Genomic DNA, 51,696 nt, shown 5'->3' with positions numbered 1-51,696 from the left:
GTTTCCAGGCCTGAGGAAGGCAAAGCATGTGAGAAACTTACCCCAGTCTCCTGCCATCCAGCCCTGGCACAAGGAGGCTCCTGGAGCAGGAGCGAGGGAGGGAGCTGATACCCAACTCCATCACACCCAGCAAGTCCCCACCACACTTCTTCCAACCACAATACTTTATGAATCAGCTTAAAAGCAGGTGGTTGGTTTTTCTTTCAGATCAATTTTGAAAACATCATGGCAAAAAAACCCCAAACAGTTACATTCTTACTGCAGTCAAAATCTGATTAAGAACAAATTATTTACACCCAGCAGGGTAAGCAAAATACAATGCAAAGATGACAGGCTTGATTAGGTCAGATGTCATGCTGCCCATGTAAACAAAACTAAATGTGATTTCATTTCACAAAGAACAGGCCATGTTCTTAACATTTTCCTGTGTAACAGGTGACTGTTTCAGACAAGTTTCAAATTGTTACTGTTATGGCTCTTATTCAAAGGATTTTGAAACAAAAACTTGAATGATTAAATACCATTTATAAAGTGTCATGAGTGGGCAATGACAATTTATGACTACAACTTAATCTAGAAGTTTTTTATATACAGCCTTTATTTAATCCTGAGCTCCACAAGATAGTTCTGCACGCATTTGTATCAGTGCAAATGTCATAGAATCATGGGATATCCTGAGGTGGAAGGGTCCCACAGGAATCATCAAGTCCAGCTCCTGGCCCTGCACAGGACACCCCAAAAATCCCACCCTGTGCCTGAAGCACTTCCTGAACTCTGGCAGTGACCACTTCCCTGGGGAGTTCATATTAAATATATAAAATTCTTGCTAAATACATTTCCTATTGTTCTCCCCATCCAATGGATATGCATTATAAAAAATTCCAATAAAAAGCTCATTCATGACAAACATATAAAGCCTCAGCTTCTTTCTTTAGCCAGCACTCTGTGCAGAGCTGCATGAACCATGCACATCCATGGGTTTTTAATCATTCCAACTTAAGGAAGCAACAGGGGTTTTTCTTTTCCCCCTGAAAAAGTTTGTCCTCTAGATCTTCAGATTTCTCATCTCCCTGTAGCCTCACAAGGAGCAGCTGTGGCACAGGGGCAGCAGGGCACAGAACAGCAGGGAGCAGAGCATTGAGTGCCATGAGCTCCCTGGGCTGGTTTGCTTTTTGTGGTGAATTTACCAAGTAGTGGCAAATGAACAAAGCCCTGGATGATCCTGATGCAACTGGAAAAACTCTCACAGCAACCAAGCAAGGGTGTTCCATGCAGATCAGCATCCTGTGCTGCTTTTCTTTTCAAATTGTAATTCAAGGACATTAGAATTTGCTATTTGTTTTATGCTCTGTTGACCAGCATAATCTGGATAATGTTTTATTTATAGTATAATAATGATTCGTCATTAGCACTGTCTCTATTCAAATTTGCACAGTCGAAAAGACAATAACAAGCTGCACTACACTAAGTAGCTCAATGAAATACACATCAATCAAGTAGATTTTTAGCTGTAGGGTGTCTAGTTTGAAAAACCAGACTTTGCCATTCCCATCTCTCCCCCGTGAGCACCTCCTGCACGCGTCTATCAGAGCAGCATCCTTTGTTTTGGAACGAACAAACCAAGGGGGTTTACAGAAGAGGAGTTGAATTATCGTGAAATATCCTACTTGGTGTTAAACCGTGCCTCCCTTGAGGGGTTGTTGAGCTTGGGGCTGCAAAACCTGTTCAGATCTGCAGCCAGGAGTGATGGGAACTGAACAGAGTCCACAGGACACAGCCAAGGCTGCTGCCACCAGCTCCATGGCACAGCTCTCCAGCCCCAAATACCCGGGGGGTTGCCAGTCAGAATCAAGCCCAGAGCTGTTGGTACTCTCAAGCAAGAACCCCAGGCATGTAGACTGAATTTTAAAAGGGAAAAAAAAACCACAGAAAAAGATGTAATTCAGTTTCCAACTCAGCACAAATCCAGCACCAGCTGCAGCCCAATTAAAAAGCAATCACAGCCATGGGAAAACAGTTTAGTTGGAGAAGAAAAAATCCTACCTGCATAAACAGTGGTGGGACTCTAAAATAGAGTCCAAAAGAAATATCAGCACCTTCCTATTCAATAGTAAAGGAACAGCCAACCAGGTCAAATAGAGCCTCTTGCACTGCTCTCTGCTTTTGCCCTCTTGTTTCCCCTCAGAACAGAGGGGAAAAACTCCACTGCTTCAGGGAGTTTTTAATAGATTTTCTTCATTTTATGGAAAATGCAGACTGAGATCAGCTCTGAGCACGGTGCTGATAACACCAAGGTCGTGGGTTAGACCCCACATGGACAGTGCACTTCAGAGTTGGATCAGTGTTCCTCCTGGCTCCCTTCCAGCTCAGAATGCTCTGTGATTCCTCACCCAGAAGCTGGGCTGTACCGAGGGCTCACAGGTGATGAGCATTCCCCTGTACACACAAAAAGCTCAAGCCTTTCCCAGGCACCAGGAAAGGAGGGAGGTGGAAAGCACAGAGCTGGCACTTGGGGAGACCACGGTCTCCTTTGGCTGGTCAGGAGGCCAGAACTGGAACAAGGCCTGGTGGCAGGAGTCGAGCACAGCCACGATGGAGGAGCCCCTGTGCAACAGCTGCCCCTGGAACAACCTCCCCAGACACCCCAGTGCTCTCCTGGCCTCTCATGTTCCATCCTTGGAAAACAAGGCAGCTTTGTCACCAGCCTGATCCCAGACCAGCTCCTCACATTCAGTCCTCACCCTGCTCACTTGCCCTTGGCAGCCCTACATCTCTGCCCCCTCGGATGCAAATCCCATTTCCTTGTTCTCTTGCCTCATTCCCAGACAGTTTGTGGCTCTTTCATCATTACAAGCCAATTAAGTCTTGGCTACCTTATCTTAACAGCTCCAAATAAGCTGGTGATCTTCCTGAAAGGTGATATATTATAATTGGTTCCAAATTGGCAGGAAAGAGAACAGTGTAACATGAGACTTGGAGGTTATTTGAATTAGCCCTGAAGTTAAAAATGGACCAAAAAAACCACCCCCACCCAAAGCTATCACGGTGTTTGCTTTAAACTTTTGGTCAGTGTTGCCTCCCAGGAAAGGAGACTTGGCATCTTTGGTGCTAGAGGTCCTGCTTGGAGCAACCTGGCCTAGGGAAGGTGTCCCTGCCCGTGGTCAAGGGGTGGAAGGAGAGGGTCCTGAAGGTTCCTCCCAACCCAAACCATTCCAACACTGAAATAATAAACACCTAAACAGCCACGAGAGACACATCCCAATTATGAAGTTTTAGATGGGTGGAGAGCACTTACACTCCTGCCCACGTCTCAAAAGCCCCTGATGAAATGCAACTCACACCAAGCTGTTCTAGACAATGATCAAATAGGTTCAGGTGCTCAAAACACATCAAGTTTATTTAACTTGGACAGGAGAACATGTTCTGGCTTAGCAGGAGAACTGCTCTGAGAGGAGCTGTCAGTCCCTTCTAAGCCAGCAGTACTCCTTAAAAGAAGAGGTGCTGGAAGAGTGTCTGAAGCAGGTGATGCTGAGCACTGCTAACCTGGGAGCACAGAATATTTAACACAGATTTCTAAGCAGGTAAACTAAAGGATTAAAAACTATTTCAAGTTGCCACATTGAAGATGATAAGCAAGCCTATTTATTATATAGTACTTAGAGCTACTTAATTCCAATCCACTTCTCATGTCAGATATATTTAACTGAGGCGTTTCTGACTTCAGTCAGGGAAGATTTGGATTAGCCAAAGTACCCGGGGAAAACAAGATGCCTGCTCACCCCAGCTTCAGGAAGGCAATGCCACACAGGGAGACTGATCTGCCCCGAGGGAATAACCTCTCTCTTCCACTTCCATCACTTGGTTTTAAAGTAAAAATACTACAAATACCAGGCCTACAGTCTTTGGTCACAGACAAGCAAAAACAGCAGCACAGATGAATGGTGTGTGCAAGGCTGCCCAGATCCTCGGGGTCAGCCAGGCTCGTGGGTATCCAGACATTAAGGGATACTTACATTTGGCAAAAATATAAGGGGAGAGAGAAATCTATTTTGATTCACCACCCCAGTTACCTTTAAAACAAGCACAGCCCCTTATTTAAAATATGAGTATTGAATTGTGTTGCCAGAAGCAGATTAATTGCAGCTTCCAGGAAAAAAACTCTGAGCTTATTTCACACTGACTTTATTCCCTCTTGAATTAAGTTCCTTATGCTACACCAACTCATTTGAATTTTTTGAATTGGTTTTGCATAGTATCATTTACTGATGTACTATCTTTAATTACATAACACACATACACTCTCCAACTGCATTATTAATGAAAGTGTTTTTAATTAAATGGCTCTCAGCATAATATTCAGTCATTAATTTCTCAAGCTCAGGATGTGCAGAGATTCCATTGTGATGGTCTGGGGAAGCTCTGTACTTTAGATGAGGGATACTTGCAAAGCGATAGTTTCTGAGAGAAGTTGGAATCATTATGAGCACAGAATTACCTCCTCAGCAGCTGCTGCTGCAGTTCTGCTCTGCTGGGCATTATCTGTTCTTCAGCTCAAGTGCTCCTTTTTGCTCTGCCACACTTCACCACTGGTAATTTGAAAATGCCTCTCCCTGGACTCACCGAGATTCCAGGGTGAATAATCTGAGTTATCTTTTAGGAACAATTTACACTTAGACAATGGCACTAAGGCTGCACCCACTGCAATAAAAAGCTTCGCACTCTCCTCCCTAATTATGGCTGCCCACCTGTCTCCACTCTGAACCTTTCAGTGCTCCCCGAAGTGACAAAGAACATTCACACTCCCGGGACAGGAAACTTTTTGCCCACATGGAGACACAGACACACCGGCACATCATGCAGTCATTGCTGTGAGCATCCTTCCTGCTCACCTGCTGCAAAAGTTGCCAATTATGGCCAAGAGGCACAAAACCAGCTTTTTGTTTGTTGTTTTTTTTCTGCAAACTAGCACAAATGTACCATTGTTTCACACAGAAACAGCAGGAAGACCTCTTCTCCAGGCCAGCTGGGAAAAGAAAGCCCACCAAGGCAGTCCTGTACAAACTTTTCCCTTCCTCAAAGTTCACTAGAAGAATTAATTTTCACCTCAGTTTATGCCTTCTATTTATTGATGAAAAGGAAATTCCATTTAAAATAATTCCTAGGACAGCATTTTCCAAGAAGACTTTGGAGGTCTTGGAATTAATTTTTATCTTTTTATAGAAGAGCTCAAAGGGACTGGAGAGGAGCCAGACTGCTCACTATGGTACCTGTTTCATCTGTGAATTACATGGTGAGTTCTGTCCATCCTCCACAAAGGCAACTGCATGTGAAACTGGTTTTGGATAGGATTCTTCCTAGAACTCACCATTTAGTTAGTCTCTAATCCAGACAGTCCTGGACTTTTGTTTTTGACTAATGAAGTCCTTCTCCTTAAAAAACTCTGTAATTGCTAGGCTTAAAGGCCTTTCCCTCAGTGTTAATGCACACGAGGAGGGGAGTGGCTCTTGCCCACCCCATTCTCCCAAAAGCAGAACACCCTGGGTCACATCTCACTCACCAGCCCCATCTCCTGTTGTCAGGCACTCTCTGGACTCCTCTCTCAGCTGAGCTGCCCTACAGCTCTGTCCTCCCTAAGGCTGGCCCTTCCAACCCTGCTCCTTCAAAAGAAAAAGGGGTGACACAAAACTTTACTCTGCCAAAAAGATACTTAGCATGGACATTTCAGTGGATTTTTGAGAAATTACTAATATTTTTATATGACATGATTAATGATAATATATGCCCACATTCCCAGCACTTCATATCTACATAAAACATTGTGCCATAATGAAGATAATTGAAAGTATGACTTCCATCAATATTTAATTAGCATTTGGTGCTAACTCATTATTTCGGTGCAATTAATTTGACATCTTGCTGTTTGGCCTGCACAGATTTCCTCCTAGAGGGTTGTTTTATTGGTGGGACACAAGTAACATAAGACACATGACACCTTCCCCAGGCATTCGAGGGGACTGTGAAATGTGGAGAACATGACTGACACTTTAATCTACTGCAGGATACAAAAGCACATTAAAGCTCACAACGTGCATGTGCATCCAGCTAAGGCATTTCTGCAATAGGGCAATATTCTGCTAAACCAACATTTTCAGAAAACAAACTGTACCATCATCACACCAGGCTCTTCCACGTGTCTCTGTTCAAATCCCTTTTCCAGGCTGCAGAAGGGTACACATGATGTCAGCACACAGCTCTGGGGACAAGCACCAAAGAAAGATTCTCTTTCCTTCCAAATTATTTCTGCAGTTCTTCCCAGGAGCAGTGAGAGTAGCTCTGCCCCCACCCACTCAGGAACAGGTTACTGAGCCCAGCACTCACAGCACAGCCAGAATCTCTCCCCTACTGTCACTTCCCCTACCCTCCCTACTCCCAGCAGCTGATACCTGGGGAGGGGACACAAAATAAATTCTGCAAGGTGCAAATGGGAAAGAATTCTTGGCTTACCATGTGAAAGGGACCCCAAGTCCTACCAGCCCAAATTCACTGGAAATAAAAGCACTCATCACCCTCTGCTTACTGATTATTTGATGAATCTTCTGTTCTGAATATTTGACAAAGATGTAAAAGAAACAAATGACAAAATATCAAACTGCAACTGCCCACTGCTCGCTCTACTCCCTGCTGGGGGGCCCTGGGGTGGGCAACACAAGCGCCCTCCTTCACCCCCAGCTTCACTATTTAATCCCAACTTGCAGAATATTTAATAAAGAGCTTTTGGCAGCCCCACACACGAGTGCCAGCTGTGGGCAGGTGAGCAGTGGTGCCTCGGCTCCACCCTCTGCCTCCTCCAGGGCAGCATTTCCCTCCCAGCTGTTCAAACCCTGGGGAGCTGCAGGAACAGAAGCCAATTCTCACCGGGTTTAGCCCTACAAGAAGCAAGTTAAGATTACAAAACTATGACAGCACTACTGATGGTTCTGAGGCAAGAATCTCTGCATACAGCTAAATAAAGCTTATTTTTATTACTGATGCTGTCCCAGTGGCACTGAACACTGCTGAGCCAGCCCCAGGTTTCATTCTTGCTTCTAAAGAATGAAGAAAAATATTCATTCCAGGAAAAACTTCTTTCCATCCTTGGTAATTCATGCAAAAACACAAACCAGGTTTAATGTTAAAGACAATCTCAGTGCAATAGCACCTTCCCCTACATATTTTTATTCAGGGGAATCAAGAATAAATATTTAGCTTGCTCTCTTCAAACAAGCAACAAGATTATGGATTCTTTTGACAGCACTGACAAAATAAATACAACTGTTCATAGTATGACTATGACCAAGAGTGTTGATGTAATTATTAATCAAAATGGGTGCAACTTCAAAATGCTCTTAGTTTTATACCACATGAGTATGCTCAAGAGCTGACTATTAAAAAAAAAAATTATTGGTCCTTTAAACATTCCTCCTTTAAAGTCATAAAATACCTGCACTTTTTATCTTTGTTTCTTTTTCTAGCTGCCCAGAATATTCCAATACCTTCTTGGAAAACTGCAGCCTCCTGCTGAGTGTGTACCTTGGTTACCAAATCAACACATTCTCAACACCCATACTAGTTTTTTTCAGGATAATTCTTCCATAAATCCAGTTTTTATACTCTGCTTAAATACTTCAATTACAATTTGTACAGAATATTCAGAGGTGAATCTCACTGGGGCACACTGCCCCAGTAAACACCACACATTTAACTGGGTGGCAAAACAACTAGAATGAAGTATTTATTGATTTAAAAAGTAGCTGAAACTGCCAACACTCCATTTCTTTGATGAAGTGTATCTAAAGAAAAAGGATTTTGAGAGCTACCCAAAGAGATGCTAATTTCAGACACACAGACCCCACCACTCTTGCAGGCTCCCAGAGCTGGGGCAGGTTTTGGGGTTGTTTTAATGAGTCAAATGCTGGACACCTGCAGAGCAGCACGGAAAGCCTGAGCTCCTATGCAGACAGAAAAACAGTGACTTTCAAAATCTCCTGCTACTGAATTTAAACACAAATTTTGTATTATTTCTTTGGATAAACCCCTCCATGTGTGCATGTCAGGGGTAAAACAGAATTAATTACAACATAAAGGAGGCATACAGAGACTCAAAACAAACAAACAAACCAAAACCAAGCTCTGAAGAGCAGATGCCCTCCAGGATTTACCCAGTTTTACCAGACTGAAGCTGTAAATCTTTCTCAAAGCTGATGCAGGATGAGTTGAGCTCCTTACAATAACTTTGTACCCCTACATTCCCTACCTATCCACTAAAGAGAAAACACCTTTACAGGAAAAATAGAAGACCTGGGTTATGCCCAAATTATTTATGTGGAAAGAGCATATTAAACTCCCTAATGCATCCATCTTATTCCCTTGTTCAACTGGAAATACAAAGCTGAAAATCTGAAAAACCCCAGCACCCTGAAGAAATAACAGACAAACCAGCCTCACCCACATACACAAATCTGTATTTTTTTAGAAACACTGGAGACTGAATATGCAAATTATAAGAATGTATTAATTATCATTAATCATTCCTTCACAAAGACTAGAACTAATTGGAGAAATAATTTGAGAAAATTGAAGTACATGACAGAAAGCATTAAGATTCATTAAGTTTCAATTCTCTGGTCTGTCAGCTTGTCAGAAGTAGATGCCTGCTATTCCAGCACTACTGGTAAAATACTGAGTATCTCCCTAATCTAGTACACAATTTAACCCCTTTTATAGCTTGTTCTGAGATTAACTACATCTGACACCACACATTTTTTGCTAGAAGGCACTGTCACAAGGAAATTTGCATCTCCATTTCTTTAAATCAGCAAAATTGAACTTGCTCAAATTTCACTATAAAGCATTTGCAGGTTCACTAGTTATTTTGTATTTATTTACATTTGAGAGGTGCCAGCACACATTCAAAAATCCCACCAAGAGACAAACAGCAAGGCATTTGAAGAAAAAGCTTCATTAAAAAAAAATCCAGCCTGCTCCATACCCACGCCTCAAATTCATCTTGACTGGAACAGCCAATAAATATGCAAATATTTTATGTCCTTCTATTCGTGGTTCTGCAATAATCCTCCTCATTTGAGTTGGTACAAACTCCTGGTTGAGCACAATGACCCCCAGTCCTGCTGTGAGGGAGGAATGAGGGTTTGGCAGGGTAAGAATTGCCTCGTGTGTCTGACAAGAGTAGCCCATCTGCAAGAGGGACAGGATGCACCATTTCATTGACATTCTTTCCCTCCATTTAAAAACATATGGTGTGGGCTTTACAAAGAGCACCACAGCTCTTAATCCTGGGATAGCACAAGTACCAGAGACAGGATTCAGTCTTTGCTGGAGGCAAACATTTCAGTAGCTAGTAGGTGGTTTGTTTTAAAGTTTCAATAAACACAGCTGGGTTAGAAAATTGTGTACATAATACATAAAGTTAATTTCAAAGCTTACAGAAAAGTCACCAACTTAAAAATGAAAAATATAAATAGTTTATGTGGCAATTAAGGTTAAAATAGGTCAGCCTGAAGTTAGGGTGAAATCTTAAAGCACAGAAGCTCCATTAGAATGTTTTTGCAATACGCTTCAGAATTTACCTTTTTTAACTGCAATGGCTCAGTCAACTGTGCAGGGAGAAACGTGGGAAGTCACAAACTGTAACTGCTTAAAATGCAGCACCAGTTGTCTCCATTCTGATCAGCAGCACCAAGTCTGACATGGTGTAATTTATTTTCTGCATGACTATCACTGCCAACGCATGAAACATGCATAAGTTGGGCAAAGCAGAGATTTCCACTCATTATACACGAACCCTTGATTGAAACACAGTACCTGCATGAAAATATCATTATGCTCCAAACTCTGCTAAGAATGCAAGACAAAAATGTTGGTGTCAGGTAATGTTTTCAAAGAAGGCCCTGCTCCCTGCCTGACAGGATGATGATCACCAGGTATTGCTGCAGCTCTGAGGCTCCTTCAAGAACACTTTAACCAAGAGCTCAAAGCACTCCTGGTGCCTTCTCTAGAAGCCAAGGCCATGGAAATTCTGAGGTGTTTTTTCTTCCTGAGTCTCAAAATAGCAAGTTTGTTTCTGTTCTCTGTACTCATGAGAAGCCCGATTTTACACTAAGAGCACCAACTTCACATCCTGTCCAAAATATAACTTATTGACACCCCCTGAAAAGCCATTCCAAAGCACTCAAGAATTCTCTCAGCTGAGCCTGGGTTTAGGTTTTTTTTTTCCCTTGGTGCAGTGCTTGTAATGGAAAAAGCAAGTCCTTTGCATCTCACATCTGAAATGCTTCACTCGACTCCTTTTATTTTTCCCAACTTTCTCTGAGAGTACAAAGAAGGAATCTTCAAAACTGACAACAAAAAACATATTCTTCTAGTGGAAGATTGCCAAGAAGTCTGCAGAAAAATAAACTGGTTAAGGCTAATTTTAAGTGGCAATTAATAGCATTTCCTCCATTAGCACACTATCACAATGTTAAGTGCAAAGTTATTTGTGTGCAATGGAAGCAGCTGCATCTTTAATCTAATTTACTTAATAAACGTGCCAAGTCAAATTTGTAGTGGAATGGGTAATAATCTACCTTGAATAGTAATTGTAACAAAAGCCATCTAAAACGCAAAACCATTAATACTATGAAGTTTGGAGTAGTGGCACAAAGACTCACTTTAATCAACTTTAATTTCTCACCTGACTGCTCAGGCTGCACTCAAATACTTCAACATCAAACCATCCTTTCAGCACAGGGCAGGACAGGCAATTCTGTACAGCAAGAGATGGGTTTTACTCTATCAGCCTCCACCACCCAGCTGAGGTTCAATATTTGAACTATCCCCTTTTAAAGAAAAGGCACATACAAAGGAATGGACCAATGCTGTAAAATACTTTCAGCAATATTCAACTAAAATGAGAAAAAGTTTTCTTCATGTGCTCAGTTTCCATACAAAAAACTGGAATTTGCTACAGAAGAAAGAAGGAAAAACAGGTGTTTTTTTAAAATCAATGCTCAGTGAATCAATTCTGAATAACAAAGAAAACTTTTTATGATGACAAGATAAACAACTGGGAGGAAAACCATCTTCAGAAAGGATAATATAGCCTTCTAAAAAAAGAAATAATGAAGTTTAATATTCTTTTTTTTTATCTGGAATTTGAAGTTCAGATCAGACATTTGGATTGCATAAATAATTCTGCTACCACTGGCAGTGGTAAGCAGTCCTGTTCCCCTCAGAGGTTACTAAACTGAGGGAATGTGAGTTATGCCATTGTTGATATAAGCCCCACGAGGAACCTTAGACTGGATCATTGTGGAGTCAATTAAGGGAAGCATGTTTTAAGCACACCTGGGAAATTTTGCATGTACCTACCCAGACACACACTTTTTTATAAAATAACTTACCCTGACATCATCATTTTCAGGAGTGCAGCATGCCCAAAGCCACGTGCACAGAGCAGTTTATCAGCAATCCCACAATCACTGCACAGTATTTATAACCATACTGAACCCCTGTGCTCCCCCTACAGATTCCTCTTACATACCACTTCTCCTGTAACAAATGCCAACAGCATTCCTGCTGGATGTGCTCATCAGCAGCCTCTGCTCTTTGGCAGGACAAAGGATGATGGTTTTTGATGGTGGGTGGAAGAGTAAAGCAGATTTCAAACCCACCAATCCCATCTTCGTTATCACAGCATGAACTCTTCTTCCCACCAGTCCTGACAGAGTCTGTGTAAAGGGAGACACTTCTCAGGTAGCCAAGTTAAGCTGTCCAGAGCTTTAAAGCATCAAAACAGAAAAATAACCAAGTTAATGGAGATCAGAGCAAGGCTGCAAGATGATCCTCCCCAAAAGAGGCTTACAAAAGCACAGCAGCATATTTGACACCAGACTGACAGTGCTGATAAAATACCTTTCTCAAAGCAAAGGTAGCCATTGGGAACAAATGCAAGTATAGACAACAAATAAAGACAGACACACTCTGTATAAGTAACAACTTTATTGTAACTTGATGTGCTGAAACGCAAAAATATTTTCAGCAACAAGGTACAAAAAGTATTTCACCATTAACATCAGCTGATAAAAAAAGGCTGGATGGTTTGATACGACTGTTTACATATCTGAATTCTCTTTACCATTTCCACCCCAAAACAGATCCAAGTCATTTCACTGGTTTAACTTCTAAAATAGGACTCATTGATCTTAAGCCTTCAAAAACCAGGTTACAAACACAGTGAAGTTCCTTGCAAAACACTTGAAATAGTGAATTCCCTTTACAAACATAGTCCATTTACTGTAAGCAGAAGCCACGATATGAGACTGAGTGTCTTGGCTAGCTAAGGAGCTAAGCTCTGCACTAAATAAGCTATTGACACCAGACAAAGAGGACAGGTAACATTCCATTTGTCAATTACAAAAAAAAAAAAAAAAAAAAAAAGAATAAATCAGTTAAGCTTAGGAATTTTAATCAACTGTAAAATTCAACAGAATTTGACAACATTTCAGGTAGCAGTACCTCACATTTGCAATTCACTGCCTTCTATGAAACACAGTTTCAAATACTGCACGCGGCTTTTATTCTCCCAAAGGAGAAGCCCTGCTGTGAGGATTTAAAAGGAACACAATCTCCATGTAGGTTTTCTACTGATCTCCTGTGCAAAGGTGAATTTTATACTAAATATTCAATGTTTAGAAAAACATCAGAACTAGAGTAACGTTGTGTCCGTGATTATCACGTTTTGACATACACTTATCTTGTAACAGCAAATATTATCACAATTTCACAAAAATATACCATTACTCAACTTGTATCTGTAATACTTATTTCACTTGTTTGTGTAGTTTGTACCTCAGTGAAATTGAATTTAGGAAGCAAGAATCAACATGCAACAGAGGTCAAATGTAACTTGAACTTTTCCATCTTGATTGTGTACCAGAGTATTCTTCTTCACCTTTAAAAATACGTTTTACAAAGACCTTGCACCCTGTTAAATCCCTTCATTGCAACAGTTTCTAAAAAGGCACAATGTGTTCATACTTCTGCATGCAGTAAATGGACTAGGAAATAAGGATTATTTATTGAAGCAACTTCCACCCAAAACATCTCCTTAGGAGAGGTTTGAATGGAAACAAACAAACAAAAAAAAAATATATATATATATAATACATAATAGCATTTTAACAGCAAATTGAGTCCTTATTTTTAGAAAGTCACCCTTGACAAAAACACCACACAGTCACACACACACACACGCACACACACACAGGACACATGCAGGGTTCTCCCCAGAAAAGCATGGAAGTGGTGGTTCACATCTATCTGAGAGAGTAGTGTTGGCAAGCCAAAACATGGCACCTTCATACGGCATTTTCCTAACCTGGAGGGAAAACTAGGAAAAACCCCCCAAGATTTCAGCCTGGAAAAACCTGACCATTGATTATGGGATCGTTCCTGATCTGCTGCACTTCCAACTGAGGCTTAAAGGGCAAGTTCTTGAGGTGTGGGGAATGAAACCGAGCTACTGAATCCAAAGGGGAAGGTTGTAATTACCAATGTCCCGTTCCAGTGAGAACGCTGCACGCAGGTAATCAAAGAGGTGAATAATTAGTGCACTCACTTAAGAATACAGCAACTGCTTTACCTTCTTCTCAAGATCTGAGAGAACTTGAAAACATAAATAAATAAAGTCCAACCTAAGCAGATGGATCAGCAGAGGGCTCTTTCCTGTTAGTGTAACACACAGCTCACACTGCCTGGCTCCAGGAGGGGACACTCTATGATGCAGATGACAGCACAGTGTCTGACATTTTTTTGGTACAAAGTGTGCTATTAGGCTTTAATAAAAAAATGCCTAGAAATCCTTAAGCTTTCCATCTGATTACTGTAAGTTGTTACAGAAGAACAGGCTGACCTGGGCAATCATTACAGCATTAAATATTCAAGTCACTTTGCACGTGAGCGCCGTGAGTTTTACAGTGATGAGGATGAGGAGCTGTAGTCCCAACACATTACACAGTGCAGCAAAAACATCACAATTTTGGAATAAACACATTCACCTCCTGTTGTGGAGAATGCTTATAAGACCTTATCTTAGATAAACATTTAAAAATGGATAAATCCCTGTAAATATGAAATTTGATACCTTGTCAATTATTTAAATTTCCAATTTTACACTTTAGCCACCATAAAGATTTTATAGGCTAAGAAAAAAATTCATGTTTAGAGGTTTTAATCTACAAAATTGGACTGGGAGTTTTTTTTTCCAATTTACCTTTGTAAGCAGTTTACTAGATGCCAAAGTATAAAATTATATATTCTTTCCTCTAAAAATTTAATTCAGAGCAAGTCAGATGAATGTCAATGAAATGAGGATGGAGAAACAATCTGAAATTCTTCCTCTCTCCTCCCTGCACGACTTTTTTTTTAATAGGCAAATTCAAACCCTTATGGAAAGACACTTATAAATTAGCTGAGATCTCCTCCCATTCCCCACTGCAAAACCCAAGTCTTCCCCCCCGAAAAAAAAGAGAAATACAGCATATTATCACTATTACAGTAAACTCAATGCAATAACTCAGGGAACATTTAGAGTGTGCACTACTGCAGACTTTTCCTCCCAATTGTAAACAAAGCTATCAAACACTGAGGATGTTGATATTAAAGCTAAGGTTCATATAATAAAGAACTGGCCCGTGACAAGCAGTTTACAAATGTTTCATCCTTTTCACATTATGCAGAATTTCAATACCATCCACAATGCTAGTACAATAACTGAAATGCAAGACTGAGCAAGTCTCTGCTTGCAGATACCATCTGACATTTCAGGGAAATACTCCTCGATGTGTGCACAGCCTCCCCAGGTGTTTGTGGGAGCCATGCACGTACGTCAAGATGGGAAAAATCCCCTCAAAGTTTTTACCATTCACATGCCTTTTTCAAATAAGTGAAAATATTTTGTTACTTAAATATGAAAGCTCGCAATAGCCACCTTCAATTGGGTCTTAAAAAGACATGCCTTTCTTTTCTAACAAAACTAAATCCCATGTGGCTGTGGGCATCTTAAAATGTATCTAAAAAGTTAAGCCACAATTACCTGTACCTCATTAATTCATCAAAAGCAAAATATATATGTACCACACAACATACAAAAGTTACACATTAAAAGTGCATATTCAGAATCCATTTGGCCCATTTCCTCAATTTACATTTGGTCATTCTATGCATCCTTGACTTTTCTATGCAACCATACACTGGGATATATTTATTCCATATACAACACTATTCCTTTTCACAATGAACTCTTTCACCTCTCGTTCAGTTCTGCATTAAATGTAAACTAATGATGGACCATTAAGAAACACAAGCAAAAGGTTTATTCTGTGTTTCTTTTCACCGCTTGGACAGCTTTGACACACACACAATAAGCATTACAAACTGTAATGAAAATACATTTTTGGGCCAAACCATTGCATATTTGCCCCCACAATGAAAAATAAATTATGTTCAAAGCAGTATATTGCCATAAATAGCCTGTAGGCATTTGCTGAAGGTAAACAGGCTCTCCCTATATTTAGCACTTGCCTAGGGTACATGATGTGCCTCTGGTTCAAGTGCTTTTGAAGAGAGGCCAGTCAAAACCTTCCAGTTAGCACAGGACCAAACTATAATCTTTTTCTTTTCTCTTCTGAAAATAATGGAAGATCCCTTTCAAAAATTAATCTTCAGTTATCAGCTTTACTGCATTATGGAGCTAGTGCAATCCTGCAGAGCCTAGTCAAAAAGACAAGGCACATTAAAAAATAATAATAAAAAAATCAAGATATATTAGACTATATGGACTAGAGAGTCATTGAAGATAATTTAAGGCCTTTCAGTGAATTAGAGTAATCAGTCTAATTTAAAGCTGAGGATTAAACCATAAATTATCCATCTGAAAAGCAAACAATAGGCTTTTTCAGCTTCTGTTCTGTGGACAAGGATAACAAAAACTCTTGTTATGGTTTGTGAAAACACCTCTGGACAAGGAGGAGTGGAGTCAGTCCAATTTCTCTAGAGTTCATGGAAGATTTCAGGACTGTTTTAGCCGCTTGCGTGGAATGCCAAACTGTGGACACTGTGCAGACGCCAGAGCGCGAAAGGCCTCGGCTACTAAGTGAGGGTGGGAGTGGATCATGGACTTCCAGCCTGCAGTTTCCATTATGTCTGTTGCTTGGCTGAAAACAGAAGCATTAACAAGAGTCACACAATTTTACAAACCAAATGCACAGTGGAGAAGAGCAGGCAAGGCAGAAGTGCTGCAGAAGGGCAGTCAAATATTGTGGAGCGGACTGGGGATGCCAGTGAGGGTGCCAACAGAGAGAAGCAGCAATTTGCAATTTGGGTACAGAAATATAATCAGATTTGGGACAAAAGGTACTTGTTCTGCCCTACACAGTACCAGCCAGACCTCAGCTAGAGAACTGTGTCAAAATAACCACCTTGAAATTGTTCAGGAGAAACAATAAAGAGGAAAACTAGAAGAAAATGAGGTCTAGTGCAGAGATTAAAAGCAAGGGAAGACACAATAATCTCATTACATAAAAGGGCATGCTCAATTTGGGGAGAGAGAAGGATGACAAGATGAATCAGCTGAAACTGCAGCAAAAACGATGTAGTTCATCTCCTAGAAAGAGCCATGAAGGCAGATTAGCTGGCTGGCTCCAGACCCCTTGACTGGGAGTCTGCAGTCTCAGTACCAGTGGAGAATACTGAGAATATTCACTCTTTTTTCAGTGCAGATGATGGGCAACATTCAAAATAGCTTTCAATGGCCACTGCTGATTTTTAACTAACACAAAAGCAGCAACAGATTTCACCAAATATCACATTGACACCCAGGAGATTAAAAAACAATATATTTACTCTATGTATGTATTTACTTTTGGGTGAAATAATATAGAAAAAAAGCAGAAAATTCACTTTGCACATGAAGAATATTATATTGGTTGTGTTGCGTGTCATACTGACACAGAATAAATTTGTAATTTGGAACTAATATGGGTCAGTCCCAGGTTCCCATTGCTGTGCATTTTTAAAAGCCTTTCATGAGCACCCTCACACTGTTTCAGTAACATTATCAAGCAGGAAGTGATCGGCTGACCTCTACACCACATGATCTCTAAAACACCTTTGGCAGATTTCTAATGCAAGTCTTTCATCTGCTGCTGCAAGGTAGTGAAGGTAAGGGCCTTGAGAAACAATACCAAAGTTCAGATTCCTCAGTGCCTAGAGTCAGTAAATTAAGCCAGGCCCTCTCATATTATTTCCCTGAATTACTGTAGATGTTTTAGCTGAAGCAAAGATGACCAGCATGTTAACTAGCAAACATTCAAGACACAAGTCAGCTCAGGGACTTCCAAATCATTTGAGAAGAAATACATCAAGTAGTTACATAGTTAGGATACTGACTTATCTCTATTACTGGAATTTTACTATTTACCTTTCACCACCCACTTCTTTTCCACATCATGCTCGATCATTATGCCTGTGGAGCCTTTTTTTTTTTCAAGGAGAAACAATAATTTAAACTAAGTGGTACAACACAGCCTTTAAGTTCTCTGGAGATTCTGATGGTAAGAAATAAGTGCTCTCCTGCCCTTACACTGTTTGAACCTACCACCAGCTATTCTGCAGCTGGCTGTCTTCCACTCCGTGATTCACTTGAGCTGCTGCAATCAGTGCCAGAGCCTGAGCCACACAGTCTCAACCTATTTCCAGTGTAGGCAGGAGCCCTTAGAGTCAGAGGGACCTGACTGACGAGTTGTGTGGCCTCCAGAGCACTTGTGCTGGCATGTGGGAAGATGCACAAACCCATCCCCAAAGGCAAGACAGCAACTGCCCTCCTTTCTGTGGAGCTACTGCAGGCTCAGACTGACCCAAGCAAGTCTCAAAACCACACTGGGGTTATCACTCCTCCAGGCACAAACCTGGGTACTCATGGGAATGGTTTTCTCTATAAAGGCTGCTTCCATCATCTCACAGCACTCTGCCCCTGGGAGAGGGCATGAAAACCTGCTATTGTTAGGATCTCACACCGGAGAGCAGGTAACATTGCCTGTCATTTAAAGGGGGAGTCACAATCAGAACTGGGGTAGCATCTGCTGAATCCTACTTTACTTACAGTCAGTGACAGGCCTCAGTAGTGTGGAAATGAAGCAACAGTTCTTAAGATCTGCAGTCTACTTAGCAGTGTTTGTACAGAACATCGTGGGGCAGGGAAACTTACTTGCTATTCCAGTTTTTCCCATCTTTACACCCAAGTTGTCTAAGAACACTGCACCTGCAAGAGAGAAGTGTGCTAATATTGCAAAAGTACACCAAGTATAAAGAGAAATATATTTAGAGTCTCATAAGTAATACTTGCCTGTTAATAAAGTCTATTGCTTGTGCTTTTAGCTGTTCAGCGCTGTGCAAATCTGCGAGGATAAGAATGTCAGCAACATTTTCTACCGAGAGGTTACTACAGAGTGCCTCCTCACACATCACCTTCAGCCGTTCCAGTGCATACTGGAGAGAGAGAAAAACTGCACTAATCATTCCTCAAACTCATTCCTTCTCTCCTCATCTCTACACTTCTTAAGAAACTTCCAGCCAGGCTTGGTGCCACCCAAGCTAAACATCAAACTGCTTCCCCACAGGTACTGCACAGCACAATGTGCTGCATGAACACTTCTCAAAGGTAACACAGCCATTACTTGACACAAACTACTTAAAGACCTTGCTGACAAAGTTTTTATCATAACAACAAAAAATAATTCATTCAGAAGTTTGCATTTCACTTCAGCTTGGTGAGGAGGAAGAGCAAGGAACCAAATCAGCACTGAACAGGTTCACATCTCTAAGGGGCAAGAACTGATACAATAAATACATTGATTTAAACAAATTTAAGATTAGCCCAAACCCATCTCTGAATTTCCTTATTTCCCTCATACCTTTGATACAGCCTACAAGAAATTTGATGGAAAATAACTGCATTCCCATATTACATTCTGCATGAATAAACTGTGCTTCTTTTTTGAAGGATGTCACAGTCTGAACAGGTTTTATTTTTATTTTCTGGTATTGCAGACAATCATATAACTCTACCTTATAACAGTCTCTACATTTATCAAATATGCCCTGAATCAAGGCCAGCATTCAAAAAAAAACCCTAGTTGCTGAGCTGCCATAAATCCCTTAATTTTAAAAATCATAACAGAAAAAGCATTTTGAAGAGCTACAATTTTAAGACTAGACAAGATCCAAACAAAGAAGAGATGAAAGATTAGAACTATTACATTTGCAGGGAAGACAAAAAGATGAAAGTTATAAAGTAGCAGTACTTTAGAAAAGTACTTTAGGAAAGCACAGTTAATTCAAGAACTTGGATAAATCTTCCTGAAGAAAACAAAGATCTAGTATACATTTTATTCAAAACCAATTTTCCAAACAATATTAATGGTCTCCAATTTCTTAAAAAATTTGATGCTAATACCTGAAACACTTCTCTTTAAAAAAAAAAAAAGATCTATCAGTCTTCTACTGCTAAAAAATGTCTATTCTTTCCTATCTCACTTCATTTCTCATGCTTCTCAGGTTTTAAAAAAGCAAAATATATATCAAACATTTTAAATAAGATTAATAAGTAAGAATAAATAATTAAGATCTACTAAAATCTAAAATAAGGTATTTTTTTTTAATCACCATTCCCCAAGCAAAGACCAGGTTTGGGAACTTTGGAGTCAATTACTTACTTTGTCTGCAGCTGCCAACAAATTGTCAGCCATTTTTTCAAGGTTTGGTGCTTTTCCTGTGTAAATGAATCTCATCATTTCTTTAAAAACTTCAGGGTCTACATCATTTATTTCTACACGATTCTAGTAAAGAAGAAGAATAAAAAGTATTTGGAATTTAGCTCCAATTTCAAAGTGAGTATTAAATATCATCTGCATGCATGCTACACGTTTTCATTCACCATACATCATACAAAATCCTTACAAATTTAAGGTAACATTCAACAATGTTAAGCCGAAAGCAATCAAAGAAGCTCTCAGAAGTCAGGTAGAAATCAGCTGGAAAAGCTTCAGCAATAAAAAGTAATTGCAATTTTTTTCCTAGAAATGCATAACTCTGGAGTCTGTCACACAGACCCTACATAAAAATCAAGACAGTTTCAGGAATATTTAAAAATGTTTCCAACACAATGTGTTTGGACTATCAGAAGTCAGAGCAGCAGACAGAACAAATTGAGCCTTTCTTGGCTCAACTTAAACTGAGTCAACACAGCTCAGAATCCAAAAAGCAAACACGCAGAACTGACATCACACAGCTGAAGGTTGCCCTAATACAACAGTGGCACTGCAAGCTTAACCAATCCTGCAACAGCACTCCCTGTAAGCAACTAATAAAGTAGGAAATGATGTCAAAGATGTAGAAGCAAACACCAGACTTTTGAATGGAAATGCCAGGCACAGGAGATGTACATGGTCTGGTTTCCTGTCAGTATTTAGGAGTAGGGCTGCACTGGAGATCCACTACTAACATGAAGGCAAAGGCTTGGCAAGGCACATTACTCCAGCTGTGACATGCTTGCATTTCTTTCAGAATAGGAACCTCAATAAAATGCTCCCAATATTCCAATTCCACCTGGGACACTTTCCAAACTGGAGAGGTGGTGGGAAGGAAAGTGACCCTCAGTTGCAGCACAGCACCACGTTCACCTGATGCGTTTGTGCACACAAGTGGCATCCTGCAGTTTTCAAGACCAAATGATGATCATCTATCATAACCCTTTTGTGAGGTGATTAGTTCCTCACCTTTTCATGGATTCTGCCTATAACCAACCCATTTTGATAATTCTTCTTCAAGAAAGACACAAACAGCTCCACTGTGGGAGACATCAAGTGCATAAAAGCAGAAGCAGCACTCTGCTGATTAAGTAACCACCCATCCAAAACACTTACACAGGTCAAGTGCCTACAGAAGTGAATGAAAAGAAGTGTTCCACTGCCTGAGGGCCTAATTCCAGTCCTAATTCTTGTTTCTTGGTTACCATAAAAAACACTTTAATGCTCTACAGCAAAACCTGAGTCAAGTCAATCAGCTGATAGGGAGATACAAACTGAGGCACAAAGGGTGCAGAGATCACCAGGTCAATACACCAGTAGCTAATGTTTAAAAATATTATCTAGGGCACATACAAGTACCTGAAAGAATCCAAATCCTCCAGCAGCTCTCCACTCTTTCTACACAAATTCCCTCAGAACTCACCAGGAGAGGTTCCTCCTGCCTTCATGCACCGTAAGAACCCTCATCCTCCTCAATATCCTCTATCTCAAGTTTTCTGCAATGTCTTCCTCTTTCACAAGGTACAAGTATTTACACATAGCATTTTCAGTGAAGCTTACCTTTTTGCTTTCCTCCATTTCATGTTCAAACATTGCATTAAAAACTGGAGATCGTGCTGTATCAAGAAAAGTAAATATTAAACAGAATCAAATTTTAAACTTATAGCAATTTAAATTACAAAATAATAGCATATACAAAAGTAGAAAGTACCTGCAAGGACAGATTTATGAGCTTTGAATTCTTGTCCTCCTACATAAAAACTGCAATCTGTAAATCTTGTTGTTTCCCAGAGATTCCCTAAATCTTCTGCTAGTCGACATTCAGGTACCTTCAAAGTGTTTGTATTAGACTGTCCTGATATATTTACTGAGTCTTGGACCACGCTTACCTAACAGAAAATCACAGCAAGACAACTCCTTCATAACTGCATGCCAACAATTATTAAATCACAGTACCTATTGCTAGAATTCCAACAATTCCAAAGCAAAGCAAAAAACAGTAAATCTTCTGGCATTAGGCCAGAACCATAAACCAGTGCTTTACAGTTTACTTTTAAGCAACATAAAACAAATAGGTCTTACTTAGAGACTAATATTGTGTACTTATCCAACCAAAACAGAAAGAGAGAGCACAATACCACATGCCACCTAACAGAAATGCCAAAGTAAATAAGGACAGATACAGTTCTTGGAAAACTAGTGGGAACAAAAACAAGTTAATGCTATTTCAGAGTTGAATTAACAGGTCAACACACATCTGAGTAAAATATACACAATATAAAATTCTATACAGATCATCAGGATCACATGGTCACAGAAAAGTTTCAGAAGAACAATCCATATAATTTTTCAATAAGCTATCCCTTATTGTACTGGCAGTTAAGTTTATATATAACCTGCAGTGTGACAATGCAAACTAAATGCACGAAAGAGCTCCTTCATTATTTCATTTTCCTTAGTCCAGGAATCACATGTAATTGGTTTCCAAACAAGATTAAAAGCCATTACTTTCAAAATACAAGATGTAGCAGGTAACTTCAGTAATGAAATGCATGCTCACAAGATGTAACTTCTGTACAGAACCAGTTAAGAAAACTGAAATATGTGCATTTGAAGTGAGTATTCTGCCATTATTCCCTATGTTTAAGTCTTTCATACAGGAACTGAACAGGACAGCAGCACTCCTTGCTGCTTTTTCAGTTATCTTCACAAACTAAGTCCTTAGAATCAGTGTTAGTAAAACAGAAGAGTTAAGCAGGTTTTGCTTCTCTTGTGTGAGATCACAGACTTGAGAATAAAACCTTTGTAAGGAGCCATATTACAAGATCTTGATCACTCCATCTCCCAAATACAGAAAATTAAGATTAGATATTAAGAGAAAAAGCTGATTCTGTTAGGATCAGGGCTTTGGTTGATTTCCAAAGGCATCTGGAATAAATCTGGCATAAAGCAAAAACAGCACAGCTCAGCTTCACAGAAAGTTGGAGCACTGCAAACCAAACTCCAGACCAGAAGAGGAGGAGGATGATCCAATTATGACAGCAGCTTGGGGATTTGAATCACTGCCTAATTCCCTGTATCATCTCATACCCCCTTGTGAATACAAGAAATTCCTTTATATTCTTTCACCTTAAAAAAAAAAAGAAGAAACCCCAAGCACAGCAAAATTTCCCTTTCACTGTTAGACTGTACATTTACAACAAAGAAAAAAAATCTGTAGAGCTATTTTCCAGTTTTCATACACACAGTGATTTCAGGAGATATACATACACACAAAGGAAGTTTTAGTTTAGCCAAGCTCATCTTCTGTTTCCAGAGAAGAGTTCTGCTTTTCCAGAGCCTTGACTCAAAGTTCATGGTCCCAGTTGTCCACAGAGCATCCTCCAGTTAGCTATAGCGCCTAGGGAAAGTCATCTACACACCCTTTATGTGCACTTAAACTGATCTCTGACCTTCCAAACTTCTGTTTTAAATGGTTTCTAATATGTATTGAGAGCTGTGCAACACAGTGATTTCCTACATATTTTTAAGATGTAACCCAAGCAAAGTTTTAATTTAAATTTCCCCTGCCCCAGTGACCTGGCATGTATTGTCCTTTAAAGATTCTAAATACAAAAGGATTGCAGGGGTCTGATACTTTATAGCTCACTTGTCCAACAGGTATACCATCAATCAAGTGCATCCTCTTGTTATTTTTATTTTATTTTAATAATGCTGAAATCAAATCAAGTTAATTCCATATAACTATTGAAAACTTGTCAACTTAAACAAGTTCTGTATGATGACACTTAACAAGGATAATGCTCATGATTTTTTTGATTTTGAATCTGTGGTGATCTAATGGTAAGGGTGATATAAATGACTCCTTTGACTACTAAGGCAGGTATGAGATGTATGAAAGCAGAGAATATGCAATTCCATTAGCAAATGGAACACCTGCAATGCTTCAGTACTTTTAAGATTGTATGGAAAGGGAGAATTCAGTCAAACAGATCAGTGTGCCCAAAACACTGAAGTTGTATTTAATCACTAGTTGTTGCTGGCAGCACCAGACTTTACAAAGTATTAAACTTAAGAGTCCTTCAGGTCCAATCCAAGGGCATATCCAGCTGTTCTTTAGAATCTCTGGCAATGCAGAATAAGTCTCTTTGTTCCCAAAGACAACCAAATAATCTTCTTGCAAGCCAAGGGGAAGAAGGACCAAACAACAGTGAGTAATCAGTGACCCTCACTGAATACCTGCTACATCTGACAAGTTTTATCAAGCCAAGTGCAATATGCTGAAGAAGTGGTAAGTCAGCTTTCCAAACAGGAAACGAGTAGGAAGGCAAAAATGAAAATTAGAGCTTAAAAGTGAAGTTATAAAAGGACATAAACTTCAGGCTTGTCTTAGTTCAGGTCCTTCAAACAACACCTGTCATTTCTAAGGACAGCTGAAGAGCTGGTATCACACATCCAAAGAAAGAAATTCTTAAAATATTTGGGTTTCCAAGTTTTTCCTTCACTCTGAAACAAGCCAGAAGTTATTTTAACATACTCACTGTGAACAACTAAACATTTTACTTCCTTCCACATTTAAGATCAGGGTAGGTCCAACACTTTACAAAAGCCACTCACATTAAAGCACCAAGACATTTTGTAGGGAAACACAGCTAAATTCAGTGATTAGCATTAGAATTTAAATAACAGCATTTCTCTGTGGAAATTCAGTATTTCTTCTACTTATATTTTTTAAACAAACCTATTCTCTAAAATTAGAGAGTGATCTATTCTAAAGCCAAATGCTACTTTTAAAAGCTGTTCATTTACATCAAAGTGTTCATTAGGAGGACAACTTAAGAAGAGAAAATACTCAGAAGTATCTTTACAGAACCATAAAACACTTGTTATATCTGCTTTTATCACCCAAATATTTGTATTCATAACAAATTTATCATGCAGCTAATTTAACTTGTCTAAGTGAAAATAAGATGCACTATATTTGCAATATCTAGTCTCAAGGGCCACATTTCAATTATTCTTCCTACCCAGCATAATGACATATAATTAAATTGTAATCTTGCCAAGACAATTTTACACATTTCCTGTAAATACACAGATCAAAGCAAACTTATTAGCAGTTAGAGCATCTATCATCCTCCTAAGTCACTAATCACTTTATGGCAGCCCAGATAACCAGCCAATGTATATTCAACATACACTCCTTACACTGCTACTTTCTCTGCTTTCCATTTTTAACACTGAGTAAGCTTTATACTGAAATTTAATATGAAAATTTAGGTTATGAACATAAATGATATTATAGAAGAAGGGACCCACAATGCACCATGAAGTTAAATTTATACCACAGCTCTCAGTATTAATTTTCAGTATAAAGCACATCTTCTACAAGATATTTGCACTTGCTCAGAAAACAAAATGTAACAATTAGTCAAAAAATAAAGTGTTTAATTTACTGGAAAGATCTGTTCATTGGTTAAAGCCATATCAATATAGGTTTAATATTAATATAGTAGATATTAAAGAAAAATAGATTCTGACAATCAGTTGAGTTTTCTTTTATAATGTGAACCAGTATGTGAACATTCCCTTCTGCTAATCCAGTAAAAACCAATCTTCTAATTCCAAACACAACTTCTTTAAATACAAGTGACGAGTAAAACAGCATTTCTGTAAACAGCACACACCAGCTACCTCTGGCATAAATAATTCTACATTCAATTCTGATGTAACTGTGGCAAATTCATGGGGAAGTCCAGCAGTTTACAAGTGATCAATTCAATATTCTACACTTCAGTGTACAAGCACAAAAAGAACAATATGCAATGCAGACAAAGCAATGTATATTTTACCAAGCTTATAGTTTTCAGAAGACAATTTTAGAGTATGTTACTGTTAAAATCAACATAAATACTTATTAGAGCAGAAAACATTTAATTTAAACCTCTATTACTTAAAAACTAATACCCACCTCACAGAATAATGTAAGCTTGTCATCTGGTAGAAGACCATTAGCTTCATCTAGTAAAAAATCTCTTCGGATAAATTTCTTAAACCCCCAGTCCTTGCCTTGCACAAATCGATATGCTCTTTGGCTTTCTGATAAAAAATTGTGTACAAATACAGCAAGTTAAAGGAAAATAAGAACAAATAACACCTAATTCCACATCAAGACTAAGTGTTAATAAAAAATTAATTGGTTCCACACATTTGGGTCACGTGTCACATTTCTAGAAAACACAGAACTGATTAAAACCTTTTTAATATTGTAATAGTGTTATTTTATAAAACACTTGATAGAACTTAGCAGAGCACAATTTGTAATTCAAACCCTATTCCTTACATCTCTCAGGCACCATCCAGCACAAAGAGTTTCTCAGTGATTTTAAGAATGCCAATGTGTCAAAACAGGAATTGTTCAGAGGGAAGCACCATTAAAATGAATTTGTCACCACAAACCCATCCTGACAACGCTCTGCAGTTGTCATAACAATCTGGTTTGACTTCTTCCAAAATGGAAAATCTTGTTTCACAGGTTGAAATTAGTTTGAAATACAGTAAAAGCATTAAAATAGCAAAACAGAAATGAAAGCTTTCAAATACTAAACTTTTTTTGGTCATAAAAGATATTAATTATATTTAACTTTTGGCCCTAGTTATTAGAATTATTTTTTTCAATCCATCAGATTTGCTGTGACCAACCTTTTTTTCCTAATGTTCACAGCCAAAAAAGAATTCCCACAGTCATCTCAGTGCAAACACATGTAAATTCAGTAAGATCACACATTTTACATGGTTGGTTGACTGAAAAGTGGCCACTTGCTGCCCAAATTAAACCACAGGAAAGAGCACCATATACTTTAGTAAAATACGGGAAAGAGGTTATTTGGGATTGTCTTTGAGAATCTAAGTAGACTAAAACACATTCAGAATTAAATTTAGGAAGATTGTTCAAAATGAAGACAGCAAGAATACTGAAATAAGAGCACAGGGGGAAGTGGGGAGGGATCTTATGAAGAGTTCTTTAAGAAAGAACTTTTCTTTAATTCCAAAAAAAAGTTGGGCAAAAAACACATCACCATCCCATTTGCTGTTTGCAGAGATGCTTCAACCTTCCAGAGAGCACTTTAGAAGTTTAAGTCAGAAGTTTGTAATAAAAGCAAAGTGTTTTTCATGACAGAATCTGTTAAAATATCATTCCTTCTACAGCCTTCAAAATAAAGCCATCAGCAAAGCCAGACTTCCCTACACTATTGACCTTGGCAGCACCACTGGAACACGCTTGAGCATGTACCACAGAAAACACACACGTGTCACACGCTGCCCTCACCTCCAAGAGCTGGAAAAATTACATGCAGAACAGTTCTTCACTAGGATTTATATCAAACAAAATACTCTGTAGAGATTTTCATTGTATTTTCAGAATACACTGAAGAGCACCCAGGAGCTGACACTGCAGGAGGTGTGAGGTCTCTGTCCCTGTTCCCTCACCACACTCCTGTATCAACAACCCCTTGCCCATGCAGAGCACAGCAGCAGAGGGAAATGCATTCACTGAAGTGCAGTGTGGGCTTTGAGGGCAGCAGAACAAACACACATTATTCACATCTGAAAATCTGTATACCAAGGAAGAAAATCACATTTAAAAAAATATTGTCTAGCTTTTTCAGCATCTGGATTAGCATTTTCACACTTTCACCAACTTTTAACCTCATTATATTGAATTAAAAAAAAATAATAATCAGGAAATAAGGTTCCCAAAAGCATTCAAAAATTTCTTCTCTAGATTCAGCCCAATTCTTTATTCTGTAGACTTCGATTTTAGTCTAAGCAGCAACAACCAGTGTTAACCCCCAAAATCAAGAACCAAAATTGAGCAGCACAAGAGTGCAAATGTATCTTTCTTCTAAGAAAGTAAAAATGTTAGTTCACTATATGTTTTATACACAGCTTCATCCCTTGAAGCTGCAGCTTATGCATGAATTATCAGTTTAGAAGGGACACTGGAAGTGGGGCATCATTTTCCTGTCTCAGTAAATACACAGCATCTACAGAAGCAGATGGCAAATGGCTGGAGAGTCCAAGAAATAAGACTTCTGTTGGCCATTTCCCAAAGTGAAAAGATATTTGTAACTCCTGTGGTGCCAAACACAGCACAGCTACAATTGCAGGAGCTGAAGACACACCCACTCATGGGATTTTCAGCACTGCAGTGGATGATGAACCAGCAGAGCTGATGGGACAGGATTTGGGTGTTTGCTCCAGATCTACTGTCAGGAACAAACAGGTCACTGGAGATCAGGGTCCTGAGGGACAACAAATCAACAAGAACCCACAATGAACCCCTAAGGTGAAAAAAGGCCAGCAGGACGTGGCTAAAGACTAAAATACATTGCCCAGATAAGCTGTGGAGTGTCCATCCTTGGAGACCTCAAAGCACCACAAGTCCCAAGCAAACTGCTCAGGCTGACTGTGCTTTCAGCAGGGGGCTGGGGCCAGCCAGCCTCCAGAGCTCCTGTGCAAACTCAACAATTCTCTGCTTCTTTAATTATCTCTAAATAGTTTTTGATGCAGTTTCACATTTTATTACAAATACCATTGCACTCCTGGACTGTGTCAAGTCCAAATGTATACATTCTCCAACTGACTCCAGCTTTGCTCATATAAGCTCCAAAAGCAGGAAGTCTGCAGGGACCGAAGAATCCATCACCATCAGTGTAAAAGGATTAGTGGAGTTAAACATGCATATGAAACATATATATTTACCTTCCTTAGCAAGAGCCCAATAATTTAATTTTTACACTTGAACCATTTCTGTGGACTTAATTTTGAGATTACAAGTGGGCCTAGGTACTTAAGGAAAAATAGCATGACCTTTGGGTATAAACACTGCAGAACTACAGATGTTTGGTAAGAAATGCAGAACTTGCAACAAAACAGGACCTGAAACACCTCTTAAGTCCTGGAGTAGAAGAAAGGAAGAAAAATAGATATTCTTCATACACAGGACTTGCAGCAGAACAAATTCAGTGCAGATCAGCATTGAATTATTCATTTCCTCAAGAATCCCAGCTTTCCCAAAAAGCATTTCCAAGGAAGGTTGTGCTCACAAGTATGAAACTAAAAGCCTTCCATACATTTTTCATATCAACACAACAATTAAATCACCAGTTATTTCAAAGTCTTCTAATTCCTTGGGTACACAGCACAAGTTTTTAAACTGATTACAGTGTAGATCAGCTGAAATAGACCAAAATATTGTAAAGGATGCCTAAAAAACCCAGCCAAGTCTGCTTATCCTATTTAACAATGGAAATCAAACACTTCCACTTTAGCTACAAATAAGAAAATATACCTCTGTTAACAGGAAACAAGAATAATCTGCAGAAAAACTAAGTGACAAGGACCTGGAGTGACAGCAGTTGGCAATGTTCTGTAATTTATACTGCTCAGGATGGAATTAACATAGCTCAGTGATCAGAAACAGGCGAAATATGAACAGGATTTTATAATTACGTTTATAAAAGGAAATTAAAAAAAGTTACTCTAAAAGTTTATCTCAATATTAAATTCTGTTCTCAACTGAAAAAAAATTACATTGCTGATGATGTTCTTACAAAACCACATTAATATTCCCTTACCCATTGCTTTTGTTTCTTCTCTTTTAGCATTCAGCAGGGAAAATTTGAATTTTGCTCTGACTTCACTTTTTGGACAACTGACTAAAAGCAAATACAATGATAAGTAGTCTTTGCTTTCATCATCTAATCCCTTTGGATTCACTCTCAGGCACCTGAAAATAATGAAGAAATCGTAATTTTTAAATGGCACCCAGAATAAATTCAGAAATACTTTTTCAAGAGATAGTAATAAATGCTACTGAAATAAATGTTTCCTTTGTGATTCCTGACATGAAATTAGAACCAATCCATACCTACAGTAACCCTTCAAGAAGTGTCCAAGTTTTAATATTTATTTGTAATTTAACTTTATAATTGTTGTTAGCAAAATAACCCCAAAACAAAACCAAAGCATTTGCTCAAATAAAGACCTTACCACTTCATTTTGTCATTTGGCCCTGATGAAAATGTAGAACTCTTTAAAACTTCACCCATTTCTTCACGGCAAAAACTGAAGTTATTAATGGTCCACATGTATGAAAATTTTACTACTTTAACCTGAACAAAAGATCAGAAAATGTTAAGAAAATTTAACTTTCATATCAAGCATTAGCTATGAGAACTACTTAGATTGTCAGTTGTATTTTTTTCAATATGCCAATAACTTTAGGTCTTTTTTAACAATTATTATGACACTAAGAGAAAACAAAACCATTGGTATTTATGTTTATTACCTGTGTGTAACACCAGCTTTCAGCCACAGGTCCACTGGACATCTCCCCAGGAGGAGGTGGGGTGGGAACCCTTGACATTGCCACTTATTGCAGGTTTATAGAATCAAGAGAGCAATCCAAGCTTCAGCAATTCTCCTAAAAAGAGGAATTCATACATTTTGTTCACACTTTTTAGGTGTGGGAAATACAAAAACTCTTATTACTGTGTTTATTAAATGATGCATCTAAAAATTAAACCTGAAAAGAGGACAATGGCTCTGCTGGGTGTCACACATTAACAACCACTGGTGCTCAAAACCTGCAGGCTGAGCCCTCACACAATAATTTATAAAAATAAGCACCTCTGCATCACACACCACCACTAATGGTGCTAATGACAATATTTCAACACCCCCTTTGCAAATTACCACTTAGGCCACTCTAGAAGTGTTATAACTTTCTTCAGGCTCTCCTCCTTTGATTTGCAGAGTACCCGGAGCACTCGGTTATTAATGCAATGCCTTGGTTTGTTCACCCAGACATAACTCACAAGAACACTCAGCCACCTGGGAGTAAAACAGGCTCACACAACCCTGAGATTTCTGAATGGAGGGTAAAAAATCAAACCTGCATTTCAAGCAGTATTTTCTTTCACAGATGCCTTCTATCTTTAACATGAACAGACACAGATGAAGAACTATAATCACCACACCACGTGCTCGTTTAAAGGACAAAGCCAGAAAACAGTTTCAGTCAACTCCCAACAACAAATAAAGTGATTTTGTTATGAACTACCACCACCTAACAGAGCACTACAGTTGCTCCTGCCCATCAGGAACTGAGTCACTTGCCCAATCCCTGACACCTGGCTCCACAGCAGTAATTGGGACTGGCTAATGAAAGAAGGTGGGCAGTGGCAGGGCAGCTCTGGGTTCCCGGCTGTCTCTCTTTTGAGGGAGGACTTGCTGTCAGCTGTGACAGATTCCCATCACAAGCACAGCCTCTCACTTAATCTGCTTCATTAAATTGCTAAAAAGTGAAATGAACCCTAATCAAACCAGAAAAAAATCAATTCTTTCTGCCACAAAACATTTTCTCTCAGTACAGGAAGTTTCTTTAAACATATCCTGCTATCACTTAAAAGCAACCATCTTTCTGCAACATTTGATTGCTTCACTGTACAGCTCTTTTTGGCTGTGATAGAACAGCATTAATTGTCTTCCTCAAAAGATGTGATTGCACATCACTAATCATGATGGAACTCTCCAGGGATGGAGCAACCCTTAGAAACAAGGTTTCATGCAAACACTGGTAAAAAGACACTGCAAGAGCACACACAGTTCAGTCATGATGTGAACAAGTTCATTATTCCTACAGGAGGAATTCTGCTCTGTGAAATGCTATGATCCTTGCTGGATACTTTCCCCCTGCCTTTCTGGTGCTGCTTCTCACTCATGGTATGAAGCAGCCCTTCCACATCAAAGCCTGCTGACAGGTGATTGCTCTGAATCACACAAGTGTAAGACCTTGAAAAGAAAGCTAATTCTCAGTTTTTACCAGAGGAGGAAGCAGATGCTTTGTAATCATATCCCTTAATGAATCTCTACCAACAGATCTGCTATGACAAGGTGAAAATAAAATACTGAGTAGGTCTCCTGTAAGATATTGATCCCTGAGACACTGAAAACTAATCATAAATACAATTTACCTGTCTTTAACAAATGAGTTTTCTCCAAATACAACTTACATTTGTGGCAACATTCAGTACTTCATTAGTACTTTCCATAAAGGAGAAACAAACATCATCCCTAAATTTAAGATAATTGAGCTTGTTTGCTTCATATTTTTTTAAGCAGGAAACATATATATTGTGCATATTGTGCTTACCTAGTTTTTGCTTAGATGTTTTGATTCTCTATACAGAACCACCCAGAGTAAAATTCCTGGGAAGGATACATATGAACTTTTGCTTTCATAAAGCAAACATTAGCACTTATATTGCCACTATTTCTAGAAGTACATCTTACTCAGTGGTGACAAGTGAGGCTATGCCCCAAAAGCAATAGATTTTGACACAGAACCATATCCTGAAAGGGTTAGAACAGCTTACCTTTAGCCTTACTGAACCTGCTTGCTGCACCTCCACTCTCCAAAGCTAAAAGCAAGAGGAAATAGAGCTCATTCCTTATTCTGTCATTTGCATGAGATGCACAGGACTGTCTCGTCTCTCATCTGCACCTCAATTCTTCAGTCCATTAGACCAGTCAGCTCCCAGTAACCATGAAGGAGCAGCAGATCTGAGCCAAATTTGCTCTGAAGGGGTTTCTAAATTGGAAAAGCCTGAAAATAACTGCTGTACACAATCTCTTTTAAGAAAGTGTTCAGTGACCTTGGGCCAGCTACCAGTAGCTATCTGCCCACTCCTGTCTCACAGCTAAATCAGCTTGATTCACTGAGAATTTAACTCTAAGCAAAGGTAGTTATTTGCAATTATTTTCAGGACCATCTGTTGCCTTGTCTCTGTACCTGTTCTACCCACAGCATCTGTGCTTCAGAGGCTGCTTCCACCTGCTGCATGGCCTTTATTTAAGGAAGGCCCGATTTTACCTAAGTACATTTCTCAGGTCCTTCTGAATAACCTCAGCTTTTTGTGAAGTTTCCCCTTTACAGCACTAGCACCAGAGAACTGATTTTCATGACCCCCTAATACATCTCTGAGGAACAGATTTACACCCCACTTTTTTTGCATGAATTTACTAAGCCAACCACTTTTTTAGACTGGGAAAACTGGCAGAAAGCAGTAACTTTAAATCCTTCATACTGGGAGCCTGTGTTGAGGAGAAGCCTGTATTTTTTAGTACGCTTGAGCACACAAATTTAAAAAAACAAAGGCCCAACCAAGATAAACTGAATAATGGGAGAACAGATAAACAGAGCTTCTGATGCTCTGTTAACATGTACCAAAAGACAGGTAGAAGGATGGAAAGGGTTTAGCAGTACTGCAGATCTGCTGTTCACTTTACTTAACCAATTAATTGAGATTTCAGTGGGGTCATGGGGTATTTACCAGAGCTACAAGGTGAAAGAGAACACAAGCTTTCAAGATGATGTCCTGAAGGGTAGAGGTGTTTGGAGAAAGACTTTTTGCAGTCCTCAGACTGACACCAGACCATGCTGAGTGGCCACCAATGGTCACCAGGGCAAAGTGGACCCTGCACAGGCAGCCTGAATGTGAGAGCAGAGATGGAAACTACACCCTTTGTTCTACCACGCTCTGCCTGGGGAGGAGACTAAATACTACTCTGAAGAAACTGTTTATGAATCATTGATTAGCCACTGTCATCAGCTCTGACAAAATGGTTTTCCAAGTACCAACCCCTCATCATAGCCTATTAGACCAAATGGTTGAGAACAGAGAGAGCTGCAGTTCACAAAACCAGTCGGAGAACAATTGGGTGGAATTAAATCAGTGAAGTGCAGGAAGACAGGTCTGCTATCTGCAGGATGAAACAACTTAGAGGGACAGTTTTCATGCTAGAACCTGCATTTATTGCTCTGCAGGCTCTCATGAACAAAGCAGCAGAAATGATGGAACGTTATCAGACAATAGCTCCAAGAGTTTTCAGGCAATGCTGTGCCTGTCTGGACACAGCCCAACAAACCAGTCTGGGGGGCCAATCCGCCAAACAAAAAGGGCCGAACAACAAGGGCAAACATGCACTGGGAACAGGAAAACAAGCTTCAATAGATAGGGTGAAAGAAGTTTCTGGTTTTCAAAATTAAAATAAGATGTATTTTTAAAGGGTGTCAAGTTCCTTTGTTTGGGTTTTTTTTGCTAATGAAGTGATATACTGAATGTTGTACAGCAGTCAGTGCTGATTTAATTCAGAGTTTGTGTTTATTGTCTTCACTGAACACTTCTTTGTGTTCATTAAAGAAAAAAAATCAAAAATCAAAGGTTCTTTGCTTGTACTTCCAGACCCCAAACATGATGGACTTAGCAGTTCTACTGGTCTGTTAAGGAAGGTACTGGTTTCACCTGATAATTGCTCTGCAAATAGACCAGATTCTGTTAAATTAGAATCTTTGAGGAGCTGATCCCACAGTGAGCAAGTAGGCAGAAACAACATGGAAAAAAAGGAGATTTCTCAAAGCATATTTAGGAATTAAATGAAGTGCTCTCCTAGTCAAATACTTATGCTAAACTTAAAGCCATCTGAAATTGATTATTGTTAATTAATTACTTGTACACACAGTGTAAAGAAAGCACAGCCTACCTTCCAAAAAATGTATTTTCACAGATTTTCATCAAAAGCTGTATCAGATCTCCATTTTCCTAACTTTTAAGAAGAGATCTTAAGATTCAAAATGACCTCCTACATCAATAACATGACTTTCAAAAATATTAGCTTGTTTCCCCTCTCTGAAATTGAGTATTTATCAACATTATTCTAAACAAAGTTACTTTTCAACCTCTCTGAACTAGACAAGAGCACATTCCCAGTCTCTTACATGTTGTGCTGGAATTAGCTCAACGTTTTCAGTGAAAAAGTGACTAGCTCATTAAGAAAGCACCACATACAAAGGAACATACAAAGAATTTTCTATGTCCCAAATAATAAAGCCACAAAACACTTCATAAACTTATTTGAGGAGCTGCCCTGCTAGGAGGATGCTGGTCCAGCTGTCTGTAGGAGCAGCTCAGTGCAACAAGCAGGTCCCAGGAGTTCTGCCAGGGCAGAGCAGGTGCACACCAGGTGCTGCACATTGACAGTGACCACAGCAGTGATTTACCTCGGCACTTCACTGAGGGACTGCAGCCAGCACATCCCTGCCAGGAATGGCTGAACAAACTCTTCTGCAGGGTACCCAACACACCCCAAAGTCAAATCCAGCCTGCCAGAACCCAGCCCAAGGACAGCTCTCCAAGCAAACCAGTGACCCTGTCCTGCTCCCTTCAAGAATGAGAAGCACGTTGTGAACTCGGTGATCAGTTCCTGCTGAGCCTCTTCCTTCCAGCATCCCTTCTTCCCAGGGTTTGGGCCTCCAGGATCAAAGTGGCTCCTTCCAGGGTCACACCAACAAACTCCAAGTGCATGCACTGCATATTGCACTCAGATGGTGACAGTCTTTTCCTGAGCTGGGCTCAACATTGCACAAAATGCAAAGCTGCTATGAATTAACTTTCTGTCCCCTCTCTGGAAATACTGATATTTCGTCACCGGTTGATATAAAGATCACTGTCTGAAGTCTGGTAAATAACATTGTGTTCCTCCAGCTTTTTATTCCTAGTAAATACATAATTCAGAAACCAGATATAGTTTGTGAAACTTGAAGGGCAGGCTGTAATAAAAAGAAAAATCTGAAGTAAATCCTTCATTCAGTAAAATCAACTCCCAAAAAACCATTCAAAATAAACATGGTGTAGTTACAGATACTTATTTAATTTCCTCTCATTAAATGATAACCAGTGAATAAAGTATTACATAGTATTATATAATTAATATGTAAGTGCTATATATAAAACTATCAGTATTTGTTCCAGGATTCACCTTCATTTTTCAAATTACAGAAAAGGCAAATTCTTGGTAAAAACATCATCATCTCAAATCTTGGCTGAGAAAGAATACATTTATGAATATAAAAATGAAGGAAACAAACAAAGCCAATCAAAATAGTTACGTCTGAAGTGAAAGACATTCTAAGGCCAAAGACAAAGTTATTTCTGCACTGCCCCTGCATCCAGCTGGATCACACAGTTCTAGGCAGCATCTGCTTATGAAGGCCTAAAAATGAAAAAAGCCATGTCCCTTTCTCATTGATCACAGAAGGATTTGTGTAACAGCCACCCACCACCCTGGGTCACACTAATTTGGTGGCATGAAATGCCTATGGCTTGAAATGTAATTTTTTTCTGTTTAAGACTTTGTCTTATAAGCCAATAAAGCTTAAATAAATTCCCATGATTTTCATTAGTAAGTAGAAAAAAAATGAACTTAGCAAAAAATTGTTTTCTTAATTAGGGGGATTTGCATCCCTTCACAATTGATCTTTTTGAAAGAATTGCTGTCATATTTCCTAAACAGCTAACTATTAAACTAAGTTTCCTGTTGGATGATCCACAACATAATAACAGATGTCTAAAAGGTCTATTAAGCTCAGGCAGTTTTCCAATTTGTTCAGTTATTATCTCCTCTGAAAACATACTCAAGATATACCTACGAAAATTTAAATACAGTGTTTAGCATTTATTGATTTTAATCCCCATCCATCACTGCACCATTTGAGTGAACAGAATTACATATATCCATCACCTAAGGTAGAAAACTTATAGGTTAAGGAGGTATTATACTTTACATTATCTGTAGTACTTCTAACATGAAAAGATTCTCCTTTTGGGGCAAAAGAAGGGAAGAGCAGTTGGGCTACACAAAGGAAACTCCTATGACACTGAAGAGGCAGCTTATATCAGTTAAAAAGTCTTGAGGCTTTTTAGAACATGATATTAAAAAACGCTTCTTTAAGTACATATGTTTGCTCTGGAACCACTGAATAGTAACCAAGTTTACACAAACCCAAGCTTTGGGGCTTCAATCAGAAGCTCTGGCTGCTCCTGTGTGCTTCAAGCTTAACATCTCACCCTTGCCATGCCACAGCTCTGCTGGAAGCCTGGCCCTGCCAGGAGACACAATCAGCAGCCACACCAGGAGCCAATTCATGACTCTCTCCACACTTCTCCAGTGAGAAAAAAATAATACCATGGACTGGGCCGTGACAGCTGAGGAACTCCATATATACCCTGTCACCCCTGCCCAGGGACAGCAAACTCCAGCAGAGAGAGGGCAGGCAGCTGGGGTCACAGACATCTCAAAATAGCTGCAACTTAGACTGCACAATTTCAAAGCACATCCTTCCTCATGGTGGTTTTGGCAAAAAAGCCCCAGCAAGGCAAAACCCAGCACAAGGGAAATGCCCAACTTTTCAGAAGGATGATGGTGTACCTATGACTGATGACACTGAAATCAGCAGCTCAAAATTAGCAAGATAATACTATTAGTTGTAAAAACTGTAAGGTTGTGTACATGCTATTTTCAGGCTTTTCTCTAAATTTGCTTTCCTATCCTAAAGCTTTGAAAAATGAAGCTGAATTTTACCTCAGCTGTAAGAAAGCCCAAGTACTCATCAGAGCTGGAGCTGAAACTGTCTAGTTTACATCAGCCAAGCTCACTGATAAAAATCCCTCAGCATTAGCCTTGCATTATTGTTCTGTAATACAGGAAACACACTGTGCTCTGTATTAGATGTCCCAGACCATTCCCTACAGCAGTCATCTATGCATTTCCCTGGAGAAGAAATGAAATATTATTTCTTACAGCATTTTTCATTTTCATTGCCCAGTCTAGTTTTACAGGACCCAAAAGAGGGGTATTTCCACCACAATTCCTCTTGGGAAACTATTCTATTCAAATAATCTATTGCTGTCGGGTTTGTTTCCTGGTATACAGCCAAAGTGATCTTTTCCCCTCCTTAGTTTCACTCCATTACTCTTACTCCAACAAATCACTGGCATGTGAAAGTGTATTAAATGAAGACATTTTTTCCTTAAATGCTTCAGTTACACACAATCAAGAGTTCACCAAATCGAAAATACTAATCTTAACTTTTTTCTTTGCACTTGGAACAGGATTTTGTATAAGCCAACAGAAAGTTAATTTCAATTGTAACAAAAAAAAATAATCTTTCTCTAGCAGATTCACAGCTAGTCTGGGGTGGTTTGGGTTATTTTGGCTTTCTTTAAAAATCTGTAAGATTTGTGAAAAGCACTGGCCTACACTCTCTGGAGACAGGCACTTTCATTTGCTGCAAAGGAGCTGTACAGGGCAGCAGAATGTTCTCCTCATTAACTTCTGCAGACTGGCATCACCTGCAAAGCTCACATGGCATTGGTACAACTGCTTTCAGCAGGCAAAAGCTCATACTCACAGATGCTGCCAGGAGGAGGTTGATCAGCCATTTGTTGCCCTGTTACCTCTCACGGCAAAGCAGTGGTCACATTTGTGCACACAGCTGCATCTTGGAGATCCTGAGTGTCACAGCTCATTCCAGGCCTCCTCTGTGCCCGAGTGTCAGACTGTGCAAAAAACAACTGATGCTTTAAAGCTAGGAAACTGAGAAAAAAGGCCTAAAACTCAATTCTGCCAGAGGACCAAACTGCATTTGATGTTAATTTGCCACAACAGTCTTGAACTAATCCACAACAGCTGATTAGACACATCCTAGGAAAGACAGGCAGATCAAGAGGTAGAGCAGCATATACACTTGCTTTGGTGAATATGAAGCAGTAATCTCTAAAAGCCATCAATACAGCAAAACTTGACATCTCAGGATTGGACTGCAGCTAAACTGGTTTAGACCCACAGAGATAAAGAAAATCCTAAAAGTTCATAGGAACTTCTCGAGTTGGAAGGATGATTGAGTCCAGCTCACAAACTAGTCCAACAGAAACTGGCATCTGAATTTCAAAGACAAGTAGACAACTTCTATCATTCTATTGTTCAAAAAACAACCAGGTACTGTTTTTCTTATACCTCAGGATTTAAGAACCATTCTGATATAATCTGTTTAAGATCACTTTTTCCACTACAAAAACAATCCAAAGCTTGGCAGTCTCCTGTAAGTTTCCCCACTTACACAGTCTTAGTTGCTCAAGACAGAAGAAAATTTCCCAAGTAAGTAGCAAGGCAAAGAGGCTGGCACAGGCCTGTCGGGGTGGCCTGGCTGTGGAGCAAATAGATTTGGTTTCATCTTGGGTGCTGTCAAACAAGGCAGAGCAGAAGCAGATCTGAGTCTGCTGCTTTTTGCCTCCATCCGCAGGAGACACAACCCCGCTGTGAATCATCCCCACGAGGCCACCTCGCACACATGGAGCGGTGCCACCGCAGAAAAGCGCTCTCCCGGAGCAGAGAAACAAACAGCGGGGAAAAAGGCAATTTACTATCAGCAAATCAAGAAGTCAGCCAACATCAAGCACTGAGCCCTTCTTTACAAGTGACTCTGGAAACCTCTGAAGGCTCAGACACTGTAATTTATTAGTAACCCAGACTAACACTTGATGATGTTACTGCCATATATCTTTCCCCTCAGCACTCAGTGAGCAGTCTCACGCTTGTTGGAGGGGATGGCACATTTCCAAACACAACTGCCATTTAATCATTAAAAATGATGCCTGGCCTGTAAAACAATATTCAAAACCACTGACTACAGAATAAAGGTGGATTTTGCTTGATGATCTTATTAATATAACTAATCATAGCAATTAACTCTGGATATAGTTTGCCACACACAAATTTTGAGCAGGTCAGTGAATATGGAAGCTTTTCTTTTTCACTTCTGCTTATATAATGCTTTCTGCCTTCTCTCTTCCCTCCCTCTTTTTTTTTTTTTCAGAAGGGAAAACCCATGCTTTAGGAGAACCTTACTAAAAAGGCTTTTTTTTTTTTTTTTCCATAAGCAAGGCAGGAACTTGCCTAATCACAAGCCTCTCATGAGATGCAACAGTATTAATTCAAGTCTTTCAGATTTATTTACTGTATTTTTTCCCCTGGATCAACCACCTGCCCAGTGGATTTTGCAAAGCCTGCATAAAATGTATTTATGCAAACTTCTTCAGTATAAGAAGTTCTTACAAGCTTTATCACCATCACAACCCAAATATCATTCTGCTGCCATTTTTAATTTAAATTAGCTTGCTATATGCACATAAATAAACAACAACAAAAAAAATCTACCTTGACATATTCTGCAGAGATCAGAAAAACGCACTGAAAATAGATTTCATACATTTTATTCCTCTGAAACCACCATATGCCAAGTGCAGTGCCAGACCCAAGAGTGAGATCACACCCACTTGGACAGTGAGTACAGCAGTGCATTACATTAACCTGCAATCACACAAATCAGCCAGAGATTTCAGACAACTTCATCTTCAGAATAACATTTTTACAACTCAAATAATATGACTTTAAATAATTTCATAGACTTTATGCAGAACTTCCCAAATGCATGGAAAAAACACCTAAAAAGAGGTATAAATCCAGATGTACACAAATAATTGCTTCAATTAACTTTGCACATAGCACAGACATGTTAGTTAAAATGACTGTTTTGTCCTGTTACAAGAACAGTTACTCAGCTTGATATGTAAATATCAGTATGCCCACTGGTACATCTGACACTTACAAAAAGGAGCTAAAATTAAATATTTTCATAATATATTGCTCCATCCATGAAACTGAAGAAACTATATTAACCACTCATTATATAAATTTGTTACAAAACATTCTGGTTTTATCTGCAAGAGTTTTGATTACAAACAAGTAACTCTCAAATTAATCTCAGTTACCAAGGAATCTATCTGTTTTAAAATTTAAGAAAAATTGCTCCTAAAGAGTGATAGTTTTGTTGCTGAGGTAATGTCTACAGATTAAGTAATTCAGAGACCTATTGTCTTCTATGAAGACAGTAAACATGTGTCTCTTCTAAAGAATTTAGAGAAATTATTAGCTAATCTGAATCACTAGATTAATTTATTAAGCATTTGAAACAACAAATAACTTGTGTTCAGATTTTACTTTTACTTAACCCATTGATTTTAAACTCTGTGTACTGAAATCATCTGTCCTTCATAGGCTACAAGCCATGCTAATGGAGAAAGCAGATTCATCAATGAGAAACCAAATATGTATAAAGAAAGCCAGGAAAATGAAAGCTTTTGTGAACTTTTCCAAAGAAAAAGTCAGCATGGAACAGAGCTAGAAAGTAGGACACCAGAGGAGAAAGTTACACCAGCTACTCCCCAGGCCAGAGTTCTGCACCTACACCTCATTTCAGTTGTTCAGGAAGCAACCATTGATGCAACCACCCCAAACCCTTTTAGAGACACCCAAGTCTAATTTAATTGCTGAACATTCAGCACACAAGAAAACAAGGCATTTGAAAGAAATCAAGTCATCACACACCCCCCCCCATTTCCTTCATCTCTATTCGCAGCCCTGCTCATGAATCGATTTTGCAAAAGACTTGACCAACTGGTAAGTGAGCTCTTGGGAGGGGACGAACATTAAAGGAACAACCAGGAAGGAGGCCAAGAGAAAGCTTGGCTCCCAAGTTTCACCCAGTGATCCCTTCCACTGCACAACAATAAGAGGTTCCCACCCCATGAACTTTGGAAGTTTCCCAACTGCTGGAGACATTTACTCCACCAGCAGCAGCACTGCCTATGCCAAGAGCTACTCTGTTGCATATTCCCTGGCACACAATTGTTTTTTCTTTCTGTAATGCACACAGGTAAATTACACATCAAATGATACCTCACCTTTGAACTACTTAAGAATTCAAGTCACAATATAGTGCAAGGAGCAAATGTCACACGACCCGCCTGCAGCGGATGAGTTGATGCAGACTGTTAAAATTAAAAGTAGTTCATATAATAGTTTTCACCAAAAAATGAAGTGATAAATGGCTTCTGGGAGATGCAAAGCAGTATCAAGGATAAGTAATCTAATTCAGGGAATTTGGATATGTGAGCTCTCTGGATTATTCCATGCCAATGACTTTCTGAATCAGCTGAAAGACTATCTGACTTTCCACTACATTTCCCAAATGCTATATGCAAACACTCATCACAACAACGTTGACAGATACATGCATGGTTGCAAAGTGATTCCTTGTACAGAACATAAAAAAACCTTGTAGCTGATAAAGAATAATTTTAAACCAGGCTACCAAAAAACACATTGGAAAGCTATTAAATTTGGATAAAATGGAACCAACAGAGTTGAAGTTTATAGCCGAGAGGTTTTAGGTTAAGCTCTTTCCAATACTGAACTTACACTCCTGCCAAAATTCCACCACACAAGTTGAATAGCTAAAGCATTACCAAAACCCCACTTTTATGGAAAACACACACTGTAACACACCTCTTAAGAAACCCACTGAACTAAGGGAAGTGACCCTCTCTCTCAGTTAAGAACTACAACATCTAAATTCCCACCACTCAAACACCTCCACTTCCCACAGAGCTGCAACAGATCCCCACTAAGTACCGAGCACAAACTGAATGAGAGATTTCCTACTTCCATTTGAAGGGATAATTCCAGTAAGAAGCCTTTTGATATGAGTGGGACAAGAAGCAACAGAATGTCACAGGAACATAAACTGGACATTTTCTCAAGAAATCTAAAGAAGGGAAGTCTCTTGTGAAGAGAGACTTGCGTTATTTTGTAGAGGGGAAAGGGAATCGTGGAATGGCTTGGGTTTGAAGGAAACTTGGCAATCATTTCATTCCAAGCCCCCTGCCATGGGCAGGGACACCTTCCACTATCCCAGGATGCTCCAAGCACCATCCAACCTGGCCTTGGACACTTCCAGGCATGGGGCAGCCACAGCTTCTCTGGGAACCCTGTGCCAGTGCCAAGAGCCAATTTACAAGAGGCTATTGGAGACCACAGGCATTAGTCAAGCACTGAAGCAAGTGCTTGACTAATTCATCCTAAAAATCTATTTCATCCTAAAAATGCAGGGCCCAGGACACACACGCCAAAATGCACAGTCTTCATGCTTTGATTGGGAGCACAGTTTTTTGAAGATCCCAGAATTTTATGACTACAAGTATCAGGTTGCTGCTTCTGGGAAGTGTAACAATCTCACTCAAGACTTCCTTTAGTCTCAAACAGGTTTTGCTAAATACACAGGAAGCAGACTGCTCTTGACAAGGAGACAGAAATGCCCATAAGGAGCATATGAACCTGTCACAAAAACTGAGAAAAAACACCACCAAAAATATCCACTTGTCATCAACAGGAAAATATAACAAAAAAGAAAAAAAGCAGGCTGAGGTAGTTTTGTAAGGCAAGACACACAGAAGCCTATGCCTGGGTATACCACAGCGCCTGGAAACATTCAACAGGACAAATTCCTAATTACCACCACTTATAAAAGGGCATGAGAGGCAAAGAGAAAAAAAGTGAACAGATGTGAAGAGATTGTATATGCAAGGCTGGAAAAACAACCAATGCAGACAGAAAACCTGGGAAGAATGAATGAAGAGAGACGTTAGTGAGATTTAAGTGCTAGTCAACTGTTTCTTACTGCTATCCTCACCTATTTCTTCTCCACTCTAACTTATGTTGATAATGACAATTGGTTTCATTCTCTCTCCTGTATATTTATGTTTAGGTGCTTTCAAATGCATAAAAATCAACAGAGAAACAAAACCCATAGGAAAAAAAAAGAAAAAAAAGTAGTTTTATGTGATTTCAACTCAAAATGCAAAACTGTAAAAAGCATGCACTGAAATCAGTGACTAGGGCCAGAAAGAAAACTTGGTGGCCTTTCAAATTCATTTTATATTTGTCTATAGCATAAGTAAGTTTTTAATAGCAACAAGTAGCTTGCGCCGCCTATGCAAGTACAGAATGTAATTCTTTATTTTCACTGACAGTTTAAAAGCAGGCTGCAAAGTACCAAAGTTAAAAGTTTGGCAGAAAGCTGTTTCAAGGGAATATAACACCAAGGATATTTCTGGATATTTCAAATCTCAGATTTCCAGAAGAGAGTTAAACGCAGTTTCTGCTGATGTACCAAAGCCCGGCAAGTCTGCAGCTTTATATACAAAAGGCATATTATGTAAAAATTACTTTCCCTTTCCTGAGTAAATATCCCCTTACAGAGCGAGGGGGAAATACCATGCAATAGGCACACACTGGAAATCCTTCACAAACATTTATGGTTGTCCTGGCCACACATCCCAGAAGGCCCAGATAGAGACGCCAGGTAAAATACTTTCAGAAGGGACAACAACTGCTAAGTGCCCCTCTAAAAAGAGGCATTTATGTCCAGAAATAATAAAACTTTTAGTGAAAAAAAAACAGAAAAGGATACTTTTTTTTTTTTTTAACCTTTTTTTCTCATGGTTAAAACAAAATGCCTTGGCAGTCATACAAATGATTTTGCTCAAAACCACTGTGGTAAAAATTCCTGTAACCATATGGGATATCTATCAAAATAATGCTTTCTACAGAAACAGTAAGAAGAAGGACCCTGCTTGACTCTGTCACAGATTGTTCTTCCTGCCAGGAGGTTCAAGACAATCCATTTTGTTCAAATACTATTTTTATGACCTTTAACACCCCTTTAGAAAAGAAATGAAGATTACAGTCACAAAGCAAAGATACGTTTTTAAACAAATTTCTGATTTCAGTATCCTACAGCTAAAAATACACCGACAGCTCGTCGATATCGCTCATGCTGTTTCCTTTGTTTTGCCGTTTTCCTTTCTTTATAGTCTTTCTCACCTACTTCTGCCCTCGAACAGCCTCAGTGTGATGCAAATTTCCCCGGACTCCCGGGAATTTCAGCAGACGACATCATCAGGTGAAACCCAGCCTGAGTCAACTCCACTTCCTGAGCACGTCTAAGATGGTGCGCGCAGCCGGTGAACCGAGGGGAGCTCTCCTCACACACCATTCACTCCCTGCTACAAACTTTGCCGCAGCCCAAAGACGCCAAACAACCCCCGACCAACCCACCCCCCCTCCCCGCCCTTCTGATTTCTTACACGACGCGAACTTCCCAAAACAAACTGCACTTGGGGGGGGTAATGAGGGCACGGGCGGCGATCACGGCGCTGTTCCGCGGGGCTCTCCGCGGCCGAGCGGCGGGCAGCGCTCACCCAGGGCCTGCAGGAGCCCGGGGGGGGATCCCCGGATCCCGGGATCGCTGGATCCCCGCACCGCGCAAAGCCGACACCGCCCGCCCCGGCGCAAGGCGAACGCGGCCCGGCCCTCCCGCAGCTCCTCCCGGCACTGCCCCGGGCCCGAGGGCACAACAAAGGCTTTTCCCCCCGCACCCCCGGCCCGGCACGTACCGGATCGCGGCGCTGGCGGGGCGGCGCGGCGGGGCTCATTCCGCCGGGGCGGGGACGCTGTGACGGTCACCGGCGCCCGGCGGGAGGCAAAGGCGGCGAGCCCGGGCGGCGGCGGAGCCGCATCGCTGCCCGCGCCGAGTCCCGCTGCTCCCGGCCGTGCCCGCCCCGCGCTCGGCACCTCCCGGCTCCGCACGGCCCCGCTCCCGCTCCCGCCGCACTTCCGGGAGGGAGCGGTCACGCGGCCGCGGGACGCGCCGCTTCCATCCGGGAACGCGCGGGGCGGGGCGGGAGCGCTGCGGGCCGGGCTGGGCCGGGCCGGGGCGGGGGCTGAGGGCGCTCCCGGGCTGCCGGGGGGCACAGGGGCACACAGAGCCATCCCAGAGCACATGGAGCAACATTGCGTCCAGATGGTCCTGGGATAGCTCCGCTGAGGGAGACTCCGCGCCCTCTCTGGACGGCGTGTTCCAGAAAGGAGTTCTTCCCCTTGCCCAGGTGGAATTTCCAGTGCCTTCCCGTGGCCTTCTGTTCTCTTGCCCGTCCAGAAGGATGGACCACCTCTCCCGAGGGGTTGAGGTGAAGGAATTGTTCAGCCTGGAAAAGAGAAGCTTTGTGGTGACCTAATTGCGGCCTTGCAGTGCTTGAGGGGAACTTACTGGAAAGATGAGGCAAGGCTATTTACAAGAGCACGTAGTGACAGGACAGGGGGGAATGGGTTCAGATGGAAACAGTAGGTTTAGATCAGATATTAGGAAAAAAAATATATTTTGAAGGTGGTGAGGCGCTGGCACAGAGAAGCTGTGGCTGCTCCATCCCTGCAGGTGTCCAAGGGCAGGTTGGATCGGGTCTGGAGCAGCCCGGGATAGGGGAAGGTGTCCCTGCTCATGGCAGGAGGTGGAACAAGATGATCATCAAGGTCATCTTCTATCCCAAACCATTCTATTGCTTGGCACCACCAAGAGCACCCTGTGACCCAAGAAGTGTCTTCTTGGCACTTCCCTTTTGGTATTTATACACATTAATGAGGGCCCTTCTCAGCTCTCTCTTCTCAAGGTTTAACAGGCCCGGTTCCCTCAGCCTTTCCTTGTAAGAGAAATGTTCCAGTCCCCCAGTTATCCTCATTGCCCTCTTCTGGACCTCTGCTCATAGGGGTCAGCAGGGCTCCTCTAACGACTCCTTATTTACTTATTTTTTATTTTGTTTTGTTTTGTCAACATGATGTTGACCTGAAATTGACAGAAGTTCCATCTGCTCGCCAGTAGTGGGGCTGGAGAGTGCTCAGTGACTGGTCTCCCAGATCCAGGGCTGGTGTTGGGCTCTCAGCTTCTCACCCTGCCCACAGATTTGCTCCTGGATGGCACTGGCATGGGCTTCAATATCTTCAGTCCACAGCCCCTGACCAGGACTTTTCTGCTCCCTCCACCCAAGTTCACCACCCATCAGTTCTGAGAGCTGTTGGTCAGATCTGTTTCCTTTAGAACCAGGTGAATTTCTCTATGTCACTGAAGTAGTTGCGTCTAAAAATAAATGGTGTGATAATTTGTAAGTTACATGCACAGTACTGCAAAATTCCCTGTGGAGGTCTGAAAATAAAACTTAAGCAATATGTTTTGCTTTGTTTTCAAACAAACAGGTCTTTAAAGAAAACATCCTCTATGGAGACAATTAAGACCCAGTGACACTTTAATTGCTTCTCTTGAGAATGACCACTAAGAATACACGCTAACAGAGCATTGTGCTGTGTCAGGATACCCAGGCTAGCAAGGTCTCAAAATCGATACAACTGCATTAGTGAGGCTCTGAGCCCTGGATAATTCATCCTGCAGAGAAAAACTTCACTGATATGGCCATGGTGCCTTTGGTAGTACTAGTTCTCTCAGAACTATTTCATGAACCTGTTCAGCACTGCACTGTATTTTCAGATGTCTCAGCTTTTTTTGTTTATTTGGAGTCTTTTTCACAGCAACCCTTGCAGGAAATAGCTTTACATCCACAACCAGTGCTTACTCCATTTAGTGAACAGGATTCTGGCAGGCTGCTTTCACGTGGCCCACTACTTAGGAGAAAACACGGTAAACCTTTATCAATTGTGAGAAGCACAAAAAGAACACAGAGTATCAGGATGTTTGGCCTTGTGAGCTGAACAGTTGAGTGATTGGAGACACTGTTGCAACTGGGAAGTGAAAAATGAGCATTTTTTCACAGGGCAGAATTCAGTCACTCTTACTGAAAATGAGGGGTGCATTCCTAGCTGTACCTCAAGAGTCTACAATGGGATTCTTAGGATTTAAATAGAGTAACTTAGCACATAGGAAAAATCAGTGAGTCAAGTGAATCTTTGTATATAGTAACCATCATCTCCCTTAAATCCCACTCTAGAGAAAGTCTGCAAAGATGAATCATTAACAGAAATTGTGGAAAACATGCGTATTTGCCAGCAGTCAAAAGGTGAGATTAGAGCTCATGCATCCCTTGGGCTGAAAAGTTCCTTTTCTTACCCTCAGAGATAGGATGTTGTGGGGGATGTGGGCACATGCCACAGCAGGGTGTGTAAATGGTGGCCAAGCAGAGCAACTGCCACCTTCCAGATCCGAAGTCTCCACTTGGTTTTAGCAGAAGTTTAACTTATTTTCCTGAACTTTTCATCCTCTGCTTAGTCCTGTTTCCTGCTATTCCCCCTCAGATTCCAATTTTTGCACCCTCTCAGTGCTAAATTAAAGTACCCCATATAGTGTTGGCCTGTAATGTTGAGGTGAAATTCTGTCACATCAGGAGACATCTGTGTGATTTGCATTTTGGCAGCACTTAGTGGGTCAAATGAGATAAGTGACCCTTCATGCCAAATGTGTTACCAAACACAGAGTTTGTAATCTAATTATGACAGAAACTGTAAAGAAAAACAAAGCCAGGTGATTAAGCGCACTTCCAGAACAAAGATTTTGGCAGAGACCAGAGGGAGGACAAAACTTTCCTGGGTCCAGAGTGAAGTACCTGGATCATGCTTTCTCAGACCAGGCAAGAGGACTTACAGGAAAATATTCTTACAATATACATCATTTTCTGGCAGGACCTTGGTGGTATTTATACTTTTTAAAAATTTTCACAGAAAGAGCCTATGCTAGTTTATTTTCCTGAATAAAAACCCAATACTAAATGTATTTAACTTCCAAATTACAGCCTGGGAAACTATATTTCTAAAGACACCTGAAGAAAGCACAATGGCTGTTGTAGTTGTTTTTAACTGTACACACACCCAGCAGTACTGACTCCTCTATTTGGAAAGACCATCACTTTTCATTATGAAAAAGCTCTCATTGCACACATTTCTGTGTGGGGAAGGGTTGTTTAATGTGAAAGACCTCTAAAATAATTTTACTTAAGAATGTTCCTTGAAAGATTAAGAAAGCATATTAACATATAGCTATAAAAGGATTAGTATGTGGAGATTTAAGTGCTCTTGTCTGGGCAGGCAATACAGAATGATCAAGTTTCAGGTTGTTGGGACTTTCACCTTAGATAAACCCTTCAAAATACAAATTCTGTCTGCTGTAATATTAAACACATTATTTCCTGTGCTTCTATGTGAAATAGAGAATTTATTCTAGGTTGTTGATGAGATTTCTTCACCCTTGTTTGTGATAGGAGGTGAGTTGAATTCAGCTGCTGTACACAGTGATGTTAACTCTTAGGGCCTGTAAATAGATTGGTTTTAGTATTACTCCCACAGATTTAAAGAAAGTACATGCATATGTAAACATGAATTGAAATGATTTGCAAAATGCATTTGTGAGTGGAAGCCATTCTCTGCCCAGTAAGTAGTCACATTTCAATGGTGAAATTATATATCCTAATTACAGATTCATTATAAAACTCTGAGATACTTCTGCTGAAAGGACCCATATATACATGTATGTAAGCGCAATGCTGCAATAAATTTTCAAGATCCACAACAGGATTATGTCACTAAAATAACATTTTCGAAAGAAATTAAAGACAGGAATATTAATTTAATCTATTTTCTTAATCAGTGTAATTATTTTATTAACATATTGTAGAAAAATCCATTGCAAGTAACGCAAGAGAGGGCAAGTATTACATGCTTTCTGTTTTCTTTTCCTGTCTGTTGTCCAAATGTAAGCACTTTCTGGAGGAATCATGATAAATCCATAGCATCTTATTTCATTCAACCCTATTTACTTTTAACAGAGCCAGCAGACAGCACTGCAAATGTGCTGCCAAGATGTATGGGTGACTTTGCATTAAGTAAATGCAAAGGCAGATCTAGCTGATATAAATCACAATTTTATGGGCAGTTTTAAAAGAGTGAAAAATTTCAGCAGGAAAGTGTTTTGTCTTTTTATAATATAGGGGTTTCAGAATTTGAATTGCTTTTTGGAATTTAAAGTTCCAGGGCATTAAGATATTACTCAATTTAGAGTGACTTTTCCACCTTATATAATTTTTATATTTTCCTGGACTTCCTTTCTGAAAAAGAAAAGAAAATAATAAAACTGTTAAGCCACGACAAACAACTAATTTCCTACAAGGTGGTGATACAGCTCTGAAATTATTCAGTAATGTTTCAACGGAATGGGTCTTCACTTGAAAAGGTCAGTGTTTTGAAGCCAGCACTCTTCACTGTGAAATATATGCTAGTTTTAGCAGGAAGGTTTTAGTGAAGATGCAGCTTCTCCTGAGAGAGGAGGGTGACACTGGAGGAGTGAAATGTTCTTCCAGTGGCTGTAGCACAGAGCCTGACAGTGGGGGTGAGTCACAGCTAAGTCTCTGTTTTTCCTGATTCAGTGTGAGTTTAGATCTATCTTTCACTGCAGATAAAAACCACCAAGCTTCTGTAACCACCAAGTCTTCTCCGTTTACACTTTGTATAAACAAACACTAGCTTTAGCAGGGGCTTGAACTTGGGGCTTCCAAACTTTGCCTGAGCTCAGCAGCTGTTGGGTGTGAGCTTCCCTTTCTTCTTCCATTAAAACTAATAAATAAACACTGAAAAGATTTTCATGCAAAATATGAAAACATTTCAATTTTCTAACTTTCACAAGACAGGTAGATGTTTCCCAAATAGTTTCAGTCAGTTTTTCAACCCATTTTATTTCAAGAGGTGCTTTTATGTTATTAGCGTTAAAAAAGAATTATTAAATAGAATTTGCTTTGTATTGTCATGTCCCTTTCCATCAGTTTCTGTGTTTGCTCTATTCACTGTTATGCCTTAAAATAGAGAGTAAGGACTTCAAAGCAGGTATCCTATCTTCCTGAGGGTATTTCTTTAATTCATAATGGCAGAAAACTTGCTGGAAACTGATTGCAGCACTGCATGACAATATTTTTTCTGCAGAATGATGAGCTGCAAATCACTGACAATCCTTGTTTTACTCCTCCTCATTATTTCCTAATGTGGTATCACCAGTTTCTTGTAAAAAAACCCTTCAACAAATCTTCTGAATTTGTACTTAGTTTTTCTTCATTCATATTTGCCAGAACTCCACAACAGGATGGCTGTGTAACCAGGTACTGTGTCCCAGGTTTTTTCTCCATTACTCTCCCTTCACTGCCACTGCTGGGTCACTGAGGGTCACAAATGAGATGGCAAACCATTTGATCTGCTCACTAAGTCACAAACCTGACTGCCACAACTGGAAGAGGTAATACTGTAATATTTTTTATAATATTTTCTTCAGGGAAAGATGATTTTTTTTTCATTTCTTTGTAAAATTAATACAGCTTTTTCAGATCTTGCTAAAGGATGAGAAAGCCTTGTTAAAGTTCTTTGCAAATAAGCATTCCTCTCCTTTAAAAAAAAAAAAGTAAAATCAAACCCTGTGGTTTTAAATGTTATGCCAGATTTGTCCTTCTCGACTTCCTTCTGCTCTCCAAACTGCTGAAACACAAAGGGGCTTCCCTTCTAGAGACTTCAGAGAGTGGAAACTTCTTTTTGTACCAGAAAGCAACAATAAAGAGTAAATGTTGCTTTGTGGCTTATACTCATAAATTTGATAATGAAGCCAAATGCAGTCTTTTCCTCATTTCAATTCCAAGTAGCTTTAAAAAATGTATTTAAAAGTAACTTTCATAGAGGGGAAAAACAAGCATGAAGTTCTGAATTTTATGAAAGCCCCAAACATGATCATTTATAAATGGAGATATGCCCAGCATCTGAACACGATTCAATTGGCTCAGAGAGCCCATGAACAGACTCTCAGAGGAATCCACAGATTCTTCACTGAATGAAGATCAAGCTGCTAAGGCACATTTAGAGGAAAAACCACACCTCAGTTCAGTTCTGTCAGAAAGCTAAGTTTTTTGAACTTTATTACCCTTTCTGGTTGTGAGATTCTGTGGTGTTGCCTCTTGAAACAGACTCCTGGTTCCCAGCTGATAAACAAAAACCTTAATTATGCTGTTCACCAGAGTATATTTCAATATTAACATTCCCCAAATTCTCTTGAGTTTCATGACAGGACTTGGTGTAATTGTCTCCATGCATGGTAAAAACCTTCATCTTCCTTCTAATGTAGTAT

At 40.0% G+C, this 51,696-nt stretch overlaps 1 protein-coding gene across 2 annotated transcripts; it reads right to left on the bottom strand.

Annotated features, from left to right (window-relative positions):
- Positions 1-12,024: 12,024 nt before the first annotated feature.
- Positions 12,025-45,348, bottom strand: SPOPL (speckle type BTB/POZ protein like). 2 transcript variants are annotated; one of them, XR_001522854.3, is made up of 11 exons: positions 45,164-45,348; positions 30,259-30,393; positions 29,961-30,082; positions 29,546-29,697; positions 25,876-26,003; positions 21,616-21,793; positions 21,465-21,520; positions 19,812-19,934; positions 18,443-18,585; positions 18,200-18,358; positions 12,025-16,253 (listed from the first exon to the last, which is right to left on the bottom strand). XR_001522854.3 is itself a non-coding variant. In XM_015634994.3 (11 exons), exons 2-11 carry the CDS (start codon positions 30,334-30,336, stop codon positions 16,109-16,111), a joined length of 1,179 nt encoding a protein of 392 aa, XP_015490480.1. In that variant the 5' UTR covers positions 30,337-30,393; positions 45,164-45,345; the 3' UTR covers positions 12,025-16,108. The 2 variants fall into 2 exon arrangements, 1 of the variants encoding a protein (XP_015490480.1); XM_015634994.3 differs by having other exon boundaries at positions 18,305-18,358; positions 45,164-45,345.
- Between the last annotated feature and the right edge of the window lie 6,348 nt (positions 45,349-51,696).

Source organism: Parus major, chromosome 7 (assembly GCF_001522545.3).
Source record: "Parus major isolate Abel chromosome 7, Parus_major1.1, whole genome shotgun sequence".
In the NCBI taxonomy this organism is placed as follows: Eukaryota; Metazoa; Chordata; class Aves; order Passeriformes; family Paridae; genus Parus; species Parus major.
This window is presented reverse-complemented; position numbering and strand designations above follow the sequence as displayed.

Excerpts from the sequence above, each read along its gene's own strand:
- SPOPL (XM_015634994.3), bottom strand. The coding sequence starts at position 30,336 with ATGTCAAGGGTTCCCACCCCACCTCCTCCTGGGGAGATGTCCAGTGGA. Across the intron at positions 21,521-21,615 it reads TCATAAATCTGTCCTTGCAG|CACGATCTCCAGTTTTTAAT; the intron begins GTACTTTCTACT and ends TTCTTGATACAG. Across the intron at positions 18,586-19,811 it reads TGTTGGCAGCTGCAGACAAA|TATGCACTGGAACGGCTGAA; the intron begins GTAAGTAATTGA and ends CTCTCTCTCCAG.